This window comes from Engystomops pustulosus, chromosome 3 (genome assembly GCF_040894005.1).
Source record: "Engystomops pustulosus chromosome 3, aEngPut4.maternal, whole genome shotgun sequence".
NCBI lineage: Eukaryota > Metazoa > Chordata > Amphibia > Anura > Leptodactylidae > Engystomops > Engystomops pustulosus.
In genome coordinates this window covers 208,354,696-208,426,784 of record NC_092413.1, presented here as the reverse complement: position 1 = coordinate 208,426,784, position 72,089 = coordinate 208,354,696, and the positions used below count along the sequence as shown (strand labels likewise).

Sequence of the window (72,089 nt, the reverse complement as noted above, 5' to 3'; positions counted from 1 at the left end):
GTTCCTCAGAGTATGCCGGTTCAAATGCCAAATTTTCCTGGGAGGGGGCAGACTGGGGGGGAGGAGGCTGAGGTGCAGGAGCTGGAGGAGTGGCGATTTCGGTGACATGGGTGGACTGCGTGGAAGACTGACTGGTGGTGGACAAATTGCTCGAAGCATTGTCAGCAATCCACGACATCACCTGTTCGCACTGTTCTGGCCTCAACAGTGCTCTACCACGAGTCCCAGTAACTTCAGACATGAACCTAGGGAGTGTAGCTCTGCGGCGTTCCCCTGCTCCCTCATCAGCAGGTGGTGTCTCACCCCGCCCAGGACCACGGCCTCTGACCCCTGCAGTAGTTGGACGCCCACGTCCCCGCCCTCGTCCTCTACCCCTAGCCCTCGGGTTAAACATTTTTAAAATGAGAGTTATAACTTTATTTTTTTTTTTACTTTTTTTTGTTTTTTTTTGTGTTTTTTAGTTTTTAAAACCAAACAATGCTATCCTATTGCTATGGCTATGTTCTAGCCAAGTATCAAAGCACACTACTATGCCAGATGAGGTGACACTGAGTTAGTGCCTAATTGAAATCCAACCCCTACTAAATTTTCCCACTTCGGTCTTTGCTATGGATATGTGTGCCACTAAGAGCTAAACACAACGGTCGCAAGTCCCCCTGCTAATTCCTCACAAAATGGTACTAGATGGAAATTAAAATAAAAAAAGTAGAACGTTATTGTAGCCCTAAGAAGGGCTGTTGGGTTCTTTGAGAATCACTCCTGCCTAACAGTAAGCTAATAGAACACCCTAACGCTTTCCCTGACCAGCAGCAGCTCTCTCCCTAGCGGCATCCAGACACAGAATGATCCGAGCAGCGCGGGCAGCGGCTAGTCTATCCCAGGGTCACCTGATATGGCCAGCCAACCACTGCTATCGACGTGTAAGGGTACCACGTCATGCTGGGTGGAGTGCAGAGTCTCCTGGCTTGTGATTGGCTCTGTTTCTGGCCGTCAAAAAGCAAAACGGCGGGAGCTGCCATTTTCTCGAGCGGGCGAAGTATTCGTCCGAGCAACGAGCAGTTTCGAGTACCCTAATGCTCGACCGAGCATCAAGCTCGGACGAGCATGTTCGCTCATCTCTAGTTATGATATACTGTGATCAAATAGAAATAAGCTTATATACGAAGTCTAAACTTGATGAAGCTTCCTCTTGTCGTCTTCTTCTGGTCCTCATCTTATCATCCAGTAGAAGGATTGGTTACAGTCTTTAGTATGTAGATTCCTTATCTTTATATTCTGCCTGAAAAAGAGAACACTTAAAACCTAATGTTTGTTAAATACTATTAAAATTGGGGCCACTCTACAGCCAAAAATTTACATCGAACAGGCATTCAGTAGGTGCAGGAGTCGGACATCCCTCACTTAAATATTTCCGACTGTGCATTTGCTATCTGCACACTACTGACAGATTTGTGTGAGTGGCATCCATGCAGCCTATTTATTCAGTTTCCGATCACTGCACAGTGCCACATATCACCACCAATGAATCGGGTGCTGTACACATTGGTATACACTATCATATATCCTATGTATATCCTCAGCCTGACGCGTTTCTACACTCCCTTCATGGGTAGTGTGTCAGAGGCTTAATTATTAATCTATAGGATTGAGAAACAAGCACATATTATCATTTTTCTGCACTTGTTTGTGTCATACTGGCACTGTTTCGGCCGTACAGTGTACTTGCTTGTTTCTCAATCCTATAGATTAATTCTTAAGCCTCTGATGACACTACCCATGAAGGGAGTGTAGAAACACGTCAGGCTGAGGATATACATAGGATATATGATAGTGTATACCAATGTGTACAGCACCCGATTCATTGGTGGTGATATGTGGCACTGTGCAGTGATCGGAAACTGAATAAATAGGCTGCATGGATGCCACTCACACAAATCTGTCAGTAGTGTGCAGATAGCAAATGCACAGTCGGAAATATTTAAGTGAGGGATGTCCGACTCCTGCACCTACTGAATGCCTGTTCGATGTAAATTTTTGGCTGTAGAGTGGCCCCAATTTTAATAGTATTTAATAAACATTAGGTTTTAAGTGTTCTCTTTTTCAGGCAGAATATTTCATACACCTGAACACAAATAATTATAAATTTTGCTTTGCACTTTTTTATTCGATTCCTTATCGTTACTGTTAGATTATTATGTTCAGAACCTTTAATTACATTTCCTGGATTATTTTCTTCCTGTATGTAACACAAGTCTTAGAAAGTAATAGATGTAAAAGTAAAGTTCTTGTGCTGAACATGAACCACTCCTGATATCTGTACAGCAGTCACTTCCTTGGAATTGACTTGACAAGAAGCAATTTTTCTGCTGGGAAGTCATCTGTGCACTTGTCACTGGAACAGCTGTGATAGCATTGCAAGGGTTAAAATTGACATTGATCCCTTCTGAAGCAAGTATGGGGATGGTTAAAGTGAGACGGCGCCCCCCTAAGGTATACAAATAGACTTGTTTCCCGTCACCACATCCTAGGCAGAGGATCACCTTAGACTTGGATTGAAGCCTTAAACCATCACCTGAGTTGCTGCTAAAGACGTCATCCGTGCGTCTGAGGCCGACTGTATCTGTAGTCAGTGTATAACAGTCCAGGGTTGTATCAATAATCGGCGTACAGTAACCCTTTCCTCACCAGGTTAGGCAATAGAATTCCTTTGAAAACCTTGACAAAAACAATCTTGAAAATAACTCAACAATAATTGTCATCTGGATGTATCACGAGTCCAATATCAGCTGTAATCATTCATTGATGGCACAGTCCATGAGATGCGTCCATCAGGTGTAACATCAGGTAATAGCACAGTCCATGAGATGTGTTTATCAGGTGTAAGATCATCACCTTCATGGTGTTACAGCTGCACACCATTGTGCACCATTTGTTAAATTGTCTTCTGGGTGTAGATACTTTGTGAAATGGCTCAGGGAGATTTTTCCTCTGTCTATGAACCTTTGATTGGTTCTTGTTTTGATGCTTTCTAACAGTATCTAAAAAATTTAGCAACTTTTAAATAAATATAGATCTGAGGCAATAACAAGTGTGACCGCAGTAAGGAATGTAAATTTCTTAATGAATTCTCACTATTGAGTGAGGATTAGAAATTCCAATTGCTTTTCAGGTCCTCTCAAACATGGACACAAATGAAAAGGTCCATTCCTTTCTACCAATTTCCAGCTCACGTAAAATCTCATATGTGGACATGCTGTCACTTGTAGTGCATTGGAGTAACTTTAATCTGTCTAGATCACTGTCATGTGACCACTCACTAGACTCGTCATTAAGTGAATTTTCTAATTCTAGTCGTCTGGAAAACTCCTAGAGGAAGCCACATATTTTAAACAATGGATTTTTCTGTTCATTAGATAAACCAAATTTCTCCACAAAGATTTCATGATTCCTGCACACATGGATTTTTCCATTTATATGTGGAAACCTCTTTGCTCAGATTAAGTAAATGCTTCTGCATTTTTAACCTCAGGCTGGATTGTTTCATCTCCAATGCCTGTTTCTGAAAAGACAGTCACCTCCAGCAGAGAGGACACAGACCTGTCCCTGATCGTTCTGCTGAGTTACATGATTATTACGTCTTACTGTCACTATCTCTCTCCTTACAGATCACATTATCTGTAGAAATACAAGTAGTTCTCTTGGCTATGGATCTGTCTAGCACTACCTGATGATACTTTTACCATATGCACACTATTCCTCAATTTCTGTCTTTTCTGACTAACGTTTCCTCTCCATCTTCCTGTTCTCCTGTTGGCATTCATCATATAAACTCAACCAAACCACTTCTAGATCTGACTGATCACTAGGCACAAACCTAAACTCGGTTACATTTCTTAGTAAAAGAATCAATAATTTCCATACTTACACCCTTGGATCCTGGCGCCTGTTTGTCCTTCATCAGAAGTGTCTTAGTTTCTACGATTGTGACAGTGTGAAATGTCTTTATGGGACGATTCCTTCTCCCCCTCTTCAGACTGGAACAATCGTATATCCGCTCGGCTCGCCAATGTTAGATTGCTCTATTTTAGAGTATTCTCTTAGTGAGCCGAAGCAAAGTAGAGAAAAGGTTGTTCCAATATGAAAGGATTTAACTACCACAAGAAGAGTACATAGTCTTCAGATAAAAGGGTAACACGGCAATCAAATGCAAAGTCCATAAAAGTTCTAAGGAAAAATGAAGGTTTTCAAATGAGTTTGAAGTAGATGACAGATGGAGTCGTTCCGGTGACCTTGATGGTAGTGTTTTGAAGCCTAATCAGCTCAGCTTATATAGGAAGTGCTCCCATAGACTTGCATTGCATCCTAATTAGAGATGAGCGAGTATACTCGTCCGAGTATACTGCTCGGTCGAGTATTAGCATACTCGGACCGGCTCGTTACTCGGACGAGTATCTCGCCGGCTCGAGTTCGAGCATTAAATTAATAAAAGACACAGAAGAACAGTGTTTACACTGTTCTTCAACACATAACACATGTTTCCAGATGTAATTGTAAGAATACATTAATAAAACACTATTCTTCACTTTACAGGTGTTCGCGCGTGTCTCCCGCTAAGTTCGGAGATGTGCGCCGAACATCAGCAATGTAAAGAATAGTGTTATTTGAATGTGTTCTGCAATGTGCACTTAAATGCTCGTGTTTTCACTGTTTTTATTCTATTCTTCACATTGCTGATGTTAGCGCGTATCTCCAAACTTAGCGGGAGACATGCGCGAACATCTGCAAAGTGAAGAATAGAATAAAAATAGTGCAAACTGTGAAAACAAGAGCACTTAAGTGCAGAACACATTCAAATAACACTATTCTTCACATTGTTGATGTGCGCGCACATCTCCGACATTATCGGAAGACTTGTGCTAACATCTGCAAAGTGAAGAATAGAATAAAAACAGTTAAAACAGTGAAAACAGTGAACACAGGACCATTTAATTGCAGAACACATTGAAAGAACACTATTCTTCACATCCAGATGTTCGGCGCACATCTCCTAACTTAGCGGGAGACACGCGCGAACACCTATAAAGTGAAGAATAGTGTTTTTTTAATGTATTCTTACAATTAAAACATCTGGAAACATGTGGAATGTGTTATTATTTACTGTTCTTTTAATGTGTTGTGTTAGTGAAAAAATGCTCGGGTCTCCCATTGACTTTAATGGGGCTCGTTATTCGGTACGAGCACTCGAGCATCGGGAAAAGTTCGTACCGAATAACGAGCACCCGAGCATTTTAGTGCTCGCTCATCTCTAATCCTAATATTATCTTGTCTACACCATGTAAGGATAACCTTTCATTAGTTTACATCTCCGCTTTCCTATAGTTCCATATGTGTCTAGGGCTGAGTTGAACATATAGCTGATACAACATGGTGAGTGGGGGTAGAACATTTATCTCTTGCTAGCACATACTTATCTGTCATATTGATGGATATACCACAGATGCAGCTTACCATGGTCCCAAATATACATTGGTGAATATGGTTAGTAACACACAAAGGGGAATATATTAATATTGATTCATGTTTTAACAATTTCCCCTGATTATGATTTGGAACAATTTCAATCATAACCTTTCAATCACTCATCATTCGTATCCCATTCATATAACATTCATTCCCGGACCATGTAATTGCTTTGTGGATGACTATTCTATATTACAGATTATTATATTATAGATTAGTGACTAGTTCCACCATTGGTACATTGATATCTTTTCACCATAATCTCCATAATTTCTACCTTGATGTTTCTGTATACCCTTCTGAATTTACACATTAGGAAAAATCTGAATTACAACACAAAAGTGAAATGATAAAAATAATAATAGGATTAGACAAGGTATTCTGTACAGCAGTTTGTGTTGAGGATTTTGACCAAACATTTACGGATTTCTTAAGATTTCTCCACCGAGCTGTTCCCGACATTCCATTCATGTTTGATTTCTGATAATTGACCTTGTTCATGTCTAATACTATTTCAGCTTTCCTTAATTGTTCAGTAGACATTTACAGGAGACCTTTATCTTAATCTCTTCTGTCCAAATATCTCAAGGAAATGTATCAATCTGCGTGAGTTTATATTGTGTAGGAAGGACTCTCAATTGTTTAGTGAATATGGAAGAAATGTTCAATTTTCCCATACTCTTAGAAAAGGCTTCCATGTCTCCTTCCATGCAATACAATCCTCTTGTAAAGTTTTCAGAATGTAAGTAAGAAGGAAAGGCTGTCAACACATTTTCCTTCTTGTCCATTACCTGAAAAGTATTTTGACCAACTTGGGTCACCACATTGGGGATTGAGTCTGTACTTTCAATCTGCATGGCAGAACTTCTGATTATGGAAACAAGAGTGATAAATTACCTTTGTATTGACTAGGCAAACATATTACCTTTTTGAAGAAAATTGCAAACATGAAGAAAGATCTAACAGGTGAGAACCATCATATGCAAACTCTGTATATTCTAATTAATAATAAATCAGTTTAGTGTTACTGACCGGAACCCCTAAGACAGTTACAGGAACAATCATTTGTTCTTTCCCAGCTGTTGGAATCGTTGAAGTGGCTAAACACATGTTTTTATTACGTCCCAACCACTTATTTACCCATAGGTCTATATGTCTAGTGCCATAGCTATACCTTGAGGGCAAATTTTCTAATATTCCAAGAGGAGTAACTCCACTTTGTAAAGCCTGAGCCATTATTTTAAGATTAGTGGAATATTCTACCTGTATCTCCATACAAGCTCTGGCTATCTGTGCCTCTTGATTACTCTCAATTAGTTCTAATGTATTATCTTGCAAATGTAAAATGGATGATCCCAATAAACCACAGTTTACAATCATTGGCTCTAGAAGTTGGTTCAGACTCTTCTGAACCCGCATTCCCTTTTCTCCCAGATTACTCTGACCTTAAATCCATAGGTTATGTATTAATATCCATTGCATTAAATACACTCCCAATTGTTCCAAATCCTCCTAAGATATTTCCAGTTATTCCTCTTTTGGACCTTGTTTGGTTTAGAAGACTTTTTCTAAACCAATGTTCTAATCCATCCTCCATATTAGCAAGATATTGTTTACATTGGAAAAATCTCCACTGGATATCCTAAATCAGATGTCCACATTCTAGTGATAAATTTACCATTTCTCAAACTGGGTTTAGACTGGAAATGATTCATCTGAAAGGGAATGGACTATATTTAACCCCAGCACAAGTCCTATGTACGGGTGACCATACAGTGACATTTACAGATTCACATGGTTTGAAATTTGCCTTTGTTATTATGCAACACTGATATATTCCCGAGTCTTTGGGAGATGGTTGATGTTGTTGTAACACTAGTTTCTTATTTAACCATTTCACGTTCCCAAATTGTCCCTTATGAATCACTTGGGTTGGACTATTTGTGAAGCTTCCCAAAAATACATCTCCCTTTGCCCATGTTAAGGTGGCTTCTAAAGGAAGATCTAACCTTGTGCTGCATTCTAAAACTAAGGGATTTGTTTTCTCCGTGTTTACCATATGAGGAAAAATTCTAACTTCAGGGTTAATCGCATTTGTGACTGTAAAACGTATGGATATGCCAACACTAACTGGTTCCCTTAAAATTTGGAAACTCCAATTTGACTTCCAATCTTCATAATCTCTTCCAGTAATAGGAAGATTTGATGGATCTAGAGTTTTTACATAATTTTGGGTGTAAAACCAAATTTCCTCCCGAGATCTTCCTACTTTTCCTGAAGATATCATGTGATTTGTGAACTCTCCAGACCAAGTAGCTGTCTCATTTCCTCATATTGTTACACCCCAGGATAATACATCTTGTAATTCACATTCCCAGGTACCAGTTCTGTTGTTGTGAAAGAATGTTCCTTGTAGTTGTGTGAATCTTGGCTTAGGTTCTGCTTTTGCAACAAGTTCAATACATGTCATGTGTGAAGTGCATTTCAACACAACATTTGATACCAGGGCCCATTCAAAGGCTTCCTGAGATGTCGCAAGAATAGTCCTGGATGCGTTCTTCCAAGAAATCTTCAAGATCAAAACCTTCTTTTCCTTGCAATAGTTGAAATGTTACTTACAGGTTGAGTCTTGTTGTTACTGGTGAATTCCATGGCAAACCTCAAACACAGCAAAAATAAGTGTGTTCCAATCACGAAACAACTTATTTTCCGGACCCATCTTTGGATGTTACAGATTTCGGGTTCCATGAAGAGTTTCATTCTCTATAAAGATGAGCAGTATCATTATTTTGGTACATCCAATTTGCAGTGATCTACATGTACCCATACTCTTTGTCTACGAGTATTCTTTACTGCATTGGGAGCTCTTTGCACCAAAAGCATTACTTGCTCCATTGTCGCAATTATTTCAAAAGGACCTTCCCAATTGCTTTCCCAAGGTCCACTCTTCCTGAATGTTTTTAATCATTACTGAAGCTCCCTTGACAAATTTGGAAGAGCGAGGTGGTATCATACATTGCATTTTTGATGCCGCATGAGGAAGAATTGTATTTAAATTCTCCTTTAGTATTTGTAACCACCTGGACCTGGCTATAGCATCTTTATGAGGGATGGACAATGGCTCATTAGGGAAAATCTGAGGCATTTTTCTCCCAGTCATTAGTTCAAATGGAGTAAACTGTGTTGAGTAAATAGATCACGGTCTGCAAAATCTTACCAACAGAGTGACTTGCTCTGTCCGACGTGATCAATTTTGGAATTCCCCAGGTACAGAACACATGATTCTCTAATGCCCCAGCTGTGGAAAGAGCATCTTTTCTTACAGGTAACATTTCAACCACCACTAAAGCATACCTGAGTCCATTGTTGCCTGAAGATAAGGGACCGATCTAGTCAATCTGTAATGTAGACCATGGACCATCTGCAGGTGCAATTTGTAACAGTGGAGGCTTCTGTCTTTTAGGTCATGGGTTTACTTGAGCACAGATGAGACTTGACTGAACAACATCTTGGACAGTCTTTTCCTAGTAACATTTCTCCTTGAGAATTTATAACCACTTTTGTCCTAAATTACCTAAACTCTCATGATTGTACTTGGTCAACTCGATTTGCAAGTGTTTGGTACCACAGGACGTAAATCCCCACTGGAGTCATGAGACAAAACCCTGTTTTAACAAAGGAAGGTTTTGGATCAACCCAAGAAGCAGCAATGGATGGATCCTTTGCTTGTTCCTTTGCAAAATAAGGCAAATGTGTGTCTGTTTTCTTGACTGGAGATGCCTGCAAAGACTCAATGTTTTCTATCAATTCTCCAGTTCTGGCTGCTTCTTTTGCTAACTCATCTGCAGTGTTTCCTATGGTAAGCTCATGTGTAACATTCTCATGTGCAGGGACTTTAGCTATTGCATAACGGTGGGGATTCTTTTCTGCTAACTGAAATATTCTTTTGTCACTGTGCATCGGGGCTTTGTTAGATGAGTCCACAAAACCTGTAAGATCTCACAACATATGAGCTGTCACTATAGATGACCAGTGGGCTCCTGTTCTCTTACTCATCGAATTCCAACACTGTCTTTACAGGTTCAAGCTCTGTTCTCTGTGCTGAATAATGTCCTGGTAATCTATGCTGAACTGCATATCCCCTTTCTGGGTACCAAATTGCAAAACCTGTGTAGTATGATCCTTCTGAATGATATCTGGACCTGTCTACAAAAACCGCCCCATCCTGTTTTCTCAGTCTCTGGGACTGGGTTCCTGAAAAGTGTCCAGACATTCAGCATTTCTCCCTCATACTGCATTAACTGAGGAAGTACATACTTGGCCTTATGGTCAATCTGTTTTGGAGACCAAGAAAAACAGCCAATGTGAAAATCTGATGCGACACACCTGGGACATTCTTTTCAAGGAGAAGTTTTAGTGTGGAATGGAGTCCGCAAAATGATTTTGTTGAAACCCACTGTGTGTTCAGTGGCTTTTAATACAAAATACACTTCCACAAGATGTTTTGAACAAACTTCAAATCCTTTCTCAACAGGTGTCAGAAGCTTTGGGGAAAAATATCCCAAAATTCTCCTCTCCCCCCTGCAACTGCAACAGTACTGCTGACACTGCTGTTTCAGAGGCATGAACTTGAATGGCAAATGGAGCTTCCTGTTGTTCCTCTCCCCATGGTCCAAAGGAATCGTGGTCATCCTTTTTCAACAGATCAAAGAGAGGCCTGGCTTTTTCTGCAAAGCCCTCAATGAAATCCCTTAAAGTCGACAAGGCCTAAGAAATGTCTCAGAGCCTTACCCGAGGTTGGAATGGGAAGAGGAGCAACTGCACTGACTTTCCTGTAAAGGTTGTCTTTTACCTGGGCTGATGAGCACCCCAAGGTATCTGACCTCAGTTTGCAACAGCTTGACCTTCTTGGTATTAAATTTCAAACCTGCCTCATGCAGCAATGTGAACAGTTCTGCTAACAAAGAAAGATGAAGTTCCTTGTCTTCAGTGGCCAACAGATCATCAACATATTGGAGCAGGCTATCGGGTCTGGAAAATGTAGATGGGATACCTGACAATGCACAATGGAATATGGATGGACTTAAATGAGCACCTTGTAAGTCTGCAAAAAACATATTGCTCCCCTATGTGAAGGAAAGCAAATTTGTATTGGCAACTTTTAGCCAGAGGAATGCTGAAAAATCCATTACTGATGTCAAGGACAGAAAAGCACTTAGCCTTGGCATTTAACCTGGCCATCATGTCATCTGCTACTACAGGTGCCACATTAGGTGTGCATTCTTAAAGGGGTATTCCCATCTGGGCATTTACATTTAATTGAATTCATTTGCCATATGTAAACCTTTCTATTGGATGTTATTAAAAAAATTGTTCTTGTGTGAAAATTTCTCATAAATGTAGTCATTCTGTCCCTTAGAAACGAGATGTCTTCCTCTGATACGACCACATCACCTTTGGCAGCGGTGGCCAGACATGCGCTATTGAGCCCTGCCTGACCACCTGGATTCAGCGATCATTACTACAGGACAGCTGTGGTGGTCGTATCCGAGGAAGCCATCTCTTTTCTAAGGGGCAACATGAGAAATTATCTTCACACAGGAACATTTTTTTTTTTTTTTTAATAACATCCAATTGAAGAAATATATCTATATGGCAGATTAATGAAACTGAATGTGAGTGCCCAGACGAGAATATCCCTTTGAGGGTGCAATTTCTGTTAGACCTATTGTCCCAACCTTGCTGTACTGGGTGGTATCAATGACAGGTTTCAACCCGTCTGTATCTTTCCAGATTACTTGATTTCCTAAGTTAATGACCCAGCCCCAGTGTTTCATGATCTGTCCCTAAAATGTTTTCAGAGGCAGGACAATACCAGATATCGATTTTAGTTTTTAGATGGCCACTGAAACCTATGATCGAGCAAACAGGTACATTAGAAGTCGGAGGCAATTCCTGATTTGTCACGCTCAATTGGGCTCCTCTGTCAATGAGGAATGTGAGTTCTCTGCCTTGCAGATATACATGGACATAAGGTCTGCCACATTCATCCAGAGACACAGGGGAAACCAATTCCAAGGGGAGGGGCGCTAGGCGGTTTTTAGATTCTAGTCATTGAGAAGCTACCAAACCAGATGTTCTGACAGTCTTTGAACCTTGTGACTTTGCCTTGTCTGAATTTAGTTTAATTCCCTTATCTGTCTTATTAAAGGGGCGTACAATGATTCTTGGTCTGAAGGCACTGTAGGAATAAGACCATTTTCTTTACCTGTGCTATTGTTGTCTCTTTTGCACTGCCACTTTAGATATCCTGTCTTCCCGCAGGGCAGGTAGCAGGTTTTTTGTAAAATGACACTTTTCCTTTCTTTTTATTGAGGGTCCCCGTGTTTGACCCAGGTAAGATGTGTTCCTGCCTATTCTCTTTTGATGTGCCTAACACCTTTTCCCCAATTTCTTGAAGAACTTCTACTTTCCCTTTAATGCCAGTTGCTTTCATGGATCGTCTGATGCGATCAATAAAAGCAGCTGACTCTTTCAAGGTCTTTTTCACAAGCCATCTCCTTAGTCACAGGTTCTAGATATTTGAAGCGTTTTACAAAGTCCCTTATCATGGCCTTTGTTTCACCATCTGGATAATTTAGAACCGTTCTGTATGCCTGCCCGAATTTGAGCAGGAATGCAAAGGGAGCATCATGCAGAGTTGGCTTTAAAGTATCCAGAATTTCTACAGTTGGCTCAGTTTCTCCTGTAGTGAATTGTATTAGTTGTTTAAGTCAGACTCCGTGCTAGGAATTACTACATCAGCGCACCGGATTCTGACATGCTGGAGAGCCGGTGACGTCACAGAGCTCTTCGACAAACGTGCGCCTGCACTACTTGGCACGGACTGTTTCCCCCTCACCCTGAGCTGGTCCCATGTATATGTGTGTAAAACATTCCACTTTGAAGTGGTAGGAAAAGAACCTTAAAGGTAACCTGTTTCTTTCACCGACAGATGAATGTTGAAAGGGGTTTCTCTTCTGCCCCTTCTGGGGTGAAGAATGCAGGAATTCAGGCTGGCTCACCAGTGTTAAATATTAATAAATATGGTCTATTCTATGAATTAAATGTAATTTGATACAAATAACTATACTTGGTGTCAAAGTGATTATTCCCAAACTACATCACTCAGGGGACATCAGAACTAGATGACACTTATAAAAAGTCTCCTTTATTGCCGTCATCCAGGTTGCAGAATCCAGGATACCAGATACTTGCACAGGTTATCAGTCACGTGTCCATGTCAGTCAGTGTATCAGTGAGTATGTTCTGGTGGTGGCCGGGAGGTTTCCATATTTTCCCGTAGCTCTTCATGTAATACACCTGTTGTGTCTGTGAGAGCACAATAGTTTCAGTAGTGAGAGGCGTCCAGCTGTCGTAGGCTCATTGTAGCAGCCTCTCCGTATCAGCCCCGATGTACCAGCCGCCATGACACGGTCTGTTATATATAGTCATAGTAGAGGTGTGTCTTATAGTGTTGGATGTTCTGTGTCCCTATATATGGTCTTCATATATATTTAGGCTTGATGTAATGTACATCCCTAATTATGATATAGACTGTGTATGTCACAGCTCGTGTATGGCTATTACTTTAACTCTTCATGGCCTTATATTAAAGAATATTGATATATAATAATTTAACAGAAGATCTAGAAGAGGATCCGTTTTCTAAAACACTGACTGCTCTCAAAGAGGCCCATCTGTCTTTTATAGGGAAACTATGACTAATAGTTGATGTCCCTCCCCTTCCATAGGTAATGGTGTAAATGACCCACTTATCATATGCAAATATGGACTTCACCTGGTTGTTTTGATCATTTGGATCTAGAGTGGATTCTATGTAGATACTTACCAGTAAATATATGACAAAACAGTTCTAACTGCTGGTGGGTTCCATCAACCCCTAGTATTAAGTACAGGATGGACAATGATGGAGGGAACTAAGGAGGAAATCGGATTACAAAAGTTACACAAATGAGACATTCCTAGGATGTCTACATCACCACAACTTCTCACATAATCTGCACCTGGACGATTCTGAGGTATATACCAGGGATATAATAATGTGAGGTATAAGTTGTGATGAGGAAGAGTGTTTAGAGTATACATGTGTGTCTTATATTGTTCATAAAAGTTGATCCCAAGCCTTCATGCTGAGACTCCTTGTTCTGGATAATACCAGATACGAGGTTGTGTTGAATATGGAATATGGCTGCTGAGTTTGGTTATCTTGGATACTAACTTTAACTTTGTTTTATTAGACAAAATATTGTGTGAACAACTCTCCCCTTGGGAATCTGATAAAATCCCACCATGTCTTGTATCTTTGCTCTTCCAGCAGATTTTGTCGATAGTCTTACACCTAGGTCAGGTAACTTTTTAGTTTTTGTTTTTTTTTGAGGATTTGGCAGTAATTCTATACAATGGCAGTCCTGTTCTATTTTAAAGAATTGCCTACTGACACAATATGCCCTCACCATGATACAGGTCTGGAAGAATTTATCATTTTGTGGGGAAGAAGATGAAGTCTTACATTTTCCCTCCATATTATAAACATATATAGTTTTCTTTTAGTTTTAAAAATCATTTTAGTAAACATTTTTATATTTTTTTTTGTTTCATTAAAGTCTCCGGAAACAGTTTGGGTTCCAGGGTTACTTCTCCGTGTACCATACTGTGTTTTTCAAAACTACTTTAAAGATGGCGGAAGGTGATAGCACCTTACCAGAGACTCTCATGCTGCACGTTTTTGAGCTATAAAATGTTTTTCTGGTAATGTTGCCATGCTAGGGCTTATTTGCAGGATGATGCATTTTTTAGTAGTACAGTTTTGGGGTGGCTATGCGCTATTGCTCAAAATGTATTACATTCTCCAGCCCTGCTTCAGATTAGAATCTTTATTCACTTGAATGTATTGGAGTGCTGGATTCTACCATTTTTGCTATATACTCGCCACATGCTGTATACTGATGCTTATGTGCCTCTCCCCTAATATATGGAGTCTGGTGCAGTATACATGGCTTCCACCTCACTGCTCTCTGGTAGTTATGGAACCAGTTAGTATATATTATATATAGCCTTTAGTTGTGCATGTATTATGAAATGTCCATGTATACCTTCTGTGCCCTCATATACTGTATGACATGAGAAGGCTCGCCATGCCCCCTCAGCCTATAATGGGGAGAAGCCGTGTAATATTATATTACATTTATCCCCATGAAATGGCTGGAGAGTTACCGGACACATGGTCAGAGGCTATTAGTGTTACTGCTGCACCTATTTCTATAACATAAATGGATCCTATGGATATATCCCACTTTGTATTTTTTTATAGTGTCTTACCTGGCCGTCTTATATTGTATACAGAAATCTTCGTTAATTACCTGTTAGCTGCATGTGGTAATAACTGGTATGACTATATCCTGTATTGCAGTACTGGTATATAGCAGGGCATTGTCTGTCTGTATTTAGACCAGCAGGCTCATTACATATTTATCATTACTTGCTGTACATCATGAGAAGATGACTACCTCAGGTCAAGTATGGGCCTCCTGGTCTCTTCAGGATAAAGACAAGCTATTACATAAAAATATGTTTGTAGAGACAAATCTGCGCTTCTCAGCGGGGCAGTCCCTGAGGATGGTTTGCGTGAGCCCCACCTGGTTAAGTCTTGGCCATGAGGTTTGCTAGTGGATTATTAGTGTTGGCTTGCTCTCTAGCACTGGCGGTGGGGAAGATTGGTTTTGGTTTTGTCGCACCTACATTTTTGCCACCTGCCAGGAGGTTTGCAGCTTGGAGGTGGAAAACCAGATGGAAGCTCATTTTTAGTAAGCCATGTATTTGAGGTTGTTGTCAGAACTCCAGAATGTTTGACTAATGAATAGTGGAGTCCCAAGTTCTAGAAAGAGCTGTAAAGCCGCAGGAGATAAGGGGCTTTGCCGTTAATGGACCCATTTCTGTTAATTTGGCTACGTTTTGAAATGTTGACTTCCTGTTAAATTGATATACGAATAATTCATATTTTTGATGAATAAATATCGTCAAATGTTGGCCTTCTTTAAGCTACAAAAAAGGCTACATCATTAAGGGGTTAAGGAAACCTACCATTTGATTTAATGCATAATGAACCAAACATACCTTGAGAATGCTAGAGCTACACTAGTTTTGCTGAAAACAATTTTAAAATAAAAATTCAGGAGCTTTAGTAAAGCTGGATGCCTACATAAACACATTACACACAGAGCTTCCTGAACTGTGCAGACAGAAATAATCAATCTCAGCTGGATCACTCATACACAGCAGCAATTGATTATTCTGCCTGGCAGGGAGAACGGTGATGACATTCTCTGGTGCAGTGCATAACTAATTTGAGAGGAAAAGCACTGAGCCAGGCAAAGGAGCGAGACCGCTTCATTATCATTTTGTAAATGTTTTTCATCAAAACCACTTGGCTCATAGATAAAACAAGAGCAGTGCCTGCATCAGTGTAGCTCCAGCATTCTCAAGGTATGTTTGCTTCATAATAAATTAAAACAAATGGTAGATTTCCTTTAAGGCTAGGCGGCATTTTTTGTCTTAATTGCGTCGCTTTATATGGTTATAACTTATTAACACTGCTTATCAAAGCAATTGAGTTTTTTTGTTCCATCACACGCTGTAATTAGAGATGGGCGAATCGATTCTAATGATTCTAACTTCGGTTAGAATTTCAGGGAAAATTTGATTCGCCACGAAGCCGAAGTTTATGCTGATTCACGGGAGCGAAGTTGGTTTTTTTTCCCCTCATGTTTCTGCTTAATGGGCGTGAGAACGTGTTACATGGGGCAGAGAACTCTGGGAAGGAGAAAGGAACACCCCCGATGACATCTGCAGACCTGTAAGCCAATCAGCGACCGGCAGGCTTATGTGATGTCACACAGCCCTATGAAACCAGCCATTTTCTATCTCGGCACTTCACACTTCATGTTGTAGCGTCCAGCTGCTGCTATTGTGCTGTGCAATTCTTGCTGCAATCCCTCGCTCTTCTCTAAGGGGGATCTGTATACCCCAAATAGCAGCTCTATTTAATGGCAAAATCAAATAGGAAGAAATCTGTTTGACTTTCCTGCATCTGCAGTAGTGAACTGTCAGTTGTGGGGTATCTGTATAACGCACATTGCAAGACCTTTTGAGGGCTCAAGTTTACAGCCAGATTTACGTATCAAATCCACGAAGTTTATAAGCCACTGTCAGACAGAAAGGTGGCAGGTGGAGCAGGCAGAGGTGGCAGCACAGTAAGGGGATGTCGCAGCAGGGTGACTCTGAGGCCAGAACTGGCAGTGTGTTGATCAACAACCCCAAAGGTTGTTGAATGGTTGACTCGGTCATCCAATTCCTCAAATATAACATCTGACAACCCCAGCCAAGAGTCTGTAGGTTCCTCTGATACAACAATTAGTTGGCATGGCCCAGAAGCAGGTCAGCGGCCCTCACCTGTCCTCAACCTTCACACTATATCATTGTGCCACTCTGCGGGCTCCTCCTGCTGCTTTTGATGCCACCAACACACTATATCATTGTTCCACTCAATGTAAAAAGAGTGCACTCTTTGATGTTATAGTGGGATCTTGGCTCAGCTCGGTCCTTTTGAGCTGGCACAAACGTTACCTTGTGATTCTGCATTCCCACTTCGCTTATTTGGGGAAGTTGGCCTATGGAAGTGCACATGGAAGTGAAGAGTGAAGCGGTTCTCAGAGCCGCGGCTGTCATGTGCGTGTCATACTAAAACACAGCATTGTTTGTAGACCAAACCACGCTCCCTATGCATATTTAAGCATGGCACAACGTTCTACAACACCCTACAGGCTCTCTGCAGCCAGGAAATGCCTGTTTTTTAAGGTGATTCGTTTTGATTCGGGTCGAATCGAATTTTTTTTAAAAATTCAGCTAATCGGGTCGAAACGAATTTTAACAAATTCGCCCATCTCTAGCTGTAATTCATTTTAGTTGTACATTTTGGGTAAGTTTTGTGTTTCTAAAAATATATTCTGAACTTTTTTGAAATTTGCCATTTTCAGGCAGATACTTTTACCACCTAAATTAGTTATTGTATAACATTAACCATATGTTTGCTTTACATTTTTTTTTTTTTTTTTTAAATGTCTGGATAAGTTATTTTGTCACGTGGCTACAAATGGAATATAATTTTTTTTTTTTTTTTTTTGTATTTTCAGAATTGATTATCTTGGTGATAATTAGTTTTTAATGACATTTTAAATATAGAACATTAACCAATTTATTATACACCCATTTTCAAATCTGCACCCCTCAACTTTTAAATGACTTAAGAGAAGCACTTGATCTTAATAGTAATTTAAAAATGGCGCTGAAATTTGAATGGTCATATTTTTCGGTAAATGGCCTTAAAATTTGCACATTTCCAGAAGATAAAGAGAACCTGTCTTGCAATTTGTTTTGCATTTTCTCTGAGACCACCCTCGCATTTGGCCGTTAATTGTTTTATGGATGAACAGCAAGCCGCAGGAGGGAAGGAGCATCCTGCAGCTGCCAGGATTTTTTTTTTGTTTTACAAAATTTGCCAAATAACGAATGTGGGGGATATAATGTAATTTTTGCATCATTGCCTTGCAAGTGGTATAACATTTTTATGTTTTTGACTACAGAGCTGGTTGATGGCTTAATTTTTGCAGTATTTCTGGGGTACATATGTTGTGTTTGTTACAATACATTCTTTTTAAGAAGGTTCTATGAGAAATTTTATAAAGAGAACCAATGTAGTGCACAGTTTTTATTCTGATTTAAAATCTTGTTTTAAAAACCTTGCTATGGGAAGGGGTAAGTAGCATAAGTCCTTACTGTGTATAATGCATTACTTGTACATGCCTACAATTTTTCCTTTTTCTCCATCACTTTACAACCAACAGTTTTATAATAATTCTTAAATTGGGTTCTGGGCAATCCCACCATAAAAACAGAACTAGAAAATCCTGTTGTCTAGAAATTGAGAAAACCACTTTTAAGAAGTTCTCTAAAATCCGCCACAACATCCTAGCTTCCACAACCACACCTGATCCTTAACTAATATAATATCATAAAAACAACAATGACAGTACAAACTCTCTCCAGCATAAAAAAACTTAGGATTCTCCTGGAGAAATAAGTGTCCTTTTTGATTAACAGAAGCATAAACAATAATAACAATTATTCTTCAACCTGAAAATGTACCTAAAGTTTAAAAAAAAAAAAAACACTGAAGTAAAATGTACAACGGCCAGAAACCTTTCCCATTTCTCTATTCATTGGCAATAAATAACCACATTTACACTTTTAATATTATCAACCTCCATCCTCCCTCCTTACTCAATGCATCTCACATTCGGAGGGGTAACACTAATACACTTTGGTCACCAGTCCTTAACATTTAATATTTATGTGACCTCCACTTCACATCCCAAAGCCAGACTGGTGTCATCCACAAGAAACATCACCGTTGTTTGACTGGGGCTGCTGGTGGACTCATTGGTGGCTTCATCGACTATGATTTTTTCTATGTCCCCATGATTTTCCACTATTATATACTCATCCTCTGCTTTATGATAATAATCTCACCATTATATTCCTGAATATCATCTTCTGTAATTAATATTTGGAAAGCTTCATCCAGAATATCTTCTACTCCCCATGGAAAGTCAGCATAATTTGGGACACTAAGAAGACTCCTGGCCTTGGGCCATGAAAAAGTTCCTGGGCTTCCCTATGTTTTTAAATTTGTCCAATGTTTCGAAGGTGGAACATGAAAAAACACCCAAGGCAAATATATCCACGCTTGCATCAAGAGTTATGTTCTTGGTAGGTTTCAATTTATAAAGCTCCGACATGTAGGGAATTATGGGGGACATAAATGGAACAGGAGTTCCCACCTGCTGGGTCAAGCCAAAGTCACTCAGCTTGACCTGGTGACATTCCTTGTCCATTAATAAAACGTTGTCAGGCTTGAGGTCTCTGTGCACCAGTTGTTTGCTGTGCATGAACTCCAGAGCTCCGCACAGCTGTAGTGCACAGCGCCGCACCATCACCTCTGGAATCCCAACCTAGAAAAGACATCAGATTTTTGCATTCTAAAAATGATAAACTTTGTATCTAATGAATTTATCAAATCTTGGCTCAAATCAACATCAATGGTCTCCAGCCTATGGCTGTAAAACCACTACTGCTTACATTTCATGACCTCCGCATGAACTGCAGGTTGTAGACCACTAATTAAATAATATATAAACCTTCTTTAGAAATAAACAAACGATTCATGACATTTCATTGACTTCACTTTAACATTTTTCTATTATTGCATCTGAGATACTTACATCAGGCTGGTTGAGAGAGCAGAGGGTTCCTGCTGGAGCCAAATTCCGCGCCAGCACATCCTATGGTAGCTGGATAGGAAGATGGAGGTACAAAGCTCCTGTAGGAAGGAGTTTCCACTTTGTTTTGCTCATCATTTGGAGGGCAACAATTTTACCTGTTGAGGTTTGAATTTTAATTATTAAATATTTTCTTCCCATTTTGAATAAATATTTAAATTGAAGGGTTGGTCTTCTAGCATCATGCAATCTATTCTAGGGTTTGAAGTGGAGGGTTGTGGTGTTTGTTGGGTTTTTTTTTTTCCAGAGATGAACATCTTTTTTAAAGAATTCTTATTCTGAAATACCCATTGTGCTTTGCATTACATGTTTATGATAAAGTTGACCAATCAAATAGGATTTAGAATTTAAAAGACTCTTCAACTCCAATTGACAAAAACTAATTAGGAATTTGTAAAATCAAACTTCTTTTAGATGGTGGCTTTCATGTTATAAGTAGAGATAAGCGAGCACTAAAATGCTCGGGTGCTTGTTTCAAATAAAAGCATTTTTCAAGGGGACCAAGGGTCTGCACAGGGAAGCTTGGCCAAACACCTGGAAACCTCAGAAAAGGATGGAAACACCACAGAAATGGACAGGAAACAGCAGGGGCAGCATGCATGGATGCCTGAGGCTGCTTAATCACACCATTATGCCAAAATTATGGGCAACAGCATGGCCATGACAGAGTGACCGAATGAGGCTATATAGCAATAGCCCAATAATTGACCCTGACACTATAGGGGATGGAATGCAGAGGCAGCGGCAGGCTAGAGAGTGGCATGGCATCATACCCCAAATGAACTCCGGCTTCAAAACAATTAAAAAAAATTCCTTTTGGCGAGGATAACGTGTAGCACTGTATGTATCAGTATTTTGCCTGGTTATGGCGGCAGAGAGAAACCAAAGGAGGTGAGCAAGAAGTGCTGAAATGATTTCCTATGTGAACAAAAGGTTGACGGTATATTTAGTCGATAACACAGCATGGTGGCGACATAGTGACCAAGTTCCATAACGTATCTGGCGAAACAACCGAAAAATGAGCCTGACATGGCTCGTTTGCTAAGGGGACAATGTGGGGGGGGGGGGGGGACTCGCACTCAGTCATACTTTGCATCCATTATCAAAATGAGTGACCCATATAAAACGCCAGAAAATCGCAGCTGGTAAACCACCCGAAAATGTAGCCTGACACGGCTCGTTGCTAAGGGGACGATGTGCTGTATTTCCTCTTGCGCTCCAGCATCTGGGGTATAGACAGTTGAACGTTGCACATGGAGACTTGTGGAGGTGGAGGCGAAATGGACAGGAAACGGCAGAGGCAGCATGCATGGATGCCTCTGAGGCTGCCTAATCTTGGGATGGAGATGGCGGTCCGCTGCCATGCGAGCTTTCGTCTGTCCAAGCCCCTGCCTCTGCTCCTCCCCACTCAAAATGGGCCTGGGGGTTAGAAGCGTTTACTTTGAAAACATTATTTTCAAAGCAGGCGGGGGCTACAAACAGCACTTCTAAGAACCTTTTGTAAAAGATCAAGTGTAGTACTGTTCTTATAAGTAATTGGCCGGTTATGGCGGGGGAGGGGAACAAAAACAGATCTGCAAGAAGCGCTGAAATAATATCGGTTAATGATAAAAGATTGGTGGCATATTTTGTGGATAACACAGCAGGGTGGCGACAAAGTTAACAAGTTTGATGTGGAAGCCGTGAAAACAACCCAAAATTCTGCCTGACACAGCTCATTTGCTAAGGCGACGATGTATGGAGGCGGCTATGTGGACAACTTTTGGAGGCGGCTATGGAGATGACGTGTGGAGGTAGCAATGGAGACAACGTGTGGAGGCTGCTATGGAGACAATTAAATTTGGATAGTGCCTGTATGTGGCAGTCCAAAAAAGTTTTCAAACCAGAGGAGCGGGCAGGTGGCCCTCCAGAAAAATTAAATGCATAGAGTACTATATCTAAAGCCAGTTGGCCCTGGCAAAAAATAGCCAGTTTCCTCTGCTTTAGTGTACAAGGAGGAGGAGGAGGACAATGAGGAGGAGGAGTGCATACATTTTTCAAGTTGAGCTGCTTTCACCTAGTAGAGAATGGAAATCATGAGAAATCCAGGCTTTATTCATCTTGATAAGCATCAGCACTGTCAGTCGACAGGCGTGTACGCTTATTGGTGATGATGCCACCAGCTGCTCTGAAAACCCGCTCAGACAACACGCTAGCGGCAGGGCAGGCAAGAACCTCCAAGGCGTAAAGCGCCAGTTCAGGCCACATGTCCAGCTTTGAAACCCAGTAGTTGTAGGGAGCTGTGTGATCATTTAGGACGATGGTATGGTCAGCAACGTACTCCCTCACCATCTTTCTGTAAAGATCAGCCCTACTCTGCTGAGACTGGGGACAGGTGACAGGTCTTGCTGGGGTGACATAAAACTGGCATGTGCCTTTTATTGCCTAGGCTCAGCAGTTTGAGCACCGCCTGCTGTCGTTTGGCGACGGCACTGCTGATGCGCCTAGAGCTACCGACTGATGGCACCATGCCCACGGATTGTAATTTGGTGGAGGTGGGATGGGAGGAGGAGGCTTAGTAGGCCTGAGAGACCATGACAGAGTTAGGCCCCGCAATCCTCTGTCAGCAGTATGGGCGGCCCCAGGGTCACGCTCAGTCCCAGCTTCTGCCAAGTTAACCCAATGTGCCGTCAGCAATATATATGGGGCCCTGCCCGGAAGCACTCGTCCACGTGTCCGTGGTCAGGTGGACTTTGTCAGAAACAGCATTGGTCATGGCACAGATGTTGTCTGGCACGTGCAGGGCTGGGACGGCACATCGGGAAAAGTAGTGGTGGCTGGGGACCGAATACCGAGGGGCGGCCGCCGCCATGAGGTTGTGAAAGGCCTCGGTCTCTACCAGTCAATAGTGCAGCATCTCCAGGTTATGGCTAGTTTCTAACCATCAGACAAATTTTTTTTAAATGTCCCGGTATTCATGTGAACAAAAGACCGTATTTGATTACACCACAGGTGACGTACAGTACACTTCACCGGCAGAGAATGTGGATTGGAATTTCTGGAGACTAGCTTGCTAAACCGTAGCTGGCAGACTATGAAATTGCATTTGCACCACTGACAGTACACAAGGATTGTGCTGTGACTTTCACTTTTTCAGAAGAAAAAAAAATCTGCAGACTGCCTAATTCAATCAAACCCCTAATAAATTGTCCCACTTAGCTGTTTGAAATGGTTGTGTCACTAAGAGCCAAAAATAACATTCGCTAGTCTCCCTGCAAATTCGTCACAATATGGTAGCTGCACCACTAGTGCCAGCAAGCCCAACAAATTAAAATAAACTCTATTGTAGCCCTAAGAAGGGCTTTTGGGTACTTGTAGAATCACTCCTGCCTAACACTATTCTTATAGAACACCCTAATGCTTTCCCTGACCAGCAGCAGCTCTCTCCCTAACGGCATCCAGACACAGAATGATCCGAGCACCCCAGACAGTGGCTAGTATATTCCTGGGTCACCTGATGAGGCCAGCCAACCACTGCTATCCACATGTAAGTGTACTGCAGTCTCCTGCAGATGCCGTTTTCTCGAGCTGGCAAAATATTCGTCCGAGCAGTTGTGAGTACGCTAATGCTCGAACAAAGCATAAATGATGCATTCTATGTCCCCATGATTTTCTACTATTATATATTCATCCTCTGCTTCTATGATAATAAGCTTACCATTGTATTCCTGAATATAATCTTCTGCAATTATTTGAAAATATTCTTCTGGAATATCCAACTCCCCATGGAAATTTGGCTTAACTTGGGACACTAAGAAGACTCCTGGCCTTGGGATCCTAGGAAAGCAGTACATGAAAAAGATCCTGAGCTGTCCTGTTTAAATTTGGCCAATGTTGCGGGGGATGAACACTTTCTTCAAAATTTTGTCAACAAATACATTTTCTAAAAAGTTGATCCTGTTCTGCTGCTCTTCTCCATGAACATTTTCCAGAAAATGCTGCAAACGGCAGAACACCCAAGGCAAATATATCCACGCTTGCATCGTTACTTATGGTTTCAGTAGGTTTTAAATTACAAAGCTCCGGCAACATGTAGGGAATTATGGGACATAAATGGAACAGGAGTTCCCACCTGCTGGGTCAAGCCAAAGTCACTCAGCTTGACCTGGTGATATTCCTTGTCCATTAATAACACATTGTCAGGCTTGAGGTCTCTGTGCACCAGTTGTTTGCTGTGCATGAAGTCCAGAGCTCCGCACAGCTGTAGTGCACAGCGCCGCACCATCACCTCTGGAATCCCAACCTAGAAAAGAAGATATTCTTAGACGTGTGAATTATGTAAAGCTCCTGTAGGAAGAAGGTCCACTTTGTTTTGTTCTTTTACATCATTTTGAGGGAAACCATTTTACCTGGTAAGAAATAATTTTCATCAAAGTTGATTAAAACTTGGAAAAATATTTTAAATTAAAAGGGTCGCTCCCCTAGCTTTAAGCAGTATTTTATAGTGTTTTTAGTAGAAGGGTGTTTTTTTTTTTTTTTTTTTTTTTTTTTTTTCTTGTAATGCAAAGCACAATTGGTATTTCAGATAGCTATTTTATGATAAAGTGGACCTTCCAAATCTAATTTCAAAGGGTCTTATATTCTGAAACCTTTAAAATCACCAGATAAAGAACTAAAAATGTTCACATTCCTTTAAAGGGGTATTTTTGTCTGGGCATTCACATTCCGTTTCATTAATCTGCCATATACGGTGTTAGAGATTTTTATCTAGGACTCAAAACGGTCCTTCATGTTGTACAGGTGACTTCCAAATTAAATATTTCATGGCCTCCGGTACTAGGGAGGAGAGAACAAACCTAAGACACACGTCAGTCTTAGTGTATGCAAAGATCTTCACTCATTTCACAACCACAGTCGTATATCAAAAAAAGACAGAGGCATGAATAGTACACTGCAATGCTATTGGCCATAATGAATTTACCAGCACATTCTGTGAAAAAATTAACAGGCCTTTTTCCTCAGACATACTCTGTACATTCTGTAGATAAACATATCTCCAGAACCCAAACATTTATGAGAAGAACATGCTGAAGGTCAAACATCTCTCACATATGCCAAGGAAATACTTTTACAAGCAGGTTATACAAAAATGGCTGAATCATGACACTAGCTGGACAGTGGTCAGCAAACATGTCCGCTGTATCTAAAATGGCTGACAGTTTGCAAGATGGCTTCCGAAACCAGTGCGATCTCCTTAACATACGGTATATACATTTCTTCAATTGGATGTTGTTGTTAAAAAAAAATTACCTGTGTGAAAATTTGTTAAATGTAGTGTTATGGTCCCTTTGAAACAAGACTGTCCCTGGATACAGCCACCTCTGCTGGAGGGATTGCACAAGGAATCCGTTTTTGTATATGAAATTGTTGGGAGTTACTGCATGTCCCGCAGCCGCCCTGCGGTAATGATCGCTGAATTCAGGAGGTCAGGCAGGAATCAATACAGCATGTCTGGCCACCGCTGCCAAAATGTGAGGTGGTTGTATCCAAGGAAGCTTTCTCGTTACCAACAGACAACATGGTGACTTTTTATGAGAAATTATCTTCACACAGGAACATTTTTTTTTAATTTATTTTTTTAAGAACATCCAATTGAAGAAATGCTTTGCATATGGCAAATGAATAAAAATAAATGTAAATGCCCAGATGGGAAAACCCCTTTCAAGGCAAAAAACAAAATGTATAAATACAGTTAAGGGATTATTATGTAGTATCTTTTAGACATTTCATACTGGGTATTTACCTGTTGCCCTCTCACGTGCCTTGACCACTTGGCCGTAGGTTCCTTTTCCCAGATACTCCAGGAACTGGAAATTCTTTTCGGAAATCTTTTGCACCTCAAAGTTGCAGAATTCCATGGTGGATTTGTAGATGTCTTATCCGGATAGTGACTGGACAATGATAATTCAAGAAGTTGGATGCGTCTTTATGGGTCACAGGAGAATATATCTCTTGTAGGGTCAGTTCTGTAGAAGATCTAGAAGAGGATCCAGTTTCCAAAAACTGACTGCTATCCAAGAGGCCCATCTGTCTTTTATAGGGAAACTATGACTAATAGTTGATGTCCCACCCCTTCCATAGGTAATGGAGTGTAAATGACCCTCTTATCATATGCAAATACAGATTTCACCTGGATGTTGATGTGATTTATTTTTATCTAGAGTGGATTCTATGTAGACACTTACCAGTAAATATATGACAAAACCGTTCTAACTGCTGGTGGGTTCCATAAACCCCTAGTATTAAGTACAGGATGGACAATGATGGAGGAAATCAGATTACAAAAGTTACACAAATAAGACATTCCTAGGATGTCTACATCACCACAACTTCTCACATAATCTGCACCTGGACGATTCTGAGGTATATACCAGGGATATAATAATGTGAGGCATAAGTTGTGATAAGGAAGAGTGTTTAGAGTATACATGTGTCTTATACTTCATTAAAGTTGATCCCAAGCCTTCATGTTGAGACTCCTTGTTCTGGATAATACCAGATACTAGGTTGTGTCGAATATGGAATATGGCTGCTTTATTAGACAAAATATTGTGTGAACAACTCTCCCCTTGGGAATCTGATAAAATCCCACCAAGTCTTGTTTCTTTGCTCTTCCAGCAGATTTTGTCTATAGTCTTACACCTAGGTCAGGTAACTTAATATTATAAACATATATATAATTGTTTATTTTTTTTTACCAAACCATTATTTAAAAACTTATTTTTGTTCCATTAATGACTCTGGACAGTGTGGGTTCCAGGGATGGTGCCAAGCTGCCATGATTGTATATAGATACTTCTCAGTGTACCATACTGTGTATCTCCAAACTATGTGGAAGATGGTGGGGACGGTGACGGCTCCTTACCAGAGACTCTCATGCCGCAATTTTTGAGCTATAAAATGGTTTCTGGTAATGTTGCCATGCAAGGGATTATTTGCAGGATGCATTTTTTCAGTGGTACAACTATGGGGTGGCTATGCCCCATTGCTCAAAATGATTACATTCCCTGCTTGAGAGGGGCTTCCGATAGAAGCTGAAATGTAGCTTGGGGAAAGTCCACCTTTATTGACTTGAACGTATTGGAGTGCTTAATTCTACAGTTGCCATCCGAGGTTTTTGCTATATACTCGTCACATGCTGTATACTGATGGTTATGTGCCTCTCCCCTAATATATGGACTATGCTGCAGTGTACATGGCTTCCACCTCGCTGCTTCTTGGTAGTTAAGGCACCAGGGAGAAGCCGTGTAATATTATATTACATTTATCCCCATGAAATGGCTGTAGAGTTACCGGACACCTGGTCAGAGGCTATTACTGTTACTGCTGCACTGAATTCTTCAAGATAAATGGATCCCATGGATGTATCCAGGTCCTTTGTATGTTTTATATAGTGTCTTACCTGGCAGGCTTATATTATATATAGAAAACTGTAATTACCACATGCAGCTAACGGGTTAATAACTGGAATATACCAGCACTGCAATACAGGCTAAATACAGACGGACAATGCCCTGATACAGCTATAGACCAGGCTCATTAGGTGCTGTACGTCATGACCTGAGGTAGTCGTCATCTCAAGTATGGGCTTCTGGTCTCCCCAGGATAAAGACCAGGTATTATATAAAAATGTTTATGTAGAGACAAACCTGCACTTCTCAGAGGGGGGCAGTCCCTGAGCAATGGTTTCCGTGAGCCCCAACTGGTTACGTCTTGGCCATAAGGTTTGCTAGTGAATTATTAGCGTTGGCTTTCTCTTTTGTATGGGGGGAGAAGATTGGTTTTGGTTTTCAGTCTCACCTAAATTTTTGGCACTTGCCAGGAGGTTTGCAGCTTGGAGGTGGAAAGCCGGATGGAAGCTCATTTTAGTAAGCCATAAATTTGAGGTTGTTGTCAGAGCTCCAGAGGGTATAATGGCTAATGAATAGTGGAGTCCCATGTTAGTTGTAAAGCCTCTTATCGTCTGCGGCTTTGCAGTTCATGGACCCATTTCTGTTAATTTTGACTACGTTTTGAAATGTTGACTTCCTGTTAAGTTGATACACAAATCATATTTTTGATGCATAAATATCCTAAAATGTTGGCTTCCTTTAACCCCTTAAGGATGTAGCCATTTTTGTAGCTTAAAGAAAATCTACCATTTTGATTTCATGTATTATGAAGCAAACCTACCTTGAGAATGCTGGAGCGACACTAGTTTTGCTGAAAAAGCCATTAAAAAATTCAGGAGCTTTAGTAAAGCTGGATGCCTACATAACCACATTACACAAGGAGCTTCCTGAACTGTGCAGACAAATAGTCAACCTGAGCTGCATCACTCATACACAGCAGCAATGGGATGATGCATCAATTAATTATACTGCCTGGCAGGGAGAACAGTGATTACATCATTCTCTGGTGCAGTGCATAACTAATGTGAGAGGAAAAGCGTTGAGCCAGGCAAAGGAGAGATTCTGCTCGGAGATAAAACAAGAGCAGTGCCTGCATCAGTGTAGCTACAGCATTCTCAAGGTATGGTTTTTTTTCATAAGGGAAATCTACCATTTGATTTCATTTAAGGCTCAGCCCCATTATTTGTGTTCTTAACCCCATCCCGCTGCAGCCCTTTTTCATTTTTGCGTTTACATGTTTTTACTCCCCACCTTCAAAAATCTAATTTTTTATTTTTCTATATAGAGAGCTGTGTGATGGCTTGTTTTCTGCATAAAATCCTTTTGGGGTGCAAATATAATCCCTGATGAGTACTGCAAAGCGGGATATAAATTCCAAATGCAATGAAGTTGGTGAAAAAACGCATTTGCACCGTTTGCTTGTGGGCTTGGATTTTGCAGATTTCATTGTACACCCCAAATGCGATGTCTACTTTTATTCTTTGGGTTGGTAAGATCACAGGGATATCAAATTTGTATAGGTTTTATGTTTTCATAAATTTTACAAAAATTAAAACCTGTACAATTATTTTGCCATATTCTGGCACAAACTATTTTATATTTTGGTGCCCAGAGCTATGGGTTGTGTCACTTTTTTACATCTTTTTTTTTTTTTTTTTTTGTCGTTTTAAATGATACAATTTTTTGAACTGTATGACCTTTTGATCACTTTGTTATTAGAACTTTTTATATTCTTCAAAATGGCAAAGTATCATAGTATCATAGTATATAAGGCTGGAAGGAGACTCAAGTCCATCAAGTCCAACCTTCAAGAATTAAATAAATGTTTTATCCCCATAACCCGTGATATTTTTTCTCTCCAGAAAGTCAACCAGGCTTCTCTTGAACATGTACATAGTCGGCCATAACAACCTCCTGCGACAGAGTTCCATAGTCTCACTGCTCTTATAGTAAAGAACCTTTGTCTATGGTGATGGTAGAATCACCTCTCCTCTAGGCGTAGAGGATGCCCCCTGTCTATGGTGATGGTAGAATCGCCTCTCCTCTAGGCATAGAGGATGCCCCCTTGTCCTGGTCACAGGCCTAGGTATAAAAAGATCTTTGGAGAGATCCTTGTACTGTCCGTTCAGGTATTTGTACATTGTAATGAAGTCTCCCCTCAGTCGTCTTTTTTCTAAACTGAATAATCCCAAATTTTGTAATCTGTCATTGTATTCTAGTCCCCCCATTCCCCTAATAATCCTGGTTGCTCTCCTCTGCACCCGTTCCAGCTCTACTATATCCTTTTTATACACTGGTGCCCAAAACTGTACACAATATTCCGTGTGTGTGGTCTGACCAAGGATTTGTATAAGGGCAGAACTATGTCTTTATCATGAGAATCTATTCCTCTCTTGATACATCCCATTATTTTATTTGCTTTAGCAGCAGCCGCCTGGCTCTGGTCACTAAAATTAAGTTTACCATCCACCATTCCGCCCAAGTCCTTTTCAGCTTCAGTTTTACTAAGTAATTGACCGTTTAGAACATAATTATACTTTTTGTTTCCATGGCCCAAGTGCATAACTTTACATTTATCTACATTAAACCTCATCAACCATTTCTCTGCCCATCCCTCAAGCTTCCACAAATCCCTCTGTAATGCTAAACTATCGACCTCAGTATTTATTACTTTACACAGCTTAGTATCATCTGCAAATATTGAAACTTGACAGTGTAAACCCACTACAAGGTCATTAATAAAAATATTAAGTGGCCCCAATACTGACCCCTGTGGGACTCCACTGGTAACATCAACCCAATTTGAGAATGTGCCATTAATGACTACCCTCTGTTTTCTATCACTAAGCCAATTACTTACCCAGATACACAGATTTTCTCTGCCATTTTCCTTTACGGGGTAGAACACAGTGAAAAACTTGTTATATTTTGTCATGGGGACTAATCACCGCCCCCTGATGACGTCAATGTGAGCGGCTATATTCGCCAAGATTTTTTTTTTTTTATGCCGCCAGCAGCTTGATCAGGTGTTACTGGTCTGGTCTATAGGATAACAACTAGGAGCCTCAGATTACAATACCTGTGACCTGCTTAAAAAGAGAACCGGTCATGCAAATTAACCCACCCAAAAAAAGCATTCATTAAAAACAATGATTGCCCTTCTCCCTAAATGGTTCCGTTCCACGGCTACAATGTTACAAAAAAGTTTGCTATTGGACTCACACCAGGTGAGGTGAATATAATTTAACAAAGCGAGTCCTGCATAATAATTTTTACTTGCATTGCCCCGCCTCCTTGTTCCTGATTGGACATGCTATGATATACTACTGTATGGAGAGCTCTGTTACATCATTGGGCACTAAAATGTCAAGTGACCAGGATGACGCCATCAAAGGTCCTGTTACAAACATAGGCTAGATGTTGCAGATGTATCTGATCACATAAAATCCCTGGAGGATGGGGAGAATTAGAAATCGCTACAGACAGGCTGTGATTTCATTTAATCAGATACATACGTGGTGTACAGCTTGATAATGTTAGGAGGATTAAGGCCCTGTAATGTCACACTGGTCACATGTCATGCTGCAAAGAGGTATGGGAAGAAGTAGATAGAAAGGGCTGGTCAAACAGGTCAAGTCTTCTCTGATACCAGGGATTATAAAGTTGATTTATGTGGATGTAAGGAAAACAATTTTTAGGTAGAAGGAAGGTGCCAGTTAATAGGGCTCGAAACAAAAAATAGACAAAAAGACAATTGTTATTACCTATACTGTCAGGGCCCCTGTGCGTTCCTCCCGATCTCCGCCCCTGTGCGTTCCTCCCGATCTCCGCCGCCGGGGCGTTCCTCCCGATCTCCGCCCCTGTCATCATCAGGTTTCCTTTCGTCTCGCAGGTAGGCGCAATCCCGTAGAGAAAAATCTACAATACTCTTTTACATCTCTGGTTAGATGATTTAAGCAGTTCTCCAGATAAAAGAAAACAAAACAAAAAAAAACTTTCCTGAAAGTGAGAATCTTATTTAGTCTAGAATATGCATTATGGCCTAAAACTTTATAAAGCTAAACACTGAAGATGCTCCCTTCACCTTTACTTCCCAAGGATAGAAACCAAACTCAAAGAAACAGCTAACCAACATTTTCAACAATATCTTATTAGATAAATGTAATACTTACGTTTTTTGAGTTCCCAATGTGGGTAGACTGATCAAGAAGCGCCAGAACCATTTAGGGTCCCACAATTAAGTCCTAAGAAATTGCCACTTCCAATCCAAGAGTCAGCATAGCATCTTCCTCTGTGATAATTAGAACTGGATTATCCGCTTCCATTCCATGGTTTGACGTGGTACCTTCTTGGTTCTGTGTTACAAAGTTCTCGATAGGTTGACTGTCACTGTCACAGTCCACTGGACTTTCAGCCTCCCATGGGTTGCCTCCACTAACATCAGTTTTCCAGGGAAAATTAATGTAATTTAAGACTGAAAGAACTGAGTGTCTACAAGATTGGTCCGGAACAAGAAGATTTCTTAACATCGTGACTGCTGCAGGGGAAAATTGGTCCCAACGAGCTGGTGGGGGAATATAGCTCAGATTGTCCAGCCAGTATACATAGTCCAGGTACATGATGTCATCACTGAAGGCGCGTCTCCAAGGATAATATCCAGTAAGGATGACAAATAATAGTACCCCAAAAGCCCAGGTATCTACACTAGGGTGTAAAATTAAATATTCCTCGTCCGAGATGTCACACAACTCTGGAGACTTATACGGGATAATGTGCGACATTGAGAATACAATGCTACCTACAGGCTGAGTTAAGCCAAAGTCACCAAGCACGATATGATGGCAATCTCTGTCCATGAGGAGGACATTGTCCGGCTTCAGATCCCTGTGCACCAACCCTTTCTGGTGCATGTAGTCCAGAGCGCTGGAGATTTGGACTGCACATCTTTTTACCATTTCTTCTGAAAGTCCAACCTGCAAAAATAAGATGAGCATCATAAGTTACACACATATAGATTATACACGGTCATATACATCAGTAAGAGGAGAAGATGTTTGGTTGGTTAATAGGATAATAAGGTGTATGTTACTATATGAAGAAGGCATTTCTTACCTCAGCTTGAATGAGGTGATGCAGTGTTCCCGCTGTTGCCAGCTCCTGAGTCATCGCATAGTAGTCCATGGTGTGTGTAAATATTGGGTAGGTTGTAATAAATCCAGGGTGCTCCGAGAGAGAGATTGATAGGGACAGTTCCATTAGAAAAGATTTCAACTTGGTCCGGTCCTTTCTCACCAATTTAAGTGCAAATGGTTTACCTAAAGAAAAGACAATTAGATGTTACCTCCTAGGTCTCTCTTGATAAAATAATATTCTAATAACTATGCAGGTAATGGATTGGTTGATTACAACAGCACCAACTCTTATTCCTACAGCTGATAAGTCACCTCCCCATTCATAACACTTACATGATGGGTGGAGTAAAGTGAGCACATAATTGACAAAAAAGAAGCTGTGTGTCAAATAGACATTTGATTGACAGATATTTGATAATAATAATAATCTTTATTTATATAGCGCCATCATATTACGTAGCGCGTTACAAATCATAGGAAACAAATACAAAAATAATATAACATGACAGAGCACAACATTTGTATGGAACAGGAGTGAGGTCCCTGCTCGCCAGAGCTTACGGTTTATGAAGATGATGGGGTAACACGAGGTAAAAGAATATTTAATGGTCAAGCCATTCTTCTTAGGGAATAGAACAAAATATAATAAATGGAATTGCTGTCGCTTGAACCACTCAGCCGTCATCTTATATACCAGGTCCAGGGTGAATGGGACTGCATAGAAGTCTGGTGCCTGTTGGTTGCTGGTTAACAGATGGGAGGACGACACAGGACGGGTTAGTAGAAGAGTTAAAACTTCATGCAGTTAATGAGTGTTATAGGCTTGCCTAAAGAAATGGGTTTTAAGAGCACGTTTGAAACTTTGGAGGTTAGCTATTAGTCTGATAGTCCGGGGCAGAGCATTCCATAGAATTGGTGCAGCTCTAGAGAAGTCTTGGAGACGAGAGTGGGAGGTCCGCACTAGGGTAGAGGTTAATCTAAGATCACTGGCAGATCTAAGAGCTCGAGTTGGGCGATAGACTGAGATGAGAGAGGAGAGGTAGGGGGGTGCAGCATTATACAGAGCTTTGTGGATTTTATTTATTTAGGGTTATTATTTTAAACTGTATTCGAAAGGAGACTGGCAGCCAGTGCAGTGACTGGCATGAACTGGAGGCATCCGTGTAGCCTTTAGTCTGAAAGACGAGCCTGGCTGCTGCATTAAGAATTGATTGGAGAGGAGAAAGTTTGGTGAGTGGAAGACCGGTTAGTAGAGAGTTACAGTAGTCTAGTCGAGAGTGAATCAGAGCAACAGTTAGCATTTAACAGGTTTCAAATGTGAGAAACGGGCAGATTCTAGAGATGTTTCTGAGATGCATCCGGCAAGAGCGAGCAAGAGTGAATGTGTGGCTCAAAGGAGAGGTCGGAGTCCAACACAACCCCAAGACAGCGGGCCTGCTGCTTTGGGGTTATGGTAACCCCACAGACTGATATGGAGAGGTTAGGATAGGCTCTGTTAGTGGATGGTGGAAAGACAAGAAGTTCGGTCTTAAAGATTAAGTTTCAAGAAGAGAGAGGACATGATGTTAGAGACGGCAAAGAGACAGTCACTAGTGTTCTGGATTAAGGCAGGAGTGATGTTACATGCTGAGGTATACAGCTGGGTGTCATCAGCATAAAGATGATATTGAAAACCAAATCTGCTGATGGTTTGTCCAATGGGTGCAGTATAGAGGGAGAAAAGGACCTATGACTGAGCCCTGAGGAACCCCCGACAGAGAGCGGAACAGAAGAAGAGATGGATCCAGAAAAGGAGACACAAAGTGCGGTCAGAGAGAGAGGAGGAAAACCAAGAGAGCGCAGAGCCCTTTAGGCCAATGGAGCAAAGCATCCTGAGGAGGAGCTGGTGGTCCACAGTATCGAACGCTGCGGAGAGATCCAGAAGAATGAGGAGAGAAGAGTCACCTTTGGATTTAGCAGTGAGGAGATCATTGGAGACTTTAGTAAGAGCAGTTTCAGTAGAATGCATAGGCCGGAAACCAGATTGCAGGGGATCAAGGAGGGAGTTAGCAGAGAGAAAACGGGAAAGTCGAGAATAGACCAGGTGTTCCAGGAGTTTGGAGATGAAAGGGAGGTTAGAAACTGGTCGGTAGTTAGCACCACTGAATGGGTCCAGGGAAGCTTTCTTTAGTAAAGGGGTAACAATAGCATGCTTGAAAGATGAGGGAAAGACACCAGAAGAGAGAGGTTGAAGATTTTAGTTAGGTGAGAAGTGACTGCTGGGGAGAGAGACTGTACCAGATGTGAGGGGATGGGGTCACGAATGCAGGTAGTGGGGCGAGCAGAGGAGAGAAGCCTGGACACTTCTTCCTCTGTGACTGGCTCAAAGGAAGAGCGTGAACAGGGTAAGGTATCAGAGAAAAGGGGATTTATGGAGTTAGTGGACTGAGACATTACTTCCTGGCGAATGCAGTCAATTTTATCTTTAAAGTAGGCGGCCATATCTTCAGCCCCAAGGTCTGTGACAGGTGGCTGTACCTTTGGTGTTAGTAAGGAGTGAAGAGTATTGAAAAGCCTTTTGGGGTTGTTAGAGAAGATATTAGATTAGTAAAATAGACCGGTTTAGCAAGATGGAGAGCAGAGTTATAGGATTTGAGCATAAATTTAAAGTGAAGAAAGTCAGAGGAAGTGCCCGATTTTCTCCATAGACGTTCGGCACTCCTGGCGCACTTACGAAGGAAACGGGTTTGTGCCGTGTGCCAAGGTTGCCTACATCTGTGTCGAAAGGCTCGAACCGACGGTGGTGCCATCTTATCCAGGGCGCTTTTGAGAACATGATTGTAATGATAAGTGACCAGGTTAGGACAGGAGAGAGAGGAGATGGGGGACAGCGATGGCTGCACAGTTTCTAAGAGGTGGGGAACACTGATGGCACGTGGGTTCCGGTATGTGTGATAAATGGACTTATTCTGTACAGGACAAGAACTATTTACAGTAAAAGAGAGAAGGTTATGGTCTGAAAGTGGAAAGTCGTTGTTAGTAAAGTCAGAGACAGAAGACAGTCGGGCAAAGACCAAGTCAAGGATGTTTCCCTCTTGGTGGGTAGGAGAATCAGAGAGTTGTATGAGTCCCAGAGAGGTAGTAGTAAGTGATAAAAGGTGAGAGGCTGAAGAGAAGGGGGTGTTCATAGGGATGTTAAAGTCTCCCATGATGAGTGTTGGGATATCACAGGAAAGAAAGTGAGGGAGCCAGGAAGCAAAGTGATCAAGGAACTGGTAGGGTGAGCCAGGAGGACAGTATACTACAGCCACACGAATAGAGAATGGGCGGAAAAGTCTGAGGGTGTGAACCTCAAAAGATGGGAAAGTAAGAGGGGACAGGAGGAATGACCTGGAAAGTGCACCGTGGAGAGAGGAGTATGCCTACCCCTCCTCCCTGCCTATTCTCTGCTCTGGAGGAGTGAGAGAAGTGCAAACAGTCATAGCCCAGTGCAGCAAGTGATGCAGTGTCATCCTGCTGGATCCATGTTTCGGTGATAGCCAGCAAGTCAAATGACTTGGAAAGAAACAGGTCGTGAATGGACTCCAGTTTATTGCACACAGAGCGGGCATTCCAGAGGGCACATTTGAAAGGAGTTGTAAGACGGGAAGGGGAGATAGTAGTAGAGGGGATGCATTGGATATTGATGAGGTTAGTAGGGTTCCTATGAGGGGTGGAAAGTTTTGAGCTAAAAGAAGGACCAGGGTTTGGACAGATCTCTTCCTACTTGCAGCAGGTGATAATAGAAAAGGAAAGAAGATGATTAAGCGATTTATGAGAAGGTGAACTCTGCTTCCCAGCAGCACCAGATGGAGTATGGGGGTTGGATAAAGTATAGAGAACATGGGAGGAGTACAATGGTGAAGGAAGGATTGAAGAACAGATGTGAACGGAGGACACTGATGGGATAGATGGACGAAAAGAGAGAACAGGTAGCAATAGTACAAAGCCATTGAAGGGGTAGACAGACATACCAGATCTGAAAATCGATGATTTGTTTGCATTTCTTTGCAAGTTTACCTTTCTCTTGCCCTTTTAAATTGCCGCTTTTATAATTGCCATTTTAAAATTATTGCGTGACACTCTAGCTATAGGGCGGTCTGCAGCCTACAGGCCTTGCAGCCTAGAGGAAACTAAATTTAAAGGGAAGGGGCAGAGCCATACTTGGGTTGTAAAATCATTAGACCCGAAATGCAGGACAAATGAGTGAAAGTTTCTCATGCAAAGAAAAACAAACAAAGTTTCTAGATATAAAGATCAGTTAATTAAAGAAGATCAAACAGGATTGTAAACTTTAGGAATAAGAATTTGATGCAGGGATGGGTTACCAATAAAGACAGCAGATCAGGACACACAGATGAAAATTGCAGAGATATAACAGCAAGCAGGGATGGGTTACCTGTAGAGGAAGAAGAGGAGAGATGGAGGTTATAGTCCATTAAATTGCCGCTTTTATAATTGCCATTTTCAAATTATTGCGTGACACTCGATCTATAGGACACTCTAGCTATAGGACGGTCTGCAGCCTATCATTTTCTATAGGATTTCCTTCTGTTCTGGCTCCTTTTGCGTACAGTGAAGCACAGGTCTCCTTGTGTAAACTCCTAACTGGGCAGGAAATATCCTCTACACTAACCAGTCAGTGGTCACAGGAGAGAGAAGAGCGACATTCACCGTTCTCACTCAAAAAAAGAAATACATATGTAACAAAATGAGGCAGATTCTACCAGAGATTACAACACAACACAGAGATTCCAGTATTAAGCCATGGTGTTTGGTTGCCTTCTATGCTTGACCCACTGGTAGAACTTTACTTCGACCACCTGCCTAATCATTGTATTCATGAACATCTTCTTTAGGTTACAGTATTCTATCCCACATATGGAAGTATTGTAACAACTTCATGTAGTATAAAGCAAATTGTCCCAGATTGAGGGTACAGAATCTATACCAAGATTCTTTATAGATTTGCCAGGTCCGAATTGTTGGGTCACTGAGGATTGTTTTTAGTAGACAAGTGGCTGATCATTCGGGTTCCAACAACCATAACAGCCAGTGATCAGTGGAATAAAAGGTCTACAGGTAACCCCCCCCCCCTACAGTTATCCAATTTGAGGAGATTATGTTTGTACCTATGGCTCTACTCACTTCTATGGAGCATCAGGACGTAGATGTTCTACAAGAGTCACAAGTAATTTTTTTTTTCTCATCCACACTAACATGGGGTAACACTGGGGATTTGTGGACCCCTATTTCTTGTGATTGCTAGGGGAAGGGTGATACTTGGGACCCCCATCAACTAGGACGCCATGGTAAAAAAAACAAACCAAAAAACCCCACTTTTTTCATTCCTCAGGTTTGGAATATTGAAGACTCTTTGATAGCTAATTAATATGAAATCAAAGAAGGTCCAACAATTGCTGTATTCTCCGATGTTGCCACATCCACTGATCCAACTTATTGTTGAACAATGTAATCAACAAAAATGCTTATTTTTGACAGGGTAAAAAGCACATTAGAAAGTGAACCCCAAAACTGCCAAAGTCCCACCACAATGACAGAAAACAGTCCTACAAATAAATATAATCATTATAGATGGAAAAGAAGGGTGAAAAATAAAATATCTGCAAAAACCCATCGTAACTTGAAGCCAAAACGGTAGACAAATCCCTAATCCCTACTATAGTGTTGCGATATGGGTAGCATACAGCCCCATGCATTTCAATGGCCAATACGTCCATCCATACGCCCACCGTATCATACCATACCTGGAAAAAAATATAGAGCGTGCGCCATCTTTCCCTATAATTAGGGCTGTGCCACAGTTCTCCCTACGGAGAGGGGAGGGGTGAGCTATAGCCTGGGCATGCATTTGTTCAAGTGAAACCAGCCTTAGCCTGTAAGTAGGGCAGGGGGGGGGGGTAGGGAAGTGGCTGAAGGTTGTAGGAAAAAAAGGCCCCACGTGTATCACCCAACTAATGGGCTTTATCAGGGGAAAGCAAAATAACCATATTATGTTCATTGCCAGAATATGGCTACAGCTACATGTGTGCTTGATATGATCCATGTTTGAAGATGGGTTCATAAAATTCATATACAACTACAACTTCAAGGGCATCTAGCACCAGGATGAAGATCTGTATGCAGATGAGCCTGAGTGTCTCCAGGCTCCATTAAGTCCTATGGAACCTTGAAGCCCTTCAGGCTCATTTGTATACAGATCTTCATCCTGGTGGTAGATGCCCTTTAAGATGTACCAACATTTGAGGAAGACTGACTTCATTGATTTTGCCAGGTGCAGCCAACCTTCTCATATGTATGGGGCTCACCAGTCCCCCTACTGCGTTTTGCCATGTTTTTCAGAGCACCTCGTTGGTTAAGTGTATGAAGAAGTAATTTCAGTCAGAAGAATAATATTCCTGTCAACTCCTATCCAATGTGAACGTCCTGGGTGTACAGCAATAAACATAAGAAAGTCACTATAAGTGGCCATTTACATGTTCTGAGGTGTGCATAATAGTAGGGCCAGACATGGGCCCCGGAGCCTTACAGGGTCCATATAGAGACCCTTATACAAAGAGACTAGGATTATATACATTATAATTGGGGACCTGGTGCAGATTATATATTATTAAACCATAGTTTTAGGTTACACTTGTCTTTATGAGGAGTTCTGTAAATACATCTATAATAAGGAGAGGATCAAGAGATCCAATCCTTCTCCTAGTTTCTCCATGTGGTCAGTGCAATTATATTATTCTTCCTGGGAAAATTCTCTTCTTGAATGTTAACACAAAATTTAAATCTTCAAAAAGCCAGCGGTTTATAATTGATAAATGTTTCCCCAGGACTATATGGTGCATTATAATTGGGAACCTCGTACAGATTTTTCATTTTCACCCTACACCTCTGTCCAGGTACCAGACATTTCACACAACAAGAAATGATCTAGATCTTCATCCTGCTCCTAGTGTCTCCGAGAGGATGTCCTCAGAGTGGTCTAACCTGTGCCCATTACCATGACATTAACACATTAATCCCCTCTATTTGTGGACACAAGCCGTTACTTAGGCCCCTTTCACACTTGCGTTTTTCACGCGCGTTTTCTGCGCGTGCTTTTGATGCGCAGAACTTGCATTGCACTCCGACCCATTGTAACCAATGGGTCTTTTCAGACTTGCATTTTTTTTTTGAAAAACACACCATACAAGTCTATGGAGATGCATCAAAAACGCATTGCACTCTAAGTCACTTGCAAGTGCAATGCGTTTTTCACGCATCAATTGCCATAGAAAAGATAGAGCTCAGTCCTGAGTCCATTTCACGCGCATTACCTGCACGTGAAAAACGCATTGGAATTGCATCAAAAACACGAGTGAAAAACTGAGACACTGAACAAACTCTGACTGAAAACTGATTGCACTCTGATGCAAAATGCGCATTTTTCACTGATCGCACCCTGATCAAACTCTGACGTGATCTGCAACGCAAGTGTGGAAGGGGCCTTATGGTTTCATCTTATTCCTGGGAGTTTCTCCATAGACTCCAGGTGAAGCTCCTCACCCCGGGAAGTCTGACATCTACATCTGACTTCTCCTTGTCTAGAAGACAAACCCTATTCCTAATCAGGACCAGAATCTCGTTATCACTTTATACAAACACATTTTACTACGTCAATTCTTTTAAAAATACATTTATATTTGTTCTGATATGGTTACAAGTGGTGAAACAAACCAAACAGTATTTCCTAAATATAAAACAGTAAAAATTATAAACATGAACATCCCAAAATGTTCAATCAAAACATAACTGTTCCCAGCGTTTAAACCCCATAATGGAAAATAGCCCCCAAATTTTACTTTTTTTTTCATTTTACAACATGAAAAAAAAAAATGTAATAAAAAGTGATGAAAAGGTCATATAATCAAAATGGTAACAAATAACACGTTGGTCTACAGAGCTTAAGTGATGGGTGTCATTTATTGCAGGATGGGCCAAAGTATGAAAAAGTTATTAGCACCAGAAGATGGCAAAACAAAAATAATTATTTCAGACCGACTGTTTAAAATTCAAAATAATGTAATAAAAAACACAATAAATCCTTTATAAAATGAAGTATCCCCATGATCTTACTAATACAAAGAATAAACAAGATGTGTCATTTGGGGCACACAGTGTAAAAACCTGAAAAAAAACCAAAACCCAGAAGAAAATGGCGCAAATGCATTTTTTCATCAATTTCCCAGCATCTGGAATTTTTTTTTCCCCCGCTTCCACTATGGATTATTCTTTTTAGTTAGTTGCAAGGTCTTATAAAGGTCAGAAGTTGGGAGAAAAGCCAGACACAGCACAGATGCCCTTCTTCCATGGGGGTGAATAGTAATTACCGAATAATAATTTAGATTTACCTCTATGGGAGCGTATTCTACTTTTTCACCCAAGACCATAAGCACACGACCAAGCTCAGGCAGTGGAATCCTACCAGCAAAACCTGCATTATACCCTTCACTAATGGAATCATAATATATATATATATTATATTATGAGCATAGGGAGGACATACAAGGTCTAGTAGTATAGACTTATAGTCAAGTCTTTTTCTAAAATGCTTTTCTTTTTAGTGTACGGGACAAATTGTGTGATAACACTTAGATTATACAAGGTACTCTATATGTATCCTATGCATGAAGTAATTGGGGGCTTATATTAAACCCCCTGTAGGATCCAGCACTTTGGACCTCAAATTTTGGCAGAATTATAGAAAAATTAACCATGTTCAGAATGAAAAGATTTCGAGACAAATACAGTCATGTACAGGATAAGTTCTGCAGGTTTGTTCTTAAGTTGAATTGTGTAGCCCCAGACAAAATTGGACAATTGGTCTCTGTGACAATTGGGTTTTAAAAATGTTGGGTTGTCATAATAACCAGGATTAACAATAATAAGGGTCGTTTAGAAGTCAGGTGTTCTTAAGCAAGAGACCACCTGTAGTCTTACTACCAAAATTATAGGGTAAATTATGGTTTCTATCCGCTTAGTGTTGGCATAACTTTAAAAATTATTATGATTTTTGATTAAAAATCAGAACACCAATTTTATAATTTTTTGGGAATTCAGAATCAATTAATTTTTGGCGGATTTAAATTTTGAATGAGCTTTCCAAGATGGATAGATAGGAGTTATATAAATCATCCTGCTTTCATAACGGCACCTTTCAATATATTAGTAAGATTGCTTTTAGCAAGCTTGTTAATGCTTTAACCCCTTCCCGACATTTGACGTAATAGTACTGCATCGCGGGAGGTGCGTTCCCGCAAAATGCAGTACTATTACGTCAAGCTTCTGGCCCCGGCTCCTGAACGGAGCCGGGGCCAGAAGCTGCGGGTGTCGGCTATATGTTATAGCTGACACCCGCCTCTAACACCCGCGATCGGAGATTTCTCCGATCGCGGGTGTTAACCCCTAACACGCCGCGGTCGCGCTGACCGCGGTGTGTTAGAGGCATTTAAAGATATTTAAATGTGAATCGGACCCCCCCGCGGCGCTTACCGGGGGGGTCCGCTCCTCCGATCGCAGCCCCGGGACTGCCGGTGCCCGGGGCTGCGCGATCCTCCTCTCGGTGCCGGGTCCCTGCCTCCTGGCAGGACCCGGCTGTAAGACACTGGGCATGCGCAGCATGCTCAGTGTCTTACATTACACAGTGCAATACATCTGTATTGCACTGTGTAACCTGTAAAATAGCTTGAACAAGTGATCAGAAGATCACTTGTTCAAGCTAATATGTAAGTTACTGTAAAAAAAAGTTAAAACAATAAATAAAGTTTTTTTAAATAAAAATAAATAATAAAAGAAAGTGAAAGTCCCCCCAAACACCACATTTTCCTTTACACAAGTAATAAAGTATAAAAAACACTAAATCACGAAAAAACCCCACTTATTTGGTATCGCCGCGTCCGTAACAATCTGTACAATAAATCCTAATCATAATTGGACCCGCTCGGTGAACGTGGTAAAAAAAAAAAACCAAAAACTTGCCAAAAATTAAAACTTTTTATCAAATTGCTTTACAAAAAATGTTCTAAAAAGTGATCCGAAAAAGTTACAAGCACCAAAATGATACCAATAAAAAGAGCGACTTGTCACGCAAAAAATAAGCTTACAACCAGCTCCATAAACCAAAAAATACTATAATTATGCTGCTATAAAAATGGCAATACTAAAACAAATGCAATTTTTTCTATTCTAGTTTTCCTTCAATAAAATTGGACAAATAAAAATAAAACTATATAAATGAGGTATCACCGTAATCGTAGTGATCCGTAGAATAAAGATAATATATTATTTTTATGCTACAGTGAACAACCCCCCAAAAAAATGCTAAAAATCCAAAACAAGAATTGATGATTTTATTTTCCTCCACACGTAAAAAGTTAATAAAATTTCTTCAATAAGCTAAAAACCCACTAAAATTAAGGTTTTTTTTACAGTGCATCTCGTCTCGCAAAAAATAAGCCCTTATTTGTCTAAATTGCTTAAAAAATAAATAAAGATTGTATAGCCTATTCCCAACGAGCGTTGTTATAGAACGGTGCGGCGGGTAGTGACTTACCAACACCGGTCAGGGTAAGACGGCGGCTGTTCACTGATCGGGGTAAGACGGTGGTTGTTCCTGACAGCCATCCATCCTGCCCCATGGACCAGAAGGGTTACGTCCCCCCCACACACACCCAGTTTATTATCGCTGCTACTGGCTCATCAATTCAGACGAGCCGATAGCAGCGAATTTACTTATGACGTCAGCAATACCGGTCACCATGTCTATAGACACGGTGATCGGGGCAGGGTGGCGGCTGTTCCTGACAGCCACCAATTTTGCCTTGCGGTCCAGAGGGGTTTTGTTGCCCCCCTCTGTCCATGTTTGCCGCTATTTGCTGGTCGATTTGGTCCAGCCAAAAGCAGCAATATTCGTCACAATGGGCATCGCTAGGGTGAATAAGAGCAACACTTGGTGATAATTTCCCTACTAAAACGAAGATTTGGTACAAAAGTGCGGGCCGTGTACATTGTACAGATTATGGTGTACAACTCTTACGAGCTGTTCCAATGTGCACGTCCTGCCGTATCATTTCTCCGTTTTCAAGAGGAAGATATTAGGAAACTAATATTGGGACAAGAAGGACGGGGCCCCAGTACCTCTGGTTTAGATGTTCCTGTGTTTTGCCAGGACAGCATTTTCCCGGTGAATTCTGCTGCTTCTAATGGTAGGACTCAATAAAGAGTCTGTTCCAAAAGAGGAGTTAGGATGGACACTATGTACTAAGAGACCTGCGACACCTCCAGAGTGACAAAAGTTTAGTTGGTCCCCTGGTATATTCTACCTCCTTATACACTAGACATTCACAATTCACGCCCAACCTATTGTGAATTAATTTCGGTAAAATGAATAATTGTAACAACTGTTATGTCCCATTGCTCCCTATACCCCTCCATTATTTCATAAGGGGCGCCACATAATGGGCACTGAACTTTCCAGAAATAATTGCAATTTCCATCTTGGACTCCGTTGCACATCATATTTGGAAACCACCTATATGTTCAAAATGCTCATTTCACCACATGTATTACACTACACCACATATTACACCTTGCTATATTCCCCAAGGGGTGTACATTCAACAATTAGGGTCACTTTTCGGGTTTTCCTCTGTTTTGGTACCACTACGTCTCTCCAAATGTATCCTGACACATGTGAAGGATTTCTTACAAATTTGGCCTCTAAAAGACAAACATCCCTCTTTTCCTCTACTGTGCGCCCATAAAGCATTTTATAGGCACATGTGGGGTACTTCTACACTCGGGAGAAATAGTTTTACACCTTTTTCGGGGTTATTTAATATATTATCCCTTGTGGCTTACATAAATTAGGGGTAAAGTGACATTTATAGGAAAATTTTCACCTTTTTAATGATTCGGGCCTAATTGGATCATTCACCTGTAGGGGCAAATACATATATTACACATTGCAAAATTCTCTAAGGGGTGTGCATTCAAAGATTAGGGTCACTTTTCGGATTCTTCTCTGTTTTATACCACTAGGGCTCTCCAAATGCATGTCAAACATTTCTGTCAAATTTGGCTTCTAAAAGGCAAACATTCCCCTTTCCTTTTACTGTGCGCCCATACAACATTTTATATACACATGTGGGGTACTTCTACACTCGAGAGAAATAGGTTTACACATTTTGAGGGGTTATTACATTTTTTTATCCCTTGTGGCTATATAAAATTAGGAGTAAAATGACCTTTATAAGAAAATGTTCACCTTTTATCTAGTTAAGTCCTAATTAAATCAAACACCTTTACGGACAAATACACATATTACACCTTGCTAAATTCTCTAAGGGGTGTGCTTTCCAAAATGGTGACACTTGTTGGGGTTCCCCTCTGTTTTGGTACCAATACGGCTCTCTAAATGCATGCTGACACATGTAAAGGATGTCTGTCAAATTTGGCTTCTAAAAGGCCAACGCCCCTCTTTCCCTTCTGAGCTTCACTGCGTACCCATACAACATTTTATTTGCATGTGTGGGGCAATTTTATACTCGGGAGAAATGCTAGTACACATTTTTTGGGGTTGTTTCATCTTTAATGCCTTATGGGATACAAAAATTAGCCGTAAAAGTGACTTTTTTGGGAAAATGTTCACCTTTTTCCTTTTAGGGACCTAATTGAAGCAAACACCTGTAGGGGAAAATACACATATTACACCTTGCTAAATTCTCTAAGGGGTGTGCTTTCCAAAATGGTGACACTTGTTGGGGTTCCCCTCTGTTTTGGTACCACTAGGGCTCTCCAAATGCATCCTGACACATGTAAAGGATGATTGTCAAATCTGGCTTCTAAAAGGCCAAAGCCCCACTTTCCCTTCTGAGCCCTACTGTGCACCCATACAACACTTTATATGCAAAAGTGGTGCAGTTCTGTGCTTAGGAGAAATAGTTTTACACATTTATGGGGTTGTTTCATCTTTTATCCCTTGTGGCTTACAAAATTTTGGGGTAAAAGTGACTTTTTTGAGAAAATGTTCACCTTTTTTCCCTTTTGGGGCCTAATTGAATCAAACACCTATTGGGGAAAATACACAAATTACACGTTGCTAAACTCTCCAAGGGGTGTACTTTCCAAAATGGTGTCTCATGTTGGGGCTTTCCTCTGTTTTGGTACCACTATGGCTCTCCAAATGCATCCTGACACATGTAAACTTTTTCAGCCATATTTGCCCTGCAAAAACGAAACAACGCTCTTTCCATTCCAAGTGCCCCCCTGTGCCCGTACAGCAGGGTACAGTGACAAAATGGGTATTGGCATACTCAAGAGGAATTGCCCTCAACATTGTAAAATGCATTTTCCTTTTTAACCCATTGTGAAGGTGCAAATTTTAGTGTTAAATGAATCTATATTAAGATAAAATTACATTTCTCTAATTTCACTTTCATTTATCTTTCACGCTCATGAAACGCTCATAGGGTTAACAAAATTCCCAAAGGTTGTTTTGAATATTTTGAGGGGTGTAGTTTCTAAAATGGTGTCATTTGTGGGGGGTTTCTGTCATGTGGGCCTTATTAAGTCACTTCTAACTAAATTGACCCTCCAAAAGTAGGTTTTGATGATTTTCGTAAAAATCTGAAAAATTGCACCTAAAGTTATAAGCCTCCTAACATCCAAAATAAAGGAAAAGATGTTTGAAAAATGATGCCAAGTTAAAGCAGACATATGGAAAATGTTAGTTATCAAGTTATTTTAGTGCTATGACCAACTTTCCAAAAAGTAGAAAATTTTGAATTTGGAAAACATTGTTTTTTTCAAAATTTTTGCCAAATTTCCATTTATTTCATAAATAAATACTAAATATATTTATTAAATTTCTCAACCAGCATGAAGTACAATGTGTCACGAAAAAACAATCTCAAAATCAACTGGATATGTTAAAGTGTTCCAAAGTTATAACCACTTAAATAGACACATGTCAGATTTTAAAAAATGGTCCGTGTCAGGAAGGTGAAAAGTGGCTTCAGCGTTAAGGGGTTAAGAGCTTTACAGTAACTAAGAAAAGAATCAAGGTGAAGCCTAGAATTTTCAAATTATTAGTCTTTAGATATAAAAGGAGAAAACAAATTTGTTGTAAAAGTGTTTTTTGAACCCCCCCCTTCCCCATGTATTGTTGTTGTCTGTACACTGTGGGGTGTAGAAGGGACCGAGGTCCATTGATCGTTTGGGTTTTAGATTTTGCTGTTATAGTATTCTGCATATTTTTAAATCATAAATGTAATGGATTACTGTCCCCCCCCCCCCCCCATTTGGAAGCACAGCACCAACACAATCCATTTTTAGTCTCATACGTGTTGGCCCAGTCCATCCTCACGAACTTCTCAGCCACAGGTAACTAAAGAGCAGAAACCTCCTAGAACCTTATGTTAAAAAATTATTTCACTCCTGGCCACAGAACAATGGAAGCCAAATCTAAAAGATGAAAAGGTTTTCGGGAAAACAAAACATTGGTGATACAGTTTGGCACCTCGGAATTCAGCTGCCAGAGCCTTCAACCACCCCTCCCCCTCCACACATACAGGACACCCCATACATTTTTGAATTATGAACTTGTTCAGATACAAATAATTCTGTCTTGACCAAATTCCCCCTGGATTTATACATATACAAGTCCTATTTATTGTTATTTATATACTTTGTGTCAGGTTCGCTAGGGAGAATGCTGGGACTTCTGGTTCTTCTGCTGGTGCCATCAGCGTTCTCCAACCCCCGGTGCGTATCCGCGCAAACTCTACCTCTTGTCCCGGGCAGCGGCTGCTAAGATCTCACACTGTCTAGGAGTTGTGTTCGGAACTGCTGGGACTTGTGGTACCTCTGCATGGTGCCTGGTTGTTCTGCACCTTGAGGGGTTATTTCCCAGAAGCTGTCCAGCTCCTATCAGGTTCTGGAGGTGGAGTTCTGTCTGCATAAATTGCAGCTTCACTAGTCACCTGTGCCACTGTGAAATCCCTTCATCACTCGTTTGCTGCATTAGTTTGTATTGCTCTGTATCTGTATCGTTGTGACCTCGGCTAGTTTTTGACATTGACTCTTTGCTTACTGATTTTGCTCTTGATGTACCCTCTCATTGTTACTCCGGCTAGTTTACCATTCTTTTGTGTTTTATGTTTGTCAGTCTGTTTGTGTTTCCCTTCCTACACTTATCCAGTGTATTTCGAGTCTTCAAGTAGTCGCCCCACGGTTTAGCGTGGGGGGGCTATAGGAAGGGCCAGAGGTTGGGGCAAGCTCAGGGCACACTATCCCCTGTCTTCTGTGTTTCCCAACCCTAACACTTTGGTTATGTAGAACAAGTCAAGAATATCCCCAAGTCATTGACAAGAAGTTGAACGTCATTTGCTAATGTTCCAGCATATGAAAACTCTTTCTCTCAAGACACACAACCCATCTTGTACCTCTAATTTATGCCCAAGAGCTGCTATAAGGCCAGAGAATGTTATGTCTTATGTCTATACGTTCTATTTTGCCTCCCCCACCCCTTTAACTCTAAAGTGCTGGAAAAAAAAATATTTTTTGTTTAAATCAACCATATAGAATACATTTTCTTCTTAGAAGTGTTTTATTGAAAAACAAAACAAGAAAAACAATGTGCCATATGCAAGAAAAGCATTATCTACTTATGCCACCACCAGTCAATGTAAGCAAGATGACAACTCCTTTCCTTTTTCAATTTTTTACAATATGGTTATTATTGACATGTTTTCCCATCAGTTCTCGTTTCTCGTCTATTCTTTTTCATAGTGAAAGTCAATTAGCGAGATTCTTAGATCATCATCTGGGTCAACTCAAAAACCATTAAAAGAATTAAAAAATTTACCACCTAATACAGGTTCCCAATGATAAATTAATCACAACAGTTATCTGTGGGAGTGCAGGGACCATAACAAGTAATAAACGGATGAGGCATCTTGTCAAATATCCATAGGACTAAGATGAAAGTGGGGACGGTTGAAGATTTATTCATTACGTAGTAATATGCTTTCAAGTTCCATTATTCATTTATAAGTCACTCACTTCTTGCTTCATCCTCTTTAATGCTCTAGCTGGTCCAATACCAATAGATTGAAGGAAAGAAGTGATTTGTCTTGCGATACCTGCAAAAAAAAAAAAAATACAACAGCATCACCCGTTCAATGGAAGACTAGCGTGCATTCAGACAAATCCTGCTCCTAATATATTACATTAAAAAAAAAAAATCTAAGTGTTTCAGGAAAATATGGTGCTAAACAAATATTATGTTTTCAATTTCTAATTTTGGAATACACACAATAAAGAAATCTGCACATTCAGCATGTAAGGAGAAGTAATTGTGCGGTACATGTAATGCCTGGGGGGCAGAATTACATTGAAAAGTTTAAAACCAAATATTTAGATGCATTAGGGCTCTAGAATCATTACCTGTGAGTGTACTACATGCAGAAAATATGAGCATACAATAAGGGCATCTCCAAAAAGTGTAGGCCTCTGACCTATTCCTATAGGAGAATAACTAGGAGCCTCAGATTACAATGCCTGCGCCCTGCTTAAAGAGAACCGGTCATGCAAATTAACCCACCCAAAAAAGGCTTCATGAAAAACAATGATTGCCCTTCTCCCTAAATGGTTCCATTCCATGGCTACAATGTTAATAAACAGTTTGTTATTGGACTCGCACCAGGTGAGGTTAATATAATTTAACAAAGCGAGTCCTGAATAATAAATTATACTTGGACAGGCTATGATATTCTGCTATATGGAGAGCTCTGTTACATCATTGGGCACTTAAAGTAAAGTCATCATCAAATGTCCTGTTACATACATAGGTTAGATGTTGCAGATGTATCTGATCACATAAAATCCCAAAAGCCTCACTGGAGGATGGGGAGAACTAGAAGTCCATAAAGACAGGCTGTGATTTCATTTAATCAGATACATACATGGTGTACAGTTTGACATTACAGGTCCTTAATCCTCCTAACATTAACACTCTGCAGCATGTCATGTGACCAAAGAGGCATGGGAAGAAGATGGTAGGGGCTGGTCAAACGGGTCTAGTCTTCTCTGATGCCATGGAATATAAAGTTGATTTATGTGGATGTAAGGAAAACAATTTTTAGCTAGATGGAGGGTGTCAGTTAATAGGGCTCCAAACAAAAAAAAAAAATAGACGAAAAGACAAAATTGTTATTACCTTTACTGTCTGGTCCACTTTGTGTTCCTCCCGATCTCCGCCACTCAGTCATCAGGTTTCCTTTCGTCTCGCAGGTAGGCGCAATCCAATAGAGAAAGAAATGTTTTTATAAACAATCTACACAAATTTCTTGCATTTTAAATAAAAAGACAAAAAAGAATCTACAATACTCTTTTACGTCTCTGGTTAGATGATTTAAGCAGTTCTCCAGATCTACCCTTCACCTTTACTTAACAAGGATAGAAACCAAACTCAAAGAAACAGCTAACTAACATTTTCAAAAATATCTTATTAGATAAATGTAATACTCACGTTTTTTGAGTTCCCAATGTTGGTCGACTGATCAAGAATCGCCAGAACCTTTTAGGGTCCCACAATGAAGTCCTAAGAAATTTCCACTTCCAATCCAAGAGTCAGCATAGCATCTTCCCCCGTGATAATTAGAACTGGATTATCCGCTTCCATTGCATGGTTTGACGTGGTACCTTCTTGGTTCTGTGTTACAAAGTTCTCGATAGGTTGACTGTCATTATCACAGTCCACTGGACTTTCAGCCTCCCATGGGTTGCCTCCACTAACATCAGTTTTCCAGGGAAATTTAATGTAATTTAAGACTGAAAGAACTGAGTGTCTACAAGATTGGTCCAGAACAAGAAGATTTCTCAACATGGTGATTGCTGCACGGGAAAATTGGTCCCAACGAGCTGGTGGGGGAATATAGCTCAGATTGTCCAGCCAGTATACATAGTCCAGGTACATGATGTCATCACTGAAGGCTCGTCTCCAAGGATAATATCCAGTAAGGATGACAAATAGTATCCCAAAAGCCCAGGTATCTACACTAGGGTGTAAAATTAAATATTCCTCGTCCGAGATGTCACACAACTCTGGAGACATATACGGGATAATGTGCGACATTGAGGTTACAATGCTACCTACAGGCCGAGTTAAACCAAAGTCACCAAGCACGATATGATGGCAATCTCTGTCCATGAGGAGGACATTGTCCGGCTTCAGATCCCTGTGCACCAACCCTTTCTGGTGCATGTAGTCCAGAGCGCTGGAGGTTTGGACTGCACATCTTTTTACTATTTCTTCTGAAAGTCCAACCTGCAAAAATAAGATGAGCATCAGAAGTTACACACATATAGATTATACACGGTCATATACATCAGTCTGAGGAGAAGATGTTGGGTTGGTTAATAGGATAATAAGGTGTATGTTACGATATGAAGAAGGCATTTCTTACCTCGGCTTGAATGAGGTGATGCAGTGTTCCCGCTGTTGCCAGCTCCTGAGTCATCGCATAGTAGTCCATGGTGTGTGTAAATATTGGGTAGGTTGTAATAAATCCAGGGTGCTCCGAGAGAGAGATTGATAGGGACAGTTCCATTAGAAAAGATTTCAACTTGGTCCGGTCCTTTCTCACCAACTTCAGTGCAAATGGTTTACCTAAAGAAAAGACAATTAGATGTTACCTCCTAGATCTCTCTTGATAACATAATATTCTAATAACCATACAGGTAATGGTTTAGTTGATTACAACAGCCCCATCTCTTAATCCTACAGCAGACAAGTCACCTCCTCTTTCCCCATTCATAACACTTGCATGATGGGCGGAGTAAAGTGAGCACATAATTGACAAAAAAGAAGCTGTGTGTTATATGGACATTTGATTGACAGATATTTGATCATTTTCTATAGGATTTCCTTCTGTTCTGGCTCCTCTTGCCTACAGTGAAGCACCGGTCTCCTTGTGTAAACTCCGAGCTCGGCAGGAAATATCCTCTACGCTAACCAGTTAGTGGTCACAGGAGAGAGAAGAGCGACATTCACTGTTCTCACTCAAAAAAAGAAATACATATGTAACAAAATGAGGCAGATTCTACCAGAGATTACATCAAATAAGGAAAGGAGAGTCCACAATCCCTATGTAGATTACATCATTAGTCGAATTCACCAATATGAGCAGAATAATATTTATATTGCGCCAAATTATGTAACACTTTACAATTTTTAATCTAGTGTGTATTAGTCTACATATCCAGCTTTATGTCCTTGGTCACATACCTGTAAGTTTGTCTTGTGCAAGTAGGTCTTGTCCATAAGCCCCCTGACCAAGCCTCTTGACGATCCTGTAGCATTCGGTAATCTCCTCAACCTCTACAGTTTGGAAGACTGGTTCCATTTTGGCTTAAGGATTGGTGAGGCTTGATCTTGAGCAAATGGTCTACAAGAAGGAAAATATAATGTTCAATAGGTCTTCATGTCAATATATAATCACAATCCATCATACTTTAGGTATTCACAGTATAATGTGAAAGGACTGGGTGACCACCCCAAATTAATTCATAATGTTGGACTTATTATTGGTTATTTGATTTTTCCATAATTATAACCAAGAGAAGGCTAAAACTACATTTTATTCTAAACAGTTTTACATTATAACAAAGTTTGTTATCTAAATATTATTTTAGTTTTGTTCATTATAGGATATTGAAAACTCCAAACTCATTAGTAATAACATCAGGAAAACAAACCAACAACAAAAAAACACAACTTAGATGATTGGTCTTACCTTAGTTGATTGGTCTTACCTTAGTTCTGTAGTTGTGGTTTTAGGTGAAGTTAGTCAAGAGTGAAGAAGATGTCCAGTCAGGTGTCTTTTAAGAAGTTGAATGAAATCGCTCTATAATGCTTGACCCACTGGTAGAACTTTACTTTGACCACCTGCCTAATCATTGCATTCATGAACATCTTCTTTTGGTTAGAGTATTATATCCCACATATGGAAGTATTGGGTAACAACTTCATGTAGTATAAAGTAAATTGTCCCAGATTGAGGATACAGAATCGTTACCAAGATTCTTTATAGGTTATGGGAGAATAAGTCCCCGCGTGTATCCCCCAACTAATGGGCTTTATCAGGGGAAAGCAAAATAAACCTTTTTTGTTCCTTGTCAGAATATGGCTACAGTTACATGTGTGCTTCATATGATCAGTGTTTGAAGATGGGTGCATAAAATTCATATACACATTCAAGGGCATCTAGCACCAGGATGAAGATCTGTATGCAAATGAGCCTGAGACCTCCAGGTTACATTAAGTCCTAGGGAACCTGAAGCTCCTCAGGCTCATTGCTTTTTGTCAGATGCAGCCAACCCTCTACTATGTATGGAGCTCACCAGTCCCCCTACGGCGTTTTGCCATGTTTTTCAGAGCACCTCGTTGGTTAAGTGTACGAAGAAGTAATTTCAGTCAGAAGAATAATATTCCTGTCAACTCCTACCCAATGTGAATGTCCTGGGTGTACAGCAATAAACATGGAGATTATAAAGTCACTATATGTGTCCATTTACATGTTCTGAGGGGTGCATAATAGTAGGGCCAAACATGGGCCCAGGAGCCTTATAGGGTCCATATAGAGACCCTTATACAAAGAGACCAGGATTATATACATTATAATTGGGGACCTGGTGCAGATTATATATTATGAAACCATAGTTTTAGGTTACACCTCTGTCTTTATGAGGAGTTCTGTGAAATGCATCTATAATAAAAAAAGGATCAAAAGAGACCCCAACCTTCTCCTAGTTTCTCCATGTGGTCAAAGTGGTCCAACCTGTGCCCATTACCATGATATTCATATCTTAACCTTCTCCATATGTGGACACAACTGTAGTTATTGTATAATTATATTATTCTTCAAGGAAAAATTCTTCTTCGGGTTTGTGAGTAGCCCTACACATTCACCCAACATGCACAGCCTCATCACCCCATCCATCCTGCTCCCAGTATCTCCAAGAGTGTCCTCAGAGTGGTCTAACCTGTGCCCATTACCATGACATTAACACATTAATCCCCTCTGTTTGTGGACACAAGCCGTTACTTATGGTTTCATCTTATTCCCAGGAGTTTCTCCACAGCCTCCAGGAGAAGCTCCTCACCCCGGGAAGTCTGACATTTACATCTGACTTCTCCTTGTCTAGAAGACAAACCCTATTCCTAAGCAGGACCAGATTCTCTTTATCACTTTATACAAACACATTTTAGTACATAAATTATTTTAAAATACATTTTTTTGTTTCTGATATGGTTACAAGTGGTGAAAAACCCAAACTCTGTTGTCCTAAACTCTTAGTCTAGAACGAAAAAAATCCCAAATCTTAAGCAGGACCAGAAATTCATTATCGCTTTATACAAACCCATTTCAGTGCTTTTTTTAAAAAAAAAATTATCAATAAACAATTTATTTTTCAATACATTTTGAAAATAAATAAAAAAATTAACCCTTTTCAGGCTGAGCCCCCTCCATACAAGGGGGATGATTGCAGCCAATGTTCGCGATTGGGGTTATCCGGTTATTGATTACCGCCGGGGGCTTCAAAAGCCGGCATCGTGTGGGCATGATGGGTACGATAGTCGCTCTTCATTACGTTATCGGGGCGTGATGAACTGTCGCCATGACAGCCTTGGGTCTTTACAAGACCTGAGGCTTTATGGTTTCCGAAGATCTGTTACAATATGCCAGTGGCGCATAGGATTTTATATATGATCTATTACTGACTGTAGTATTGCAGTATATAGTAGGATCAGACAACCGAGGGTTAAAGTTTACTAGGGGAGTCTGATAAATCGTAGGAAAAAAAATTGAAACACCCTCCAACTGTAGCATTACCTAAATTAAAAAAAAAAAACAGTAAAAATTAACATGTTGGGTATCCCCGCATCCCAAAATGTTTAATCAAAATATAATACCGTATATTCCGGCGTATAAGACGACCCCTTTTCCAACTCATACAAAACACCGGTCAAAATTTTAAAAAATACAGATTTGAATTTAACATGGTCCTTTTTTTAATTTTAAATTCTTATGATATGCAGGTATATAGCAGGAAAACTGTCGCTCATGAACATAAGGCATACAACAACAACATTACCATCGTCCATTTTACTGTAAATGTTGCCATACTGTACCTTAAATTTTTATTTTATTAAATATTCCATGCCATGTACTCAGAAGCAGGAAAAAAAATTCCAAATGCAATGAAAATGGTGAAAAAATTCATTTGCGCCATTTTCTTGTGAGCTTGGATATTACGTCTTTCACTGAGAGCCCCAAATGACATGTCTACTTTACTCTTTGGGTCGGTACGATTACGGGGACACCAAATTTATATAGGTTTTTTATGTTTTCATACATTTACAAAAATGAAAACCTCCTGTACAAAAATATTTTTTTTGATTTTGCCAACTTCTGGCACTAACTTTTTTATACTTTGGTGTACGGAGCTGTGGGTGGTGTAATTTTTTGCGAATTTTGATAATATTTTCAATGATATCATTTTTAGGACTGTATGACCTTTTGATCACTTTTTATAGATTTTTTTTTATATTTTTCAAAATGGCAAAGTGCCATTTTCGACTTTTGGCGCTATTTTCCGTTACGGGGTTAAACGCATTGAAAAACCGTTATCATATTTTGATCGGGCACTTTTGGACGCGTCAATACCTGATGTGTTTATGATTTTTACTGTTTATTTATATTTATGTCAGTTCTAGGGAAAGGGGGGTGATTTGAAATTTTAGGTTTTTTATTTTATTTTAACTTTTATTTATACTATTTTTCAGACTCCCTAGGGTACTTTAACCCTAGGTTGTCTGATCGATCCTATCATATAGTGCCATACTACAGTATGGAAGTATATGGGGATTTTCCTCATTCATTACAATGTGCTATCAGCACATTGTAATGAAGGGGTTAAAATGAAATAGCCTCGGGTCTTCGGAAGATATTCGCCGCTATCTTTTTGAGGCTGCCGGCAGCTTTGCCGGCAGCCCACGCTGTGAAAACACCCGCGATTGGTGCCAGCACCGATCGCGGGTGTTACCGGTAAGTTTTTGCTGCAAAATGCAGCAAAGACTTACAGGCTATGGAGAGGGCTCAGCCCGTGAGCCCTCTCCATGCACCGGGACCCGACCGCCGCCGTGAATACACGGCGGGCGGTTGGGATTACCGGCGTGTAAGACGACCCCAGAGAAGACAGATTTTTCTGTCTTCAAAAGTCGTCTTATATGCCGGAATATACGGTAACTGTTCCCAGCGTTTAAACCCCATAATGGAAAATAGCCCCCAAATTCCGCTGTTTTTGCCATTTTACAACATGAAGAAAAAAAATAATAAAGTGATGAAAAGGTCATAGTCAAAAATGGTAGCAAAGATGTATGAAAAATTAGCACTAGAAGATGGCAAAACAAAATAATAAATGTAATGGATTATTGTCCCCCACCCCCATTTGGAAGCACAGCACCAAAACAATCCATACGTGTTGGCCCTGTCCATCCTCACTAACTTCTCAGCCACAGGTAACTAAAGAGTAGATACCTTCTAGAACCTTATGTTTAACCCCTTACCGACATGTGACGTAGTACTACGTCACATGTCGGGTCCCTGTACATGGAAAGGGATCGCGGGCCGAGCCCTCTCCATAGCCGGTAAGTCTTTGCTGCATATTGCAGCAAAGGCTTACCGGTGACACCCACGATCTGTGCCGGCACCGATCGCGGGTGTTTTACCGCTGATCGCCGCCGGCAAAGGTGACGGCGGCGCGAAGGCGCCGCCATCTTTACGTGTATTGTCGCTCCCCGTGACGTCATCGGGGAGCGTCGATCCGTCGCCATGGTAGCACACGGTAATGTATGAGTAGTAAAATCCCCATATACTGCCATACTGTAGTATGGCAGTATATGATAGGATCGTACAGAAACCCTAGGGTTAAAGTACCCTAGGGAGTCTGAAAAATAGTAAGAATTAAAAAAAAGTTAAAATAAAAGAATTATAAAAAAAACCTAAAAATTCAAATCACCCCCCTTTCCCTAGAATTCATATAAATATAAATAAACAGTAAAAATCATAAACACATTAGGTATTGCCGCGTCCGAAAATGCCCGATCAAAATATGATAAGTTTTTCACTGCGTTTAATCCCGTAATGGAAAATCGCGCCTAAATTCGAAAATGGCACTTTTTTGCCATTTAAAAAAATATTTTAAATTCTATAAAAGTGATCAAAAGGTCGTACAGTCCTAAAAATGATAACATTGTAAACGTAATCAAAATCTGCAAAAAATGACACCACGGACAGCTCTGTACACCAAAGTATGAAAAAGTTATTAGCCCCAGAAGATTGCAAAATCCCCCCATTTTTTTTAATGTATGAAAACATTATAAAACCTATACAAATTTGGTATCCCCGTAATCGTACCGACCCAAAGAATAAAGTAGACATGCAATTTGGGGTGCACAGTGAAATCCGTAAAATCCAAGCCCACAAGAATACGGCACAAATGTGTTTTTTTTACCAATTTCACTGCATTTGGAATTTTTTTCCTGCTTCCCGGTACACGGCATGAAATATTAAATACCACCATATTTAAGTGTAATTTGTTACGCAGAAAATAAGCCATCACACAGCTCTGTACATGGAAAAATAAAAAAGTTGCAGATTTTTGAATGTGGGGAGTGAAAAATGAAGACGCAAAATCGAAAAAGGGCCACGGCGGGAAGGGGTTAAAGATTATTTCACTCCTGGCCACAGAACAATGGAAGCCAAATCTAAAAGATAAAAAGGTTTTCGGGAAAACAGAACATTGGTGATAAAGTTTGGCACCTCGGAATTCAGCTGCCAGAGCCTTTTACCACCCCTCCCCCTCCACATATATGCATTGATGGTGAGAGAGTCAGGAGACCCCATACATTTTTGAATTATGAACTTGTTCAGATACAGATAATTCAATCTTGACCAAATTCCCCCTGGATTTATACATATACAAGTCCTTCTTCATTATTTATCTAACATGGTTATCCCCAAGTCATTTACAATATCATCTGTGGAATAACCCATTATAGATTAGCCTTACCTTAGTTAACATTTTCACCAAAGATAAAAAAAAAGATGTCAGGTCATTATCTCTAAGAAGATGAATGTCATGTGATAATGTTCCAGCATATGAAAACTCTTTTGCTCTCAAGACACACAACCCATCTTGTACCTCTAATTTATGCCCAAGAGCTGCTATAAGGCCAGAGAATGTAATGTCTTATGTCTATACGTTCTATTTTGCCTCCCCCACCCCTTTAACTCTAAAGTGCCGGAAAAAATCTATTTTTTGTTTAAATCAACCATATAGAATACATTTTCTGCTTAGAAGTGTTTTATTGAAAAACAAAAACAAACAATGTGCCATATGCAAGAAAAGCATTATCCACTTATGCCACCACCAGTCACTGTAAGCAAGATGACAACTCCTTTCCTTTTTTCAATTTTTTTTACAATATGGTTATTATTGACATGTTTTCCCATCAGTTCTCGTTTCTCGTATATTCTTTTTCATAGTGAAAGTCAATTAGCGAGATTCTTAGATCATCATCTGGGTCAACTCAAAAACCATAAAAAAATAAATAAATGTACCACCTATTACAGGTTCCCAATGATAAATTAATCACAACAGTTATCTGTGGGACTGCAGGGACCGTAACAATTAAAAAACGCATGAGGCATCTTGTCAAATATCCAGAGGACTAAGATGAAAGTGGGGACGGTTGAAGATTTATTAACTACTTAGTAATATGCTTTCAAGTTCCTTTATTCATTTATAAGCCCCTCACTTCTTGCTTCATCCTCTTTAATGCTCTAGCTGGTCCAATACCAATAGATTGAAGGAAAGAAGTGATTTGTCTTGCGATACCTGCAAGAAAAAAAAAATACAACAGCATCACCCGTTCAATGGAAGACCAGCGTGCATTCAAACAAATCCTGCTCCTAATATATTACATTAAGAAAAATATTTTAAAATCTGTTCAAATTTAAATCTTAAATTATAAAAGTGTTTCAGGAAAAGATGCTGCTAAAGAAATTATATTTAAAATATTCAGTTTTCAATTTCTAATTTTGGAATATGCACAAAGAAATCTGCACATTCAGCATGTAAGGAGAAGTAATTGTACGGTACATGTAATGCCTGGGAGCAGAATTACATTGAAAAGTTTAAAACCAAATATATAGATGCATTAGGGCTCTAGAATCGTCACCTGTGAGTGTACTACATGCAGAAAATATGAGCATACAATAAGGGCATCTCCAAAAAGTGTAAGGCCTCTGACCTATTCCTATAGGAGAACAACTAGGAGCTGCAGATTACAATGCCTGCACCCTGCTTAAAGAGAACCGGTCATGAAAATTAACCCACCCAAAAAGGCTTCATTAAAAACAATGATTGCCCTTAACACTAAATGGTTCCGTTCCATTCCATGGCTACAATGTGACAAAAAACAGTTTGTTATTGGACTCACTCCAAGTGAGGTGAATATAACTTAAAAAAAGTGAGTCCTGCATAATAATTTTGACTTAGACAGGCTATGATATTCTGCTGTATGGAGAGCTCTGTTACATCATTGGGCACTTAAAGTCAAGTCATCATCAAATGTCCTGTTACATACATAGGTTAGATGTTGCAGATGTATTTGATCACATAAAATCCCAAAAGCCTCACTGGAGGATGGGGAGAATGAGAAGTACATAAAGACAGGCTGTGATTTCATTTAATCAGATACATACATGGTGTTAGGAGGATTAAGGACCTGTAATGTCACTCTGCAGCATGTCATGTGACCAAAGAGGCAGGGGAAGAAGAAGATGGTAGGGGCTGGTCAAACAGGTCTAGTCTTCTCTGATGCCATGGAATATAAAGTTGATTTATGTGGATGTAAGGGAAACAATTTTTAGCTAGATGGAGGGTGTCAGTTAATAGGGCTCCAAACAAAAAAAAATAGACAAAGACAAAATCGTTATTACCTTTACTGTCTGGTCCACTGTGTGTTCCTCCTGATCTCCTCTACTCAGTCATCATCAGGTTTCCTTTCGTCTCGCAGGTAGGCGCAATCCCATAGAGAGAGAAATGTTTTTATAAAGAATCTACACAAATTTCTTGCATTTTAAATAAAAAGACAAAAAAGAATCTACAATACTCTTTTACGTCTCTCGTTAGATGATTTAAGCAGTTCTCCAGATAATAAAAAAAAAAAAAAAAACACCCCAAAAAACTTTCCTGAAAGTAAGAATCTTATTTAGTCTAGAATATGCATTATGGCCTAAACCTTGCCTTGTTGTACCATTACAGAGCTAAACACTGAAGATGCACCCTTCACCTTTACTTCCCAAGGATAGAAACCAAACTCCAATAAACAGCTAACCAACATTTTCAAAAATATCTTATTAGATAAATGTAATACTTACGTTTTTTGAGTTCCCAATGTTGGTCGACTGATCAAGAAGCGCCAGAACCTTTTAGGGTCCCACAATGAAGTCCTAAGAAATTTCCACTTCCAATCCAAGAGTCAGCATAGCATCTTCCTCCGTGATAATTAGAACTGGATTATCCGCTTCCATTGCATGGTTTGACGTGGTACCTTCTTGGTTCTGTGTTACAAAGTTCTCGATAGGTTGACTGTCACTGTCACAGTCCACTGGACTTTCAGCCTCCCATGGGTTGCCTCCATTCACATCAGTTTTCCAGGGAAAATTAATGTAATTTAAGACTGAAAGAACTGAGTGTCTACAAGATTGGTCCGGAACAAGAAGATTTCTCAACATCGTGTTAGCTGTAGGGGAAAATTGGTCCCAACGAGCTGGTGGGGGAATATAGCTCAGATTGTCCAGCCAGTATACATAGTCCAGGTACATGATGTCATCACTGAAGGCGCGTCTCCAAGGATAATATCCAGTAAGGATGACAAATAGTAGTATCCCAAAAGCCCAGGTATCTACACTAGGGTGTAAAACTAAATATTCGTCGTCCGAGATGTCACACAACTCAGGAGACATATACGGGATAATGTGCGACATTGAGGTTACAATGCTACCGACAGGCTGAGTTAAGCCAAAGTCACCAAGCACGATATGATGGCAATCTCTGTCCATGAGGAGGACATTGTCCGGCTTCAGATTCCTGTGCACCAACCCTTTATGGTGCATGTAGTCCAGAGCGCTGGAGATTTGGACTGCACATCTTTTTACCATTTCTTCTGAAAGTCCAACCTGCAAAAATAAGATGAGCATCATAAGTTACACACACATAGATTATACATGGTCATATACATCAGTAAGAGGAGAAGATGTTGGGTTGGTTAATAGGATAATAAGGTGTATGTTACGATATGAAGAAGGCATTTCTTACCTCAGCTTGAATGAGTTGATGCAGTGTTCCCGCTGTTGCCAGCTCCTGAGTCATCGCATAGTAGTCCATGGTGTGTGTAAATATTGGGTAGGTTGTAATAAATCCAGGGTGCTCCGAGAGAGAGATTGATAGGGACAGTTCCATTAGAAAAGATTTCAACTTGGTCCGGTCCTTTCTCACCAACTTCAGTGCAAATGGTTTACCTAAAGAAAAGAAGACAATTAGATGTTACCTCCTAGATCTCACTTGATAAAATAATATTCTAATAACCATACAGGTAATGGAATAGTTGATTACAACAGCCCTAACTCTCACAGCTAAGTCACCACCTCTTTCCCAATTCATAACACTTGCATGATGCATGAAGCTGTGTGTCAAATAGACATTTGATTGACAGATATTAGATCATTTTCTATAGGATTTCCTTCTGTTCTGGCTCCTTTTGCCTACAGTGAAGCACATGTCTCCTTGTGTAAACTCCTAGCTCGGCAGGAAATATCCTCTACGCTAACCAGTTAGTAGTCACAGGAGAGAGAAGAGCGACATTCACTGTTCTCACTCAAAAAAAGAAATGCATATGTAACAAAATGAGGCAGATTCTGCCAGAGATTACAACAAATAAGGGATAAGGAACGGAGAATCCGAAATCCCTATGTAGATTACATCATTAGTCGAATCCACCAATATGAGCAGAATAATAATAATATTTATATAGTGCCAAATTATGTAACACTTTACAATTTGTAATCTAGTGTGTATTAGTCTACATATCCAGCTTTATGGCCTTGGTCACATACCTGTAAGTTTGTCTTGTGCAAGTAGGACTTGTCCATAAGCCCCCTGACCAAGCCTCTTGATGATCCTGTAGCATTCGGTAATCTCCTCAACCTCTACAGTTTGGAAGACTGGTTCCATTTTGGCTTAAGGATTGGTGAGGCTTGATCTTGAGCAAATAGTCTACAAGAAAGAAAATATAATGTTCAATAGGTCTTCATGTCAATATATCATCACAATCCATAATACTTTAGGTATTCACAGTATAATGTGAAAGGACTGGGTGACCACCCCAAAATAATTCATAATGTTGGACTTATTATTGGTTATTCGATTTTTTTCCATAACTATAACCAAGAACAGGCTAAAACTACATTTTATTCTAAACAGTTTTACATTATAACAGTTGTTATCCAAATATTTTATTTTTAGTTTTGTTCATTATAGGACATTAAAAACTCCAAACTCATTAGAAATAACATCAGGAAAACAAACCAACAAAAAAACAACTTAGATTGGTCTTACCTTAGTTCTGTAGTTGTGGTTTTAGGTGCAGAAGATGTCCAGTTAGTCAAGGGTGCAGAAGATGTCCAGTTAGGTGTCTTTAAGAAGTTGAATGAAGTCGCTCTATAGTGGTTTAGGCTAAGAAAACTCTTTTGCCCTCTCCAAGCTTATCTGAGAAATACTCAAGAATAAACTAACAAGTCCCATATTTTACCTCTATTTTATACATGAGGAGATCCAAGGCCTAAAGGTTACCCCCATTCTATTATCATTGGATGGCAGAAGCTTCTATTAAGTTGCTGATGACTCATCACCTAGACCTTGGCCAGTCATGGAGACCCCATTGTTATTTAAAGAGACCGACTAAGGAGCTGATCAGGGAACAAGGGATCAGGGAGTAGCCTCCTCAGGATTGTTTATAGTGTTAGAAAATTGCTAATGTCATTTGTCCTGAAATTACCTAAACCTTAGTCACACCTCATCTTCTACTAATTTGATAACAACAGAAAAAAAATGTTCTATAGGGAGATATACAATTCTCATGCAGCAACATTGTAACGAGTGTTCATTCTCATAAAATGAGTCAACATATTTTGTGGAACTATTCACATCTTACATATCTAGATATACAATTATCCTCATTATTATATTTGTCCTATATTAAGCCATGGTGTTTGGTTGCCTTCTATGCTTGACCCACTGGTAGAACTTTACTTTGACCACCTGCCTAATCATTGTATTCATGAACATCTTCTTTTGGTTACAGTATTATATCCCACATATGGAAGTATTGGGTAACAACTTCATGTAGTATAAAGTAAATTGTCCCAGATTGAGGGTACAGAATCTATATGAAAATTCTTTATAGATTTGCCAGGTCCGAATTGTTGTGTCACTGAGGATTATGTTTTTAGTAGATAAGTGGCTGGTCACTCGGGCTCCAACAACGATAACACCCAGTGATCAGCGGAATGAAAGGTCTACAGGTACCCCCCCCCCCCTTACAGATATCGAATTCAATGAGATTATGGTTGTACACATGGCTCCACTCACTTCTATGGAGCATAAGGACATAGATGTCCCACAAGTCACACGTCTCATCTACACTCACATGGGGTAAAACTGGAGGTTTGTGGACTACCCCCCCCCCCCATTTCTTGTGATTGCTTGACGAAGGGTGACAGCTGGGACCCCCATCAACCTCAACGTCATTCCCCAGGTTTGGAATATTGAAGATTCTTTGATAGATTATTAATATGAAATCACAGGAGGTCCAACAATTGCTTTATTCTCTGACATCCAACATCCACCGATCCAATATTGAGAACCAATTTATGAACAAAAATGCTAATTTTTGACAGGGTAAAAAAACACATTAAAAAGTTAACCCAAAACTCCCAAAGTCCCACCCACAATGGCAGAAAACACTCCTACAAATAAATATAATCATTACGCATGGAAAAGCAGAGGTGAAAAAAAAACAAAAAACTCCACAAACCCAATGTGTGAATACATGTAACCATAACATGGAGACCGATCCAAAATGCAACAATGCAAGAGTGTTTTTCCCACAAAAACATTCATATGCATCCTACCATAGTGTTGCGGTAAGGGTAGCATACAGCCTCATGCTTTTCAATGGGCAATACGTCCATCCATTTTGATGGATGTATTGCCTACAGTGTCATCCCAATACCAGGAAATAATATTAAGCATGCGCCATCTTTCCCCATAACTACGGCCTTGTCGCACTTCTCCCTATGTAGAGGGGATGGAGGAGCTACAGTCTGGGCTTGCATATGTTCAAGGGAAACCGGCCTAAGCCAGTAGGAAAGTGGCTGGAGGTGGTGGGAGAAAGTCCCCATGTATCACCCAACTAATGGGCTTTATCAGGGGAAAGCAAAATAATATTTTGTTCCTTGTCAGAATATGGCTACAGCTACATGTGTGCTTGATATGATGCATACAGTTCTTCATTTTGGTGGTAGATGCCCTTTAAGATATACAAACATCCCCCCCCCCTACATTTGAGGAAATATGACTTAATTGAATTAGCCAGGTGCAGCCAACCCTCTCATATGTATGGGGCTCACCAGTCCCCCTACGGCGTTTTGCCATGTTTTTCAGAGCACCTCGTTGGTTGAGTGTATGAAGAAGTAATTTCAGTCAGAAGAATAATATTCCTATCAACTCCTATCCATTGTTACCATCCTGGGTGTACAGCAATAAACATGTAGACTATAAAGTTACTATAAGTGACCATTTACACATTCTGAGGTGTGCAGAATGTAGTGCCAAACATGGGCCCAGAAGCCTTATAGGGTCCATATAGTGTGTCCTCCTAATGCAAAGAGACCAGGATTATATACATTAGAATTGGGGACCTGGTGCAGATTATGTATTATGAAACCATAGTTTTAGGTTACACCTCTGTCTTTATGAGGAGTTCTGTGAAATGCATCTATAATGAGGAGAGGATCAAAAGAGATCCAATCCTTCTCCTAGTTTCTCCATGTGGTCAGTGGTCTAACCTGTGCCCATTACCATGATATTCAGATCTTAATCTTCTCCATATGTGGACACAAAACTGTAGTTATAGTGCAATTATATTATTCTTCAAGGAAAAATTCTCTTCTTGAAAAAAACTAAAACCTTTAATAAGCCACAGGTTTATAATTAATAAATGTTTCCCCAGGACTATATGGTGCATTATAATTGGGGACCTCGTAGGGATTTTTCATTTTCACCCTACACCTCTGTCCAGGTACCAGACATTTCACACAACAAGAAATGATCTAGATCTCCATCCTGCTCCTAGTGTCTCTGAGAGGATGTCCTCAGAGTGGTCTAACCTGTGCCCATTACCATGACATTAACACATTAATACCCTGTGTTTGTGGACACAAGCCGTTACTTATGGTTTCATCTTATTCCCAGGTGTTTCTCCATAGCCTCCAGGAGAAGCTCCTCACCCCGGGAAGTCTGACATCTACATCTGACTTCTCCTTGTCTAGAAGACAAACCCTATTCCTAAGCAGGACCAGATTCTCTTTATCACTTTATACAAACACATTTTAGCACATCAATTATTTTAAAATACATTTATATTGGTTCTGATATGATTACAAGTCGTGAAAAAACCAAACACAGTTGTCCTAAACTCTTCTTCGTCTAGAACGAAACCCACTCCAAAACTTAAGCATTTAATCAATTTATTTTTCAATACATTTTAAAAATAAAAATTATCTCCTTTCAGGCTGAGCCCCCTCCATACAAGGGGGATGATTGCAGCTAACATTCACGATGGGGGTTATCCGGTTATTGATTGCCGCCGGGGGGCAGCAAAAGCCGGCATCGTGTGGGCATGGCTACAATAGTCGCTCTTCATTACGTTATCGGGGAGTGATGATCTGTCGCCATGACAGCCTTGGGTCTGTACAAGACCTGATGCTTTATGGTTTCCGAAGATCTGTTACAATATGCCAGTGGCGCATAGTAATAGATCATATGTCAAATCCTGACTGTAGTATTGCAATATATGGTAGGATCAGACAACCTAGGGTTAAAGTACACTGGGGTTGGGGGGGGGGTGTCTGAATAATAGTAGAAAAAAAAATTAAATCCCCTCCACCCCCATTCCCCAAATCTTAAACAGAAATTATTATAAACATATGTTAGGAATCCCCGCATCTAATATGTTAATAACTGCTCCCAGTGTTGAACCCAATCACGGAAAATAACCCCCAAATGTCAGAAATTCCACAAAAAAAGTGATCAAAAAGGTCATACAGCCAAAATGGTAGCAAAGTAAACGTCATCCCGCAAAAAATGACACCTATCACTAAGCGCTGTAGACCAAAGTATTACAATGTTATTAGCCCCAGAAGATGGCAACACAAAATTTGTACAGAAGGTTTTAATTCTTTTGAATGTATTAAAAACACAAATCCTATATAAAATGTAGTATCCCCATAATCGCACCGATATAAAGAATAAATAAGACATATTATTTAGGGCGCACAGTAAAAGACGTGAAAGAAAAATGCCCACAAGAAAATGGCACAAATGCGTTTTTTCATCAATTGCAACGTATTTGGAATTTTTTTCCCCGGTACATGGAACGGAATATTAAATACGGTCAATAAGAAGTGCCATTGGTTGCGCAGAAAGCAAGTCCTCACACAGCTCTGTACATGGGGTTTACATGTTAACCTAAGTCCAATAAGCCTTTAAATGTTATGCAATAATATATTGTAATAATCGATTGTATTATTAATCCCAGCTTTAACATATAGAACATATACAGGCCCGGGTTACGTACAAGATCTGTTCTGTAGGTTTGTTCTTATCTGGAATTTGTATGCAAATCGGAACTATATATTAATAATTGTAGCCCCAGACAGAATTTTATTGGTTTCTGACAATTGGATTTTAAAAATGTCGGATTGTCATAAGAACCAAGATTAACAATAAAGATTTATTACAGACATCACTGGTAACTGTTATAGCTGATTATTGTAGCCTAGGATCAAAGTATAATAAATTACCAATATCCAGAGGTCCGTTTGTAACTAGGGGTTGTCTGTAAGTTGGGTGTTCTTAAGTAGGGGACCGCCTGTATATGCAAACTAAACCTGTACTAAAGCAGAGAGAAATCTAGCAACAAGAATCAAGGTGATGTAAATAAAAGTAAAATAACCTGCTTTGGCTAAGACAAGAATCCCAATGTACAAATTTTTATGTTGGAATATTATATGTATGTTTATGAAAAAAAAATAAAAACAAGTTTAAAAAAAAAAAAGACACATTTTTGAAGGTGGGGATTGAAAAATGGAAACAAAATTTAAAAAGGGCCTGGTGATTATGGGGTTAAATGAATGGGGTTGTTCACTATGGATTATTAATTTTAGTTAGTTGCAGGGTCTTATATGGTCAGAAGTTGGGAGAAAAGCCAGACACAGCACAGATGCCCTTCTTCCATGGGGGTGTAATAATAAATAAATAAATAATAATTTCTATATAGTAATATATATTAGTTATAGAAAAAAAAAAAAATCACCATATTCAGAATGATACAAATAGTCTTACTACCCAAATCAAAAACTATAATTTACCATATATCTGCTTAATGTTGGCTTAAGTTTAAGAAATATAATTTTAGATTAAATATCAAAAGATCAATTTTCTAAATTTTTGAGATTTCAGAATGAATATATTTTTGGCAGATTTTAATTTTGAATGAACGTTCAAAGATAGATGGGAGTTATAAGAGGAGGTTATACATCACCCCGTTTTCATAATATACTAGTACGGCGCGCGCCGGGTCCCGGTGCATGGAGAGGGCTTGCGGGCCGAGCCCTCTTCATAGCCGGTAAGTCTTTGCTGCATATTTTCACCTCGATCGCCGCCGGCAATGCTGCCGGTGGCTTCAAAAAGTCTTGTCGCAGATAGTCGCTCCCCGATGATGTCACGGGTTGCGGTGATCTGTCGCCATGGTAGCCTCGGGTGTTCCGAATACCCGAGGCTACGTCGTTTTAACCAATTCATTACAATGTGCTAATTGCACATTGTAATGCATGGGCAGTAAAACCCTAGGATCGATCAGACAGCCTAGGGTTAAAGTACCCTAGGGAGTCTGAAAAATAGTAAAAGTAAAAATAAAAAAAGTTAAAAAAAAATTATAATAAAAACCTAAAAATTCAAATCACCCCCCTTTCCCTAGAACTGATATAAATATAAATAAACAGTAAAAATCATAAACACATTAGGTATCGCCGCGTCCGAAAATGTCCATTCTATCAAAATATAATAACGGTTTTTCAATGCGTTTAACCCCGTAACGGAAAATAGCGTCCAAAGTTGAAAATGTCATTTTTTTGCTATTTTGAAAAATATAAAAAAAATAAAAAATGATCAAAAGGTCGCACAGTCACAAAAATTATAGCAATGAAAAGGCCATAAAAATTTGCAAAAAAATGACACTACCCGCAGCTCCGTAGACCAAAGTATGAAAAAGTTATTGGCACCAGAAAATGGCAAAATCCCAAAAAAAAAAAATTTGTACAGGAGGATTTCATTTTTTTTAAATGTATGAAAACATAAAACCTATACAAATTTGGTATTAACGTGATAGTACCGACCCAAAGAATAAAGTAGACATGTAATTTGGGGCGTACAGTGAAAGCTGTAAAATCAAAGCCCACAAGAAAGCATCGCAAATGTGTTTTTTCACCATTTTCACTGCATTTGGAATTTTTTTCCAACTTCCCAGTACACACCATGGAATATTAAATACCGTCACTATGAAGTGCAATTTGTTATGCAGAAAATAAGCCATCACACAGCTCTTTACGTGTAAAAAGAAAAAAGTTATAGATTTTTTTAAGGTGGTGAGTGAAAAATGGGAGTGAAAAAAATAAAAAAGGCCAAGTCGTTAAGGGGTTAAATATATTAGAAAAAAAAACCCATTTTTATCCCTTTAAGAGCTTTACAGTAACTGAGAAAAGCATCAAGGTGACATTTAAAATTTTCCAATTATTAGTCTTTAGATATAAAAGGAGATTGTAATTGATTGTAAAAATGAATTTGAAGCTTCCCCCCCCCCATGTATTGATGTTGTCTGTTGTATGGGGGGAACAGTTGGGGTGTAGAAGGGACTGAGGACCATTGATGTTTTTGGTTTCAGATTTCGCTGTTATAGTATTCAGGTGTAATGTCACCTTGAGATATGAGAACAGAGGAAACCAACAATCTAACTCCTTTTTCCGATATTTGAGGAAATTTTCTATGGACATAATGAGAATTTTAACCCCACAGGTATTTTATAGAAATTAGCCCCCAGAACTGATGAAGAAGCTTTAGTATAAACCGGTTATGTATAATAATTCGGCCCTCTCAGCAAGAAGTACACATGTAGCATCAATGTGAGGTAAAAGGATCGAATACATGAGGAGATGTTAGACTTCCTAAGAAGATGCTTCATCACAGTATGTGATAATAAAGGAATAACCTTCCCATGTAAAACGTTATCCATTCTTCTATATTATATGTCAAAGGCATCTATATTGTGAGGCAACATGCCAACATATATAATCTGACATGTCAGCCATGTGCAACCTGACAGGAAGTGGATACATGAGGAGACATGGCGACTGCAGAGATTTCTGAGGTAAAACTTCTACTATGTCTACAGTACACGATCATGTAATTCTCCCATGTAACATATCTACCGTGTACAGGGCGATATGTCTCATATACATCAGTAATCTCCATCATATGTGAGGCAATAAGCTCACATCTGTACAGCAGCCATGTTTGTTATATGTGAGGTAACCTGGAGCAGATACATGAGGAGACATGGTGACTACACGAATTAAGGTCACTGGATGTCCTCTGTGTACAGCGATAACAATGGAGATTACCATGTCATAAGTGACCGTGTACACGTTCTGACAGGTGCAGATGGTGGGGCACATCAAGGCTGAGGAGCCATAGGGGGTCATAAAGGTGTCTTTTCCCCTTTTTATAGATCCTTTTATTATTTTTACAGCACAAATCAAAAACAATAACAAAGACGCTTCAATGTAGATGAAGAGAAAAGCGTTAGCATTGTATCGTGAAGGCAGTGAAGAGCCCCCCAGCGCCATTGTGTGAGGAAACAAAAACAAACATTACTCAGTGAAAGGAAAAACAGTGCAAGTGATGGCAGGTTTCACACACAGCAGGATATAGAAACCAAACATCAGATCATGGCGGCCTAAGGCTTCCTAATATAATGCATAGTAACAAACATTAACACATAAATCAGGCAGGACCAAGGGACCAAACTATTGGAGACTTGGAGGCAAAGAGAAGATTAACATAGGGAGTAAAGGAAGAGGAGGAGGATGGTGATGGTGGTGAGGGAGATGTCCCATGGTGAAGACGCTGGATTACATAGATTTATCTACTTCATTCCAAAAGGGCCTAATTAGTACATGAAGGAAAGTTCCCCATTGTCATTGCCGTCTCCTGCATGCATCAAGAATATTCCCATCATAACACCGCGAGAGGGCAAGCTCATATTCCTGTTCTCCTCGTTCTACAAGAGTTAGGAACATCCATAGAATGCCCCAGGGTAAAGGACCTATACGGTTTTCAGAGACCTTTTCTACCCGGGAAGGAGACTGCGACTAGTTTTTCAAACTCAGCGAGGTCTCTCAAAAGGTCACAACGTAATGGTGTGCATTAGGAAACCAATGAAAAAAAGTACCCTCAACTAGTGCATCCCCGAGAGTCTTCAAAATTCAAAGCTGCTATGCTATAACCCCCTAATCCAAAAAGTTTCAAAGGATTGGGCAAGAGTTTGTCTCAGTGCAACAAACCATGTCAGACCTTAACTGTGGTAGAACCTTAATTGGTAACACCCCACACACACACACACACACACACACTTCAAAGTCAGTCAAGGAATTGTTGGCTGTGGACTGTATACACAACACCACATTTGGGCCTGGTACAGATTATGCATCGTGACTAGAGATGAGCGAGCACTAAAATGCTCGAGTGCTCGTTATTCGAGACGAACTTATCCAGATGCTCGAGTGCTCGTCTCGAATAACAAGCCCCATTGAAGTCAATGGGAGACTCGAGCATTTTTCAAAGGGACCATGGTTCAGGAATAAAATGTGTTATTTAATTGAAAAAGAATGTCTTCTGATAAGTTAGCAAACATCTGCAATCTATTCTTCACTGTTCCGCGCGTATATTATCTCCCGACAAGTTAGCAGATGTGAAGAATAGAAAAAAAGCAGTGAACACAGGATCATTTAAGTGAAAAACAGTGAAGAATAGATTACAGATGTTCGGCAGATGTTCGGCTGCTTACTTGTCGGGGTGATACGCTGTCCCGGGATCCGCTCCTCTTCTTCCACTGAAGTCTCCCCCGCGCTGCCCGATGTCTCCCCCGCGCTGCCCGATGTCTCCCTGCTGCCGTTCCGCGCGTATCTTCCGACAAGTAAGCAGATGTGCCGAACATCTGTAATCTATTCTTCACTGTGTTCTTCACTGTCTTTTTCACTTAAATGATCCTGTGGTCACTGTTTTTATTCTATTCTTCACTGTTCTTCACAGTTTTTTTTAATTAAAACACTTTTTAAACTTTATAGCCGGCGCAGGCAGGTACGCGCTCGGCGCTTACCGTGCGTGCGGCTACATAGGTAGTGAATGAGAGCCGCGCGCATGGTAAGCGCCGAGCGCGTACCTGCCTGCGCCGGCTATAAAGTTTAAAAAGTGTTTTAAACCGCGATACCGCGGTTTAAAACACTAACGAAAATAAGCTCCGGCACCAGCTCACCCTGAGCTGGTGCCCGGTATTTCCATCAGAAACCTGCCACTACAAGTGGTAGGTTTCCTTTAAACTTTTACTTTTACTATTTTTTCATATTTTTTTTATTTTTTTTTCTTGCCATTATTTTAGGTCCTCCAGGGTAATTTAACCCTACAGGGTCCGATTGCTAATACTATATACTGCAATACTACTGTATTGCAGTATATAGCTATTTTACAATGATTGTTAATAGCCTGCCCTCTGGTGGCTATTAGAAATCATTGCACCTGGCAAGCCTACGTGTCTCAATGAGACTCTAGGCTGCCATAGCAACCGATCGCCGCCCTCCGATGACGTTCCAGGGGGCGGCGATAGGGCATCCACGATGGCGGCGCCCATGTAAAGTTAAGTCAGTTAACAGGTTAACTGCCTCGATTGC

The 72,089-nt window shown here is 40.1% G+C and overlaps 3 protein-coding genes across 3 annotated transcripts; all 3 read right to left on the bottom strand.

Moving 5' to 3' along the window:
* Positions 1-31,650: 31,650 nt before the first annotated feature.
* LOC140122917 (serine/threonine-protein kinase SBK1-like) lies at positions 31,651-35,327 on the bottom strand. Its single transcript, XM_072144159.1, has 3 exons — positions 35,291-35,327; positions 32,519-32,721; positions 31,651-32,379 (listed from the first exon to the last, which is right to left on the bottom strand). Exons 1-3 carry the CDS (start codon positions 35,325-35,327, stop codon positions 31,651-31,653), a joined length of 969 nt encoding a protein of 322 aa, XP_072000260.1.
* Positions 35,328-50,215: 14,888 nt separating this feature from the next.
* Positions 50,216-52,019, bottom strand: LOC140122916 (serine/threonine-protein kinase SBK1-like). Its single transcript, XM_072144158.1, has 3 exons — positions 51,902-52,019; positions 51,081-51,283; positions 50,216-50,941 (listed from the first exon to the last, which is right to left on the bottom strand). Exons 1-3 carry the CDS (start codon positions 52,017-52,019, stop codon positions 50,216-50,218), a joined length of 1,047 nt encoding a protein of 348 aa, XP_072000259.1.
* An 8,178-nt stretch (positions 52,020-60,197) lies between these two features.
* On the bottom strand, positions 60,198-61,980 carry LOC140122915 (serine/threonine-protein kinase SBK1-like). Its single transcript, XM_072144157.1, has 3 exons — positions 61,863-61,980; positions 61,066-61,268; positions 60,198-60,926 (listed from the first exon to the last, which is right to left on the bottom strand). The coding sequence occupies exons 1-3, from the start codon at positions 61,978-61,980 to the stop codon at positions 60,198-60,200; spliced, it is 1,050 nt and encodes a 349-aa protein (XP_072000258.1).
* Positions 61,981-72,089: the final 10,109 nt, after the last annotated feature.

Excerpts from the sequence above, each read along its gene's own strand:
- LOC140122917 (XM_072144159.1), bottom strand. The coding sequence starts at position 35,327 with ATGGCACCACCGTCGGTTCGAGCCTTTCGACACAGAT. Across the intron at positions 32,722-35,290 it reads TCGAGCCTTTCGACACAGAT|GTAAACCATTTGCACTTAAA; the intron begins GTAGGCAACCTT and ends TCTTTTCTTTAG. Across the intron at positions 32,380-32,518 it reads ATCACCTCATTCAAGCTGAG|GTTGGACTTTCAGAAGAAAT; the intron begins GTAAGAAATGCC and ends TTATTTTTGCAG.
- LOC140122916 (XM_072144158.1), bottom strand. The coding sequence starts at position 52,019 with ATGGAACCAGTCTTCCAAACTGTAGAGGTTGAGGAGATTACCGAATGC. Across the intron at positions 51,284-51,901 it reads TGCACAAGACAAACTTACAG|GTAAACCATTTGCACTGAAG; the intron begins GTATGTGACCAA and ends TCTTTTCTTTAG. Across the intron at positions 50,942-51,080 it reads ATCACCTCATTCAAGCCGAG|GTTGGACTTTCAGAAGAAAT; the intron begins GTAAGAAATGCC and ends TTATTTTTGCAG.
- LOC140122915 (XM_072144157.1), bottom strand. The coding sequence starts at position 61,980 with ATGGAACCAGTCTTCCAAACTGTAGAGGTTGAGGAGATTACCGAATGC. Across the intron at positions 61,269-61,862 it reads TGCACAAGACAAACTTACAG|GTAAACCATTTGCACTGAAG; the intron begins GTATGTGACCAA and ends TCTTTTCTTTAG. Across the intron at positions 60,927-61,065 it reads ATCAACTCATTCAAGCTGAG|GTTGGACTTTCAGAAGAAAT; the intron begins GTAAGAAATGCC and ends TTATTTTTGCAG.